This window comes from Gallinula chloropus, assembly GCF_964237585.1.
Source record: "Gallinula chloropus genome assembly, chromosome: 2".
In the NCBI taxonomy this organism is placed as follows: Eukaryota; Metazoa; Chordata; class Aves; order Gruiformes; family Rallidae; genus Gallinula; species Gallinula chloropus.
The window spans coordinates 50,901,625-50,973,713 of NC_140086.1; the positions used below are offsets into that span (position 1 = coordinate 50,901,625).

The 72,089-nt window shown below is 39.7% G+C and overlaps 1 protein-coding gene across 1 annotated transcript; it reads right to left on the reverse strand.

The window, feature by feature from the left end:
* Positions 1-9,538: 9,538 nt before the first annotated feature.
* Positions 9,539-44,544, reverse strand: RBBP8 (RB binding protein 8, endonuclease; the record flags this gene model as incomplete). The annotated part of the gene is made up of 18 exons (XM_084260551.1): positions 9,539-10,059; positions 12,577-12,718; positions 17,917-18,013; positions 18,969-19,038; positions 19,628-19,798; positions 20,684-20,798; positions 21,599-21,696; positions 22,778-22,904; positions 22,981-23,866; positions 24,784-24,911; positions 25,564-25,661; positions 26,411-26,512; positions 27,716-27,876; positions 30,583-30,658; positions 32,342-32,454; positions 34,393-34,488; positions 38,969-39,011; positions 44,433-44,544. 18 exons carry the CDS (start codon positions 44,542-44,544, stop codon positions 9,962-9,964), a joined length of 2,733 nt encoding a protein of 910 aa, XP_084116677.1. The 3' UTR covers positions 9,539-9,961.
* Positions 44,545-72,089: the final 27,545 nt, after the last annotated feature.

The following is a 72,089-nucleotide window of genomic DNA, read 5'->3' on the forward strand; positions in this document are numbered from 1 at the left end:
TGCTCTGGCATGGGTCACTGCTATGGCGGGCAGTCATAAATCACAGTGTCTCTCAGTCCCAGTCCTCTGTGGGGTCATCAGCCTCCCCCAAGCAAACCTGTTCCAGTGCAAATCTCTCTCTCACTCATCTCTGTGTCTCTGTTTCTCTCCATGACTGCAAGTGCTGGCAGGGGTTTTGTTCCAACGTAGGGTCACCGCGTCTTCTCTATGTCTCCACCTGCTCCATCCAGCGTGGAGCCCCTCCACGGGCTGCAGGTGGGGTCTCGGCCTTTCCCATGGGTTTCTCCACGGGCTGCAGGGGCATCTTTCTCTCCAGCACCTGGGCTGCCTCCTCCCCCGCCCTGTTCCGGCCTTGGTGTCTGCACAGCTCGTTACATCTTCTCACTCCCTTCTCCGGGGGCAAAATGCAGCTGCTGCCGGGTTGTTTTCTCCTATATGTGATTCTCAGAGATGCTTCACTATCTCTCAGGCTGCGACTTTTGCCTTGAATTGCTCGTTGTTTATAGTTTAGGCTGGCAGAAAACTCTAACTGCTGCTTAAAGAAACCATCTCAGCAGCACAGCCTCACAGAACTGCAGCAACCTTACATAAGAACTGCCTGGTCATCTGATGATGTCTTGATTTTCACAAAAGCCTCCTTTGCTTACTCCCGGCCTGCAGAGGAGCCAGGGAAAAGTCTTGGTGAGTGCAGTTATGGGGTGGCTCTCCAGAAAGCACCACTGACCCAAGACTCGTTGGGCCTGATGCTCTCCATTAACTAAGGCAGAAGATGGAGCAGATGAGACATGTATGCCACCCCTTTCTCAGGAACGCAGAATACCTCTCACGAGTTGCCAAGAAAATATTCTGTGTCAACACTCAGGGGCTGAGGAGTAGGAAGGGGTTTTTGAGACACCTCCTCCTTAAATAGTTAACTCTATCAACACAGGCTTGAGAAGAGGAGAGCCCTGTTTGACATGATTATGTGTGTTCATTCATTAGAGACCAAAAGAGAAACAGAGGGAAGTATGGATATAAACATGGCCTTTACAATGTTTTGTATTTCCCTTTTTCCTTGCTTAAGCATCAAATTATTAGGACTAATTATTAGGACTTCAAAAGCCCCATTGGTTTGTCTGGATGATCTGCCAAGCATTTAACAATTTATTAGCAATTAATAGAGTGCATTTGGCAGGCTAGCAAACTGGAAAAAAAAATACACAAAGTTGAGTTGATACACAGCAAGCAAAACATTTCAGAAATGCGTATGAAGAGCACGGTGACTTCAGAGAGGGCTGTCATGAGGAGTTTGAGTTTCTCGCCCGCTTCTGTTAATTCGACAGTAATGACATTAACTGAATTGCATAAGGGCAGAGTGGAGTACTTCAGGAAGTTTAATATTTCAAAACAAATCCTTTTTGATGTAATTCTGTGGAAAAAATTGGCTTTTCGTTCCAAAGTGGAACGCGACTACAGTTTGAGATCCTGGTTGTTTCCGTAGAATAGAAATGGGAAATCAGCTTTTCTAATTTGCAACTATTAAGTATCTTTGTTCTAATTGTAGTCACCCCTACACTCCTGTGACACAGTACCTGTGTTTTTGCAAACTGGCTTAAGTAGAAGAAAATTTGAATTAAAATAATTGCCTCTTCTAGGACATCTGTTCAACATTAAAATAATATCAAGTCATTATCTGATACGCATTATCCAAGATAATGTTAGCTTCTTTTTTCTATTTTATGCTTCAATTGCAGCTTAAATTCCCAAGTTCTCCGAAATGGTGAGTCATTAGGAATGTCATTTCAAAGACTGTATTTAATCTCTTTATCTTTTCCCACAACTGACTTACCCAAGGGCATGAGCAAAGCGCATGCAACGGATTCCCAAAGGTCCCCAAATCGTTATTTTTCTTATCTCGCCTCATTTTTTTATTCTCACTTTAGTTAAAACTGCTCTAAAAAGACTCATTGAGTTGGTGATTTTGACTGTGAGGGAATTGGGTGGCTTTTATCACCATGTGGATTTGAGCTGATGACTGGATCTGAATTTTGTCTCCTCTGCCTCTTGTTTCACACATGTCTGACCCGCAGCACAGTCTCCTGTCTCTTTCTACTGTCTTTGGAGTACAGGAATATAAAGATCTTGCCTTTTCCATCACCACAGAGCTTTTTTAAAGCCGCCTTCACGTGAAACTGTTGGCTAAGTATTAACATCAGGCAAGGTATGAAGTGAAAATTAATTCATTCAAAACAGTTGAACATCAATGTTGGTGAATATCAAACATTAAAAAAAACCCCTACGGCCTAACTGATCTCTTTCCTGTAGTTTAAAGTCCTAGGCAAGAACACCAAAGATGTTCTACTCAGAAATAAGAATAAAAACAAGGGAGATCTGCATTTCAAATTGTGGTTAGAATTGTGTTTATTCTAGTTCATACAGTAGATGAAATGAGTGAATACATGTCTCCACCACATGGAAGTGGCATTTTCAGAGAAGAAACAGGTGGAATAGAGGTAGATGTGAGAATCTTCCTATTGTTATTTCTGGGGATGTTTTAATCCCTTGTCTGAATATCTCACGTGTGTCACCAGATTGCATTTAAAACCTTGCTCGTGCATTGGTTAGTTCCACACATAGCCACTTCCTGGTGCACAAAGCATGTACCAAGTGTTACTCTTCTGGTTTGAGGATGCCTTCCCAAAAAAATACAAGCTTTAAGCTGAAATCAACTTTCCTGTCCTCAGCACATTTTTTTCTCTCCTCATTGATGTCAAGTTCCAAATAATTTCCCTAACAAGACACTACAGAGGAGCCTTGGCTATAAATGAGACTGATTAGCCTTGTCCATGGCTGCAGCTGGAATGCAGGCAAAACCCACCCAAGGGCAAGCGGTCTTCAAATGTCCTTCTCAAAGCTCCTGCTGGGCAGGGTTATCTCCCACCAGTGCCAAGTATGGGAGACAGACATATCTGTCCTTGACTGGAGACTCCCAGTGTCCCTCCTCACAATGAACCAGCGGGATAACTCCCCCCAGACACCTGGGAGCGCACGTGGCTCTGCAGTCATGGCACGGGCACCTCGAGCACTAAGCCCAGGATGCCAAATGCCTGGCCACATGTGTATCCTGCAAGTATTCTAAAGAGGAGGAGCAGACCAAAAAGAGGCAGAAGACTCAACTATAACCCAGGAAGAACCTCACATGAACATGACCATCGAGGGAAGAAGAGATGTGGCTATGTCATTTTAAGCTCAATGGTCATGTATTTTTAGACCACGTCCTTGCCCTAAGATGCAACAACATGACCTGTGCTCACTCATCACTTTGTAACCTATGAAATAATTCATGTAAGACAACACTGTTTACATCTAGACAACAGAGTTTTTACACGTGCTGACATACAGGAATGCAAATACCCTCTGAGCCCCCATGCAAAGCACAGACTAAAGCAGCAAGAATTCTGAGGATAATGCTTTAGATTTCAGTTTTTATCCAGTAAACCTGTTCCACATGGGCACGAAGCAAGCTTGGTTCACCTTCCATGGAGTCAAACTGCACTGTCTTGCTCCCTCCCTCAGTAGTTAGCTGCTCACACTTGTACACAGAGAATGCTCCCAGAAATTTTATCCTCACTCTGCATAGGTGCAGAGCAAAGAATGAATCTGTCTTTCTGCACTAAGACACACAAAGAGAGGCACCATTAGCTTTTTCTTCCAATTTTCTACAAATGATTAATTTACATATGGCAAAAGCCTTTCTTTGAGGACAAGGGTCAACAAGGCCAGCCTGATTTTAATGTTAATTATGTCTAGAAAGACTGTACTGATACCCCATGATGTATCAACAACTAGGACCTCACCATTCTCCTCCCCTCCCTTCTCTCCTTCCTCATCTCTTCCCTGGCTATAATTTTGTTCTCTTGCATTGTTGTTTTTTCGACAGGAGTTTCCGTTAATCAGCAGACGGACATTGTCTTCCTCCTGCTTCATTAGGGACAAGCCATTCATCCTTCTGGCGTGAGAAAGGCAAAGTTCAAAAGCACAAGTAATTACAAGCGACTAATGACCAAGCTGGCCTTGCAGACAGCGCAGGAAACCCAGCTTGCTTGGGGACATTTTAACAACAATCTGTCTGACTTCCACGCTCCAAGCCGCCCAAGAAACGGTTTGTGATCAAAGGCTGGCTGAGATCTGTCGGTGGGTTGGACAGAGCGTGCCTGATGTGCCTCAGCTTGCCATCTTCATGTTTTTGGGAGCAACACCTAAGCCAGTGACTCGAAGGTGGTACCACTATCATTAGGCACTCACCAGCATCTTAGCATCACAAACTTGAATATATGTGAAGAATCAGTAGGAATACAGGGGTGATGCTCTGTGCAGCTCTGCTGGAACCCCTGAGTGTTACCTTCTATGTGCATTAAAAGCAACTGACTGCCAGAGACCTCTTCAACCCATCTGATGATGTCGGATGATTTGCAGGTATTACTGTCTCTTTGAGGGCTGTTACTATGACAGGTTCTTGCAACCAGAAGTAGGATTACACTGGCACGTACACATGAAGGTGTCAAATCATCCCAGTCATGGCTAACATAGTGGCACTATAAGGCTGTGTATTCATTCAAAAGAGATGCAGAAACTCCTAGCATTAACTACCCAAGGTTTTCCCTTATTTCATAAAATGAAAGAGGCAGTATGTGGACACATCCAAACCTCAAGACACTGCCACTGACAAGAAGAGGAAACTAGAAGGTAGCTGTGGCTGTCCTGGCAGGAGTACCAGATGGTGGAGGTGTGGCCCAACAGGCCCTGCTCTTCAACATGCCCATGTGGATGCTCACACACAAATACGCTTGAAGAAATTTCCTGTCCCCCCCTCCCCCCAAACTAGCGAGTAGCAGCTTCATGTAAGAAGTATATGAACACTTGGCTCTTAGTCATTGGTTTTAGTCAGTTGTCCCAATCTCCTCTGACACTAACCCAGTTCAGCTGATGGCTTTTATTTGAATTTCCCTTTTTTCTTCACTGCCTACAGCTGTGGAGAAAAACGGCTCACCAGAGAACAACAGCCCCCCCCCCCCCAACTTCCCCCCAACAGTGCAGCTGACCACAGTCACAGTGTGCAGCCATGCTGCAGAGAGGACAAAGATGGCCAGTGCCACTTCTGAATGTAACAATCTTTGATCGGGTCCCTTTTGCCTTCCATTTTCTCTGGGTATAAAAATATATGTTATTGCAAGAGTTTGCTAAAATACAGGTAAACCCCAATTAGTAACTGCAATTAAAAATTCCTGCAAATAGAGATCTGTAACAGTTTCTAAAATGTATAGATTTCGGTCTTCTCTTTTGGTACACAGAAGTTCCTCAGACTCCTGATATTTCTGTAGGAATTTCTCTTATTCATAGTCTCAGCTGTTCTGTTTCTCTTTGTGTTTCTAGGTAACTTTGAATTGGTCTCTTACTTGTCAAGATGAAGTTGGTTCTCAATAGTTTGTGGTTTATTTTCCTGGCATTATAACAGTTGAGAGAGAGAACTAAACGTTTAAACTGGAGTCTTAAAAACATTGGCTAACTAGAGAGGAAAAAGGGGTAGCTCGTGTATTGTTACACATATAAAAGCAGTTCCTTGCTGTCCTCTAGTGGAGCAGTACCCTCACAGACACTAACCTCCTCTCCGACAAGGGTGGATTGCCAAAATAGCCCATGGTACCTGATTCGCTCTCATATACCAAAAACCTCTGCAAATTGGCTCCTGTGTTTTTCAGTTAAATACTAAATGAACTCTGAAATAAGCAAGTTACTGTCAGTCTAAATAATACGTTTCACCAAGCTTTACAAGCATTCTGCATCCACAGATGCGATGTATTTAGTGACACAGCTGTTAAGCTATTCCTAAACTGGCAGATGCAGACCAAAAGCTGGGGTGCCTCACATTTGGAAGGGGAAACGGGATCTCAAATCTTAAGACTTTCTAGTAAATATAGTGTGAAATTTTGGCAGCATGGCCAGAATAAGGGACACCTGTTGAAACAGATACCTCCCCATGGCTGCTACTCTCCCAGCTTCCTGTAACCTAGACTTCAAAACCTCCAGCAGCAGTAGCAGTATCTTTAACACATCCTTGAGGACTTCTTTCCACCTTAGGTTCTTTTCAACCAGCCCATTTTGTATCCATAACATCCCGCAGCTCTTCCACAGCACAATCCCAGGTTCAACTGGGTTACGTAGGAAGATTCTCCTTCCTGCTTATAACTAACCCTGATGCCCCTCTGTGAGCAACATCTATTTACCATTTCCACGTTCCATGACTTTATTGGCATCTGTCACACCCCTTCTGTCTCCTGTTCAGACTAAATCTTACCTTCTGCTTGACAAATTCCCTCCTTCCGTTCTGTGTTCTAGCTCTACTTTCACAGGGAATACTTCAACCTGCTTTCTACTTTGCACTTTGCTCTTCCTCAGAGCACTTCTAAGTAGGCTGAACATAACAAGTCCCAGCAGAACACCATGGAAATTTCCTCCTGCTGTGGTGATTGGATTTACAGGTATCACTGAATTGTAGGGGTTGGAAGGGACCTCGAGAGATCGGGTCCACCCCCCCTGCCAAAGCAGGTTCCCTAGGACAGGTCACACAGGTAGGTGTCCAGATGGGTCTTGAATATCTCCAGAGAAGGAGACTCCACAAACCCCCTGGGCAACCTGTCCCAGGGCTCTGTCACCCTCACTGTGAAAAAGTTCTTCCACGTGTTGGTGCAGAACTTCCTGTGCTCCAACTTGCAGCCATTGCCCCTTGTCCTATCCCCACAGACCACTGAAAAGGGGTTGGCCATTTCCCCCTGTCCCACACTTCAGATATTTATAAACATTAATAAGATTCTCTGTTAGTCTTCTTTTCTCAAGAAGAGAATCACCTATGCCCAAATCTGTTTATAGCATGTGAGGTTGGTTCCACTATGAGATGTCAGATGAACCACTTTCACACAGCCTAAAATCACCAGCAGAATGATTCACCTTTGAAACGTATTGATTCTTCACATTGTATTTACCATAGGTCTGCAAATCTTCTGCATTACCCTCTTACCAATTACTCCACTGTTTCCAGTACTCAGTAAAACTAATTAGGCTGGAGCTCTGCTGACCTCCTTGAAGTCTTTTTTTAAATCTGCTGGAAGAATCATCCCTTTGTACTCCCTGACCATCAAAGCTGCTCTAAGTGAGGAGTTCCAAGCTACAGTGAGGGAGCCAGCAGTTTCTTCTCTCACTTTTGAATCCATGGGAGAAGCCTCCAGTCCTGAGAGCTGCCTGACACTCACTTAATGGACCTTCTCTGCCATTCAGTTTGCCACAGCTCTTCCCACCCTCCCTGCAAAGAAAAGTTCTTCAGCACCTCCAAAACCAACACCAGTGCAAAAATTCCAGCTTTTGTCACCTTACCTTTAAATGTTTCTATTATAGCTGCATTGTTTACATCTCACGGGGAAGTTTCCTCTGATAGTTCTTAACAGGTTTTATAATTAACGAGACTCTATAAGCAAGATGTATAATTAACCCTTTAAGCAGCTTTTTCATACACAAAATTTTACATTTGAGGAGTTAAAATGTGCCTCCACTTTTCTTTTTTAGGTGTAACTTCTCCTTTGTAAGGACTGTCCCTAGTTAAAAGCAGCCTCCTGCAGTACTTCTGTTGTCAAAACCTTTCTCTGACAGATAAATATTTATTCAGAGCATGAAATAGTTGCCTTCAAACCATTTTCAAGATACCTGAGGAACTCCACCTTTTTGGCAGCACCTGTTAATGCTCTTCAAAGTTCTCTAATTTTCAGGAAACTAGACTTACCTTGGCATGGATTCTTTGACCACCTGCTCCAAGAAATGAACTTCTGTGGTGTGTAAACATTTCTTGTCAGCATGTGTTAGGATACACGGGAATGAGTGAAGGTTTTCATCATTATTTGGCTTTATGTCTTTGCTGTTGCTTAGCATTTCACATTGATATATTCTAAGGCAAATCATTCAGCTAAGCAGGTGGGATGGGGACAGTGCCTAGTAATACCTCTTCTGTTTTTCTGCAAGGCCTGTGATTTCAACCTAAGAGGATTTTGTGTAACTTAGGGCAACAATTAAATTGGATAAATTCTTCTTTTTAGTTTTCTTTTTAGGCATATTCCATAACCTCTCCACTGGCAGAACATGCTGCCATTCCTTTATCACCACACCTGGTGTGCAGCACCCAAGCAACATTTAGATACATACCTTCTTTATACACACACACATACATTTATAAAATATAAGAATAGAAAATACAGATATATTTTTCAATACATAGTTTTATTTTTTAATATATCTGTACTCTCTAATCTTTTTTTAACAGCATTTAAATAGTTGCTTGCTTTATGAAGACCAGAAGCCCAACTGTGTCCTGGGCTGCATCAAGAGCAGTATGATGATATGAGGTGATTTTGCCCCTTTACTCTGCTCTGGTGAGACCCCACCTGGAGTGCTGCGTCCAGCTCTGGTATCCCCAGTACAAGAAGGACATGGAGCTGTTGGAGCGAGTCCAGAGAAGGGCCACAAAGATGATCAAGGGGCTGGGGCTCCTCCCCTATGAAGACAGGCAGAGAGAGTTGGGCTTGTTCAGCCTGGGGAAGAGAAGGCTCTGGGGAGACCTAATACTTAAAGGGGTACTATAAGAAAGTGGGAGAGGGACTGTTCACCAGGGAGTGCAGTGACAGGACAAGCAGCAATGGCTTCAAGCTGAAAGAGGGCAGGTTCAGATCAGACAAAATTCTTTTACTGTGAGGGAGGTGAGGCCCTGGCACAGGTTTCCCAGAGAAGCTGTGGCTGCCCCCTTCCCTGGCAGTGTTCAAGGCCAGGTTGGATGGGGCTTTGGGCCGCCTGGGCAAGTGGAGGTGTCCCTGCCTGTGGCAGGGGGTTGGAACTAGAGGGTCTTGGAGGTCCTTTCCAACCCAAAGCAGTCCGTGATCTCTGTTTAAAGTGAATTATCAGTGGTTGAGCCTAACTCCCATTTACACTGCCTGAACATTTTATTCTATTCTACAATGTTACGTTATTCTTGCGTATCTTCTAGTGATCTTTGTCCTGCTCACCTATGTAAAAGCTTTACTCTGCCCCTGTGATATCATATGCTTTTACTCTCCAAACACAAGTATGAAACTATACCCTCTGCTGTAAAAGATTTAAAATACCCCTGGAAAATCCTTCATAATCTAGTGGACAGGAATGGTCATCACACCTAGGAGAACTCTGTGCATAGCTGCCATCCAAATTTAGAAATAACAATAATGCTTATCTCCTTATCAGTGAGACACAGATATACAAACAGATCCAAATTAAGCAAAAAACCCCGTGGATATCCTAATTTAAATGCTGATGAAAATATGATGCTGCACATTTAACACTACAGTTGAAGAAAGACACTTAGACTACATGGATTTCATAGCCCCAACTATTAACAGTAGATACCTTTCATATTTATTACAACTTTATTACAAGTAGATAGAACCATTAATGCCAAAAGAGAAAGGCTGTATAAAAAAAATCCAGTGCAAAATAGAAGCACCCTAACAAAAACTGCATTTCTGTTCCCACTGACAGGCATTTAGACCTTGCAAGATAAAAACAGATTTCAGTGACTTCAAAGCAGTTACTCCCTGGCCCAAAGTTTATGCAGAATTTACTGGAATTTTAGCTGTTGACTTCAAAGAAAAAAATGGGAGACTCATTGTCTGATAGGTGCAAAAAATTAATACAAAATGTATTAACACAATATGAAACAAACATACATTAAATAGGTCTTTTTCCCCAGCACATCAGATTTTCAAATTAATTTTATAAAATTTAGATATTTTAAGAAATGATTTATCTATCATTGTGGAAAAGAGTTCTTTATTTCAAGTTTATATTAACTATAAATATCTAAGGGCAGGAAAGATACTCTTCAAGTTGGCGTGCCTTACTTCCCCATCCTTTATGTCTTCTGCTCTTTGCCCTTTGGAGAAAACATCACAGTGTAAGGCTGCCGTCTTTTTGGACGTTGGCAGGGAGCAAGTTCCTCTTTAATATATCCTTAAAAGAATAAGAACAAATCTGAGTTAAGAAATACAACATAAAACCACACAGAACTTCATTTTTGTTTACCCTCCAAAAAGAATTGTGAATTTTTTTTTTCCTTTTATGGCAGCTGGTTTTTATTTGACAAAGAGTTAGAGATGCCCAAGTGCGATATCATTAATGAAAACACTCAGCTGCTTTCCAGCAGTTGACTGCATAGTAATGTCTGCACACAGACAGACAATACTGAAGAGAATGGTAACTATGAATTGTTCATGTATTCACAAGAAAAAATTCATTTTTCATTGTCTTTTCTAGAGAAGATTTTACATAAAACTAGCAAAGTATGTAAGAACTGAAAATTCAGCTGACTAAAATTATAGTAACTTTTAAAAATGTATTTCCTTGTCATACAGAGGAAACTTCAAGCACATGTGCTTTGTGGGTCTAAATAGTACATCTCTCTGTTCTGAGGGCATTGTTATTTATTAAAGACTTGTCCATCTGGAAAAAGCTGAACATGAACCTATGGCTCAAACACACCTTGAAAGCTCTCTGATAAGAAAAGTGTATAGAAAATTTCTGTAACGTGCTCAACTTGGCTAGCACTGATAGTAAGCAGATATTGTAGGCAAACTAGTTACAACACCTGGCTTTTGTCAAACCCTTACTGCTTATCAGCACTAGCATCTGCTAAGTGAGAGTAGTAGATTCCTACTCCACAGCTGGAAAATACTGTCTATGCAACTTGGTTATTAAAAAAAGCCAAATCCAACAACTGGTTCAAGACACCAACAAGAAGTAGAAAATACACCCTTTGTTTTTTACATCCACTTCTTTTAAGTGATAGCTGCAATTGTTCATCAGGGGACCTCTCTGTGGTGTTTTGGTGTTCTCGTACTCCTATATAATAGAGCTTTTTACTGAGAAAGGGCTGATGTAAAGTCTGTCTCTGACATGCTGCTGAGGACCACTACCAACTGAACAGCTCTCACTGTAGCAGCACAAGGAGAGTGCCAGGAAGCTGATTTTAACAGGGTTCCAAGCAGATTCCAAACAGGTAGTAAGAGACAATCTCTCTAACAGGGTATCTCCATCACCAGTAGTTATAAAAGGACATGCCTAGTTTCGACTTGCTTTCTCATTGACCGGAACAGGTAAAAGGGAAACAGGTTGGAAGAGGAAGGACTATGATTTGTTCACCTTGAAAGATAATGACCAAGAACCAAAGGTGGTTCTAGAGTGGTGAGAACTCTCTCTTGTTACTTCAGGTAAAGGAGGAATGTATTAGTCTCAGCCAAGCCCTCTTCTAACCAGATACACCAGAGAGGAAAGAGACTACCCACAAAGGAAGCATTGATTCAGCAGTGTTTCCGAGGTGCTGGCTAGTTTAGATGGGCTGAGGGATTCCCTTTCCCTTATGCAACAGGGACAAATTAATGGGAAAAAGAAGCAGCATTTTCCTGAAGCCTAACCAAGCCCAAGGAAGCTTCACAGCTTGCAAAATCTAGAACCAGCTTAATCCTCTGCAGTGGATGCTTAAGAATAGGGAACTTGACTAGGTCTTCAAGAGCAAATCTGACATTTGACCCCTTCAATGGGGGGGGGGGGGTGTCTTAAAGTTCTGAATGTTCAAAAGACACACACTTCTTGGAAATACAGTTTTAAATTTAAATTAACTCGACTCAGCATTTCTTGATTAAGCACTATGGTTTGTACTACAAACATTAGCCAAGTCCTGAAAAAAATGAAGGCTCCCTGCTCTGAACAATTAAGGACGATACTGCAACATGACTGCACAAGGACACATACGCATCTCTGGCTGCATTTGCCTATGCCTGCCCTGAGACTGTTCCAGGAACAGGTAGCAGTAAGTGAAGATTAATGCTTCACAGCTAATAACAAATGCACAAATAAAGACACACACGAACTCCAAGACAGTTCATATAAGGCTCCTTATTTCAGAGTTTCCTTTAGGAAAGAGCAATCTGCTGTGTGAAGTAAAAAAAAATCAAACAAAAAAATCCCCCCAAAATGCTCCTCCAGATTTTGAGTGTCACTAGCAAGCAGGGTATACTTATTAAAAACTATTTAATCACACCCCACCTTCAACATTTCCATTACCATGTGGTATTATGGAGCTCTAAAGATACAGAGGACATTAACAGTGCTGCCTGTCTCTCCTCAGTATGTATACAAGCTTTCAGCCTCTGCCTTTGAAAAAGTTGACCCAATTCTTGCTTTGGTTCAAAACCAGGTAGGGTTTTAATTAAGACCTATGAAAATCCCAATTACTCCTGCGCCTCCTCTATCTAGGCTGTAAGAAAATTTCCTTATATTCCCTTCTTTGTACTACAGTAGCTACTAAAAAACGGCAGTATTTATTCAAAGTAATGGCTGCTGCTAAGTAAACAGCCCTTAACAAGACTGGGTAAGAAAGGCTGCTTTATGAACTAGAGATAATTTCAGTGGACCATTTTAGTGGAAAAAACCTTTTAAAATAAGTGCTTTGTAAGCTGGTTTTGCACTAACCTCTTTCCACACAAGTTTGGGTAGAAGGAAATCCAACCTCCCAGAAGTTTTCAGGAGTATTTGGAGGAATGTAACGAAATCTGTGCCTGGAACAGGAAGCTAGTTTCTTCTCTCTCTCTCCTTCTGGAACGCCTGCGTAGTACTGAATGTTAGGGGAGGGGGGGGAAATCCAAGTTAACAAATTCGTACATAAGAGCAACTGCTTTACAGAATGACACTGTCAATCACTAGTTATTAACACAGTTATCTAAAAATAATGGTGAAGACAGCCAAGAGTAGAGATTTGTTATCCAAATGACAAACACCTGGCCATTATCCTAAAAGCTTACTGAATTTCCAGATTAAGTATCAATTTATGGTGGCAAGTTTGTTAGCTTTGTATCTTTTAACATACCACAGGTACAAGGTCTAAGCATGTGTACAATTACTTATGTCAACAGTTTCACTAACTGATTTTACAGCACCAAGTAGCACAGGTGATGAAATAGATGGGAATTTTCTAATCAACTAAGTTTCAGTTTATTAAACTAAGTTTTCAGTTCCTAAAATAGGAAAGTGAAAAAACACACTACAAAGTCCATGCTGCAGAATTATTTCCAGTGTTTAAATTTACAATAGTAACAGCAAAATTAAATCAAAACTCTTCCTACTTTATTACCCTCAAATCAGGATTAAATAAAGAGCTAGTTTAACTAGCTGACTGACACTGGGACTCCAGAAACTAGGACTCTGACAGCTGGGGGTTCTCTAGAGCGTGCAGTAAATTGTCTGGCTACTCTGTCATCCCCGTCAGCTTTCTGGGGGATGCAATGAGACAAATGCATACTCTCTCCAAACTTTTGTGCTGGGTGTTCCCATGGGTAGCATCCTAGAAAGATAGTTTTTCACGCAGTTTTCTACTGGTTTAGTTTGCAATTCTAGTCAGCATCTCCTAAAAATATCAATCTGACCCTTATAAATCATAGAATCACGAGGTTGGAAAAGACCTTTGAGATCGAGTCCAACTGTACCTGTCCTCTACTAAACCACATCCCTAAGCACCTCATCTACCCATTCAGGCTTGGTGACCCAACTGGTTCCCTGGGCAACCTGTTCCAATGCCCAATAACCCTTTCAGTGAAGAATTTTTTTCCTAATGTATAACCTGAACCTGCCCAGGCACAGCTTGAGTCCATTCCCCCTTGTCCTATCACCTGTTGCTTGGGCAAAGAGACCAACACCCATCTCTCTACAACCTCCTTTCAGGTAATTTAGGCAGTGATAAGGTCTCCCCCTTAACCTCCTCTTCTCCAGGCTAAACCACCTCCGTTCCTTCAGCTGTTCCTTATAAGGCTTGCTCTCCAGCCCCTTCACCAGCCTGGTTGCCCTTCTCTGGACACACTCCAGGACCTCAATGTCTGTCTTGTAGCGAGAAGCCCAGAACTGGACACAGTACTGGAGGTGTGGCCTCAGCAATGCTGAGTACAGGGGCACAATCACTTCCCCGGACCTGCTGGCCACACTGTTTCTAGAGGCCCCATCTGGAGTACCGTGTCCAGGTCTGGGGCCCCCAGTACAAGAAAGATGTGGAACTGTTGGAGGGGGTTCAGAGGAGGAACATGAAGATGATTAGAGGCCTGGAGCACCTTCCCTATGAAGAGAGGCTGAGGGAGCTAGGCTTGTTCAGCCTGGAGAAGAGAAGGCTGCGGGGGGACCTCATTGCAGCCTTCCAGTCCCTGAAGGGAGCATACAAACAGGAGGGGAATCAACTTTTTAAAAGAGCATATAATGGCAGGACAAGGGGGAACAGACTAAAAGCTAAAGGAAGGAAGGTTTAGATTAGATATTAGGGGGAAGTTTTTTACAGAGAGAGTGGTGAGGTGCTGGAACAGGCTGCTCAGAGAGGTGGTGGATGCCCCGTCCCTGAAGGTGTTCAGGGCCAGGTTGGATGGGGCCCTGGGCAACCTTGTGTAGATCCAGGCCTGGAGGTTGGTGGTCCTGCCTGTGGCAGGGGGATTGGACCTCTATAATCCTTGGGGTCCCTTCCAACCCATGCCATTCTATGATTCATAGACTACTAAAATATTTCCAAAGCAAACACACTGTTTGATTCAAGTGACAAGCCAACAGTTATCATTTGGATTGTACAAGGAAACTGACCCTTCTAAAAGTAGTGAAACAATTCTACTGGAAGTGTTACAGTACAAAAAGGCAAAAAAGTTCAAAACCCCATTCAATCACCTGTAAAGTGATTTAGAAATCAGGAAAGGAACACAGTACCTGTCAATAGAGATTACTTCCTGTCACTATCTACTCATAGGATTTCAGCAAACCTATTCACTTTAAGAATCAAAGTACACCAACCTTTTTCCTACTAGGTGGCAGATAAAGTATAAAATAGGCATAAAATCTCCTCCAAAAAACCCATGAGATAAATATTGATGATGGTATAGAAAAAGAGTGATCACAGCTCTGCAAATGTCAGCTGCAAACCTGCATGAACTAGGAAAAGTAAACTTCATTTTCTGATTCTGTAACATATTACGTGTAAGCCCGGGATATTCCCCCACTTGATTGCAGAACCCCTTTAGGCCACTGAATTTGAAGATAGTTAGTTTGAAAATGTTTGCTACTGTCTTACACAATATTCCCTTAAACAGGAAAAGGCCTATGCCAAGACCAGAACTTAAGTGGCTATCAGTAGCTTGTGGACTGAGTCAGAGTAGGGTCATTCATGCAGATGAACTTTGAACACCCAGCTGGAAAAGCGCCTGTGCCACTCAAAGATCTAGAGACTAATGAAAGAAAAGAAACTGGTAGTTACCCAGTATACATCAATTTTCAGTGATAAGAGGTAAGAAATGACTTAGTCTTCAGTCAAAATTAATTATAATAATTCCACAGTATCTGTGTAAACCAAATAGATTAATAGCTGAGACTGATTTAGGGATAATTAGCAGTGCACCTGCTGTTTGTCCTTTAAATAGCCTGGAATTTTAGAAATCAGCCTAGCAAAAGTTTGCAGTGTGCTGTGGTTTAGGTTTGTTTTGCTGGGTTTTTTTCAGTTACTAATTTTATGATTGGTGAGGAATATTTATTGATTAAACAATCAAAAATACAGTACAGTTATGCAGGAACAAAAAAAATAAAGATCAATATCAAGTTCATAATCAACTTGATCATAATCAAGTTAAGCATGGATTCAAAAGAGAGTAGAAAGTAACTTTTTTTCTTTTTCCTCATTTAGAAATCTATTGTGGTTGCCAAAGAATGAGAAAGTTACAGAATACGTCTGCTAAACAGCAAAAAGAACTCTCAGCTGTTTTCTAGATTGATCTCACAGCATTTTCAACCAACACCAAACATGTGAGTTAGGCTTTTTGCATATCTTTTCACGCATGGAAATCTCATCCTACAGTAAAATAACTTGGTGTAAAAGAATCATTTACAGAACTCTACAAGTTGCAGTCCGAAAAAGAGAACAAACCCTTAAAATGTTTCTTTCTTTAGTTCAGCACAAAGTTACTTACAGAGTCATTTCTGTCATCTAAATATATATTAAAATATCTGAGGGCTTCTACTTGTCTAAAGCATAGCTAGATTTGATGACTACACTAACAAACATGACTTTACAAGCTACCAGTAATTCCCAGATAGAATCTTTCTCTGATTGCATCCCGGTCATAACAAACCGACAAACAAACAAGAGTTCTTATCACACCTTCTATGCTGTAAAGTGAATGAGATATTTCCACAAAGTTCTAAGATAAGGATTTATAAAGGACTTCCATAACAGTCTGCTACAGCACTGGGAATCTCTCATATCCTCTCAAAATGACAGATAACTCTCCCCACTCTCATACTGCCTGCGGCACATGGCCTGAAACAATTTACTGATTTCTATCCACTTCTTCATATTTCCTTAGACTCTGGACTTTTCAAACCCATGTGTCCAATAAGTAAGCCAATACTTTTTTAAAGCATTATTGATGCTTTGTCAAACACTTCCCTTTTCTTAGGCATTTCATTCAAAGCTAGTTTTGTTATGGTGCAATGACACAGCTGATCATTCCACACGTTCCAAGCCATTCATCTTGAAGGGGAGTCTTAAGAGAAAACCCAAAATCCCACCCAAACCAATACACAAAACCCACCCAAACAAAACCCAAACTTTTCGAAAGTTTAATGTAGAAACACAATGTTGTAAAATTTGAGTTGTAAATGTTTCCAAACATAGTTACCACTCTAGCTCACCAGAGAGTAACGAGAACTGGATTTGCTGAGAGATCTGTAGCTTACAGAGACAGGAAATTAAAACAATTAACAGATGCCTCTTGAGCCGAGAAACAGATTGAAAGTTTGAGGGACTGTCGTGGGGTTATTTTTGTTGTTTTTTCCCCAACATCTTGTTTTTCTTCAAATTCTTTAAATCAAACATTTGTGAAAATGGTATCTATAGTAGACTGTAAGCCATAATTATTTGTATTTAATTAGTTTTACCTAAGCTATTTTTCAGGAATGCATTTTTGGTAAAATTATACTCTAATAAATTTCTTCAGCTACGTAAATCTGACTTGACTTCAAAGTGAATAAAAAAAATACTGGTTCTATATAGGTGTGGAAATTAAGTGAAAAGATTGCACAGAATCTATTATTATTCAGCTATCAATCCACACTTCTGGCTAGTCATAATTTGTAAGATCTTTGCCTAATTAACTCTAGCCTGAAAGTCTATTAATGACCAAAGGACATATTACACGTGTAACTACTTCAATATTCTATCTCTATACCAACTACCTGAAAGCAGTTTGGTGATTTAAAAGGGAGGAAAAGAGTGTAACATGAAACCTGAAGTCTCATACTTTCTAACCTGCTAACATAAACATTTTTGCATGCATTTGCACATATACACACATTGGCACCTATGCTGGCCAGCAGACACCCCAGAAAACAAGAAAAAAAAATCAAAATATATCTACTTATAGGTAAAACAGGATATCAACATTACTTATTCCAGTACCTATGAATTCCAGCAGAGGTTTGAAACTGGTAATCATTCTTTGACTATCTAATGTATTTCTTATTAACCAAAAAAGCCCCCAAATCTTACTGGAACTATGATGTGAGAAGTTTCTGTTCTTGTACAGAGTCCCCTAAGACTAAGCTACATGCAGTTACTCCAACTAAAACCAAACCAACCAATCCAAAACTTTGGAAAACACCTTTGGAAAACACTTCCCTGTTACACTAGATACTGATAATGATGCAACCAGATTAATAAATTTTAACAGTGCTTTAGCACTTCAATACTAGCTGAGTTAGAAAAATGGAAGACTGAACAAATTTTAAAGCCCTACTTACTGTTTCACATTCCTTACAAGTATGGCCAAGTAATTTTCTTCTTTCTTCTTTTTTTCGAATAACCTCAATATGAGGAAAATCTATTACATTATTCTTCCTGAAAAATAAAAATGTTTTTGTATGACAGTGCACTTACTTCTCCTAGATGTCTGGAAATTCTTTTTTTAGTACACAATTAAGAAAAGTCTCAAGAAAAGGAAAAATTTCAGAAAATGCCTGTAAAACCCAATCATACTGCATTACATAGCTGAATAAGGCTATTTTTGTAGCTAAAACAGAGCCAGGATTTTTAAAATGCAGTATGATCTTTTACATAACATGAGATGTGTATCTTCTCATTATGGCTTTTCACAGCGTGAAAGTAATTACTAGATGAAAATTACTCAAATACAGATCTTATGTAGAATACTTATTGCACTTTGCACTGACTTCTGCAAAAGGAATATGTGGTGGGGTTCACAGACAGAACCAACCAATTCCTTTCAACTTACCTGCTCAAAAAACACTTAAACAAACATAAGCTGAGGTAAAGAATAAGCTAACAACTATTTAACGGAAGGGGTTCATATCACTATGAAATGAAGACTCAAGCTTCCCTACCAATGACAGTAATACAGAAAGGCAACAGAGGAAGCACTAAGGGGTACTGTTATTAAACATTATTCCTTTACTGCCTAGGGGAAGGTGAAAAAATGCCAGAGAAGGAAGGGGTTTTATTTGCACAAGCAACCCACAGGTTCTCTGCTCAAACACATGCATAGCCACATGCCTGTAAGAAACAACATGGATTACAAAATAGTGCATTCAATAAAATCACAAGAAGTAAAAGAGGTAATCCCTTCTCTTCAGCAAACATGATAGATGGGCATTTAAATGCGTTTATTTTTCCCCCCACCCCATCTAAGGCTTTTATCCAATTCACCACCTATTTATCTGTGCATCTTCAGCTGTCAGTACTTTACACAAACACATTTCTTTTATGGAAGAGTTAAGTTCCCTACAGGGATGGTATGAAGAGCCTTGAAATTCCTATAGAGTAGAAACAAAATTACCTTTCATCACTTTTAAAATATGGCTCCACAAAAGCTTTCTGCTTGGCTTTATCTTGTTTATCCTCATGCTCTGTAAATATACATGCAAAACAAAAAATTACATGTCACAGAATGTCAACAGACTGCCTGGAGAAATACCTGTAAGATTATTAGCCAGCTGTCAAGAAATACAAAAATGTTTGGTCTGAGACAACAGATTCAGACAGGTACTAAAAATAATACAGAATTGACTGACCCAGTAATCAAAAAGCATTACTGAGCTAGAAGGCAAACAGCAACAAGACAAGTAAAAAAGGAAAGAGCAAAGGAAAAGTTTCTTAAAGTACAAAATACTGTGATGCCTTCAATATAACCTAGGATAGGGAGAAGAAAGGAAGGAAGCCATCTGCAGCAAAAACTGCTGTTTTCTGTAAGAGCCACTTTGCTGTATAGTTCTTTCCTTGCACGTCCCACATTTGTGTGGAAGCTACAGAAATTAACCACTGAAATAGTTCTCATATCAATTTATGTTATGTTCTTACAGTGGATGCATTTTCCCATGAGCTTATGGCAAATGAACTCATGGCTTATTTGGTATATTTGTTCTTAGAGAGCAGAGCTCGATTTCAAACCAACTTCTGTAGTTTTAACTAATAAAGACAAAACAGATTATATCCTACTTTTTAGTTTCTTGCTTGTTGCTGTTATTCCTTTATCCTGCTCTTCTCCATGAAGAGCTTCTTTGTCATCACATGCCGAAGGGCTATCTTCTGGTAGGCAGGATTCATATTCTTCATGGGTTGTCCGGTCAAACATTTCTGTGAAGGAATCATCCTTTTTTTTTTCTCCTCCTAGTATGAAAACCATAATGAACATTTAAATCAGCTTCTCCACAATTTAAGTCAAAAAAAGTGTACTTTGATTGAATGTGTATCAAGAGAATTAACATTTACTTCCTGCTCCAGTACTGCTTATCTCAACATCAGTGATACATTTATTCTTTCTGCAATCGTTTAAATGTGGGCAATGCTCATCTATTTTTCATAAAGATAGCTTGATTCAATTTCTAAAATTTTATTAATTACTAAATCACTTTGTTACACCTTTAACCTTAATACTGGATCTATTAAATTGTTGTTCTTATAATTACGGAGTTTCCCAAGCAGAAGGAAATAACCTTCTGTGGGTAGAAGATAACATATCGAAATGTGATCAAGTTGCAACAGCTTAAAAAACCCAAAACACACCTTTAAGTCACTGCCCTGCAGTCATGATTCACCACATACCATCAATTAACTGTGATATAAACACATTCTGATTTAAGTATAGCTAGTTCTATTTATATGCTGTTAAAATGCAATTAGTCTAGCCACAGAAAGTTAGATATTACACAGCAGATTTTCAAAGCTGTTTTAAGAGTGACAATTGCAGCTGAGATCCGAACTATTACATGGTTAAGTATTTAACTCTAAGCACTGTAAAAGCAAAGCTACTGGCTCCATCTCAGCATAAATCCTATCAATTTTTTAATCTAAGATAAAAAAAGCTCAACGATTACCACTGATTCTACTAGGAAACAGGCTGATTTTGTAACCTACAAAAATACACCAGTGCTGTTTTACTGTAAACCATTTTCTATTATTTATTCATACAGGGGAAAACATGCCCTTAAACTTTTTACTCCTCAAAGTAAACAAAAAATACCAAAAAAGTTTAAAAAAAAAAAAAGTTCTTACTTGGACTGCTTTCAAAGCTTTGCTCTTGAGTCTTCATTTTTAATAGCACACTATCACTAACATATGTATAATCCATATCAACAACTTCCCCTTCGACTCTTGACTGAGAACCACCCTAAACAGAAAAAGCAAACAGGACAATTGCACTCAGAAGCAACTGGTTTAGTCAGTGTCATTGCTGTACATCTGACACCCTTTTACAACAGGTCTTGGCATATTTACAGACACTTTCTGTGATTTATTTTTTTTTACAGTAATTTCTGCGTGATAAAGACTTAAAATATAGGTAAGTGAATAACATGTTTTGAAATTCAAATGTGCATCCTTTACCTGGTGGATTCTGTTACTTGCTGGGCAATAAATGCCTTACAAGTTTTCATGTTAAATTCCACAAAGATAAAAAGCAACAGCAAAACATAGAAATTAAAAACTGTCACATCAAACATTTTAAGATAGACCTTAAATCAGACAAAACAGACTTCCACAAAGTTCTCAGAGATAATAATAAACAACCTGCACCCAACTGAAAGATAAAAGAGTCATTATCTGTGCATTGTCTATTACTTAACATAAAGAGATATCACAGTGAACATTTTCACAGGAAAAATTGTGAGGACATTTCTTTTTTTGTCTTAAAAGAACCCCCAAAACCATCTCCAAACTGCATCAGTTTCACACTGACTAGCCACCTGGCTGAATTTATCAAATACAACTAGACATCCCTGATGTTTTAGGATATCTGTAGTGTACCATGTGTAAATAATCATTTCAGAAGGCAAACAAATATCAAATGAGCTGGATTTAGATTTTTGTTAAGAAGTGGTTTTAGTCAGACCAGAATCAAATTCAGAATACTATTTTTGTAGCAGTTTTTTCCAGTATCACAGAGTACGTGGACTTGCCACACAAGTTTACCTTTGTATCAATCACAGTAACATCCATTTTGTATTGTGAAAGGTCAGCTCCTGGGTCTATGCTCCACTGGAGGTTTTCTAAAGGTTCATCTTTCAGGTCTGTGTGCAGAGAAAAAAAAGCAAATAATCAGAATCTAATTCTGCCAACAGCATCTTACAATGTCTGAATTTAAGTCAGTTTTCCTTTTATCAATTCATCATAATTTATTTTTCTGAAACCATAAACATGCTCATTTGTAGAAATCTTATTTTGTCTGAAGAGGTAGAAACAGAACTTGAAGTTTTTTTGTCTTATTCATGGAACACACTTTTCCTTTCTGTTTGGATGAGGTATGTAATACATAAAACACTCTTGCAGATAAAATCTCTGTACTGTGTAACTCAAGTAGCACCAATACTGGATAGAAGTCATTAAGATCAATGCAAACACAAAAGTCAGGTCTTCAGAGTACAGAAGCACCTGGTCATTGTTCCACAGATGGCTCCTGATGTATCCGTGCAGTAGGGGTCTAGAGCCCAAGTTATGTGGCCACACCAACTGCTGACAGGGTTTTTAAAATTCACAGGGCAAGTATTTCTAAACTATGCAATGCAACAGTTCAGCTGAGGAGTACAGAAGCAGTTCTACAATCCCAGTTCAAAAAAATAAGTTTTCAGACTGGGACCAATTAACAGGACAGCAGAATCAATTTCTAGGAAGAGCATTTGATAGGATCTGTTTGTTATCATTCAAGGTACAAGTTTCTTTGAGAGATCAACAGGAATCATGAACAATATTAACAAAATGGCTTATCGTTACACTGAAGGACACTCAAGCATTTTATCTAGAGTTTAAAAGGAAACTTCCTGAGATTTTATTTCAGCATCTGTTATTCACATGCTACAGTAAACAACGATGGTAATAAACAAGAGAGAACAAGATTCCCTGTCTGTTGAGTTTACAGCTGAATGCTAGTGATATATTTATTATATAATGGCAAAAGAATGCCAGGAAGACATGGATCAAAAACATGGGGGGGTCATCTTGAGAAGTCCTGAATAAGATGAGAATAAGTTAGAAGCAGAATAGAGAACATGGTTGAACTGGGAGAAAAGAAAATATGAAAAAAAAAATCCATTCATCTGTAGCACAGGCTGGACGGGCAAGAAGCAATGAGGAGAAGGTTTTTCATAAAGTTACCTTGTTCATTTTGCAGTGCTTTATTTTTTGATAGTCTACAAGGGTTTGGTTGAAGCACAGATGCTGGTTCAGACTCTCCACGTCCTGTCCTTATTTTCTTTCTATTTGGTACATGGCCACTGGCAACCTAACAACATATTGCAATTTTACTATTTCCCAAAACTTATGTACAACATTTCAAATAAGAAGGTAGAAAAGCATACCTGCATATCATCAAAAAGTTGGTCTGTCTCTGCAGAACTTGATAGTGGTGTAATTTTGAAAAGAGAAACTTCTTCTTTCATTTGGATCTGGTTTTTCTTATCTGGGAACGTTTTTCCCAGCACTGCCTCTTGTACATAGAGCTGCTCTTGTAACTCTCTGCCAAACAAACAGCTCTCATTGTTGGCATGTTGAACAGATGATGAACCTTCAGGCACGGGCTTCCCTAGCTGTGAAAAAGCATCATGCAGAGTCACCTGTTTCAGTCTATTTTTACAGGTCTCCTCACTTCCTTGCTTCTTCTCTTGACACCGAACTCCAGAGAAGCGATCAGACAGGTCCAAGGGCTTATCAACCGTATGCTCCCCGTTAATATGCTGAACATCTAATCGAAAAGGCATAGAGTTCTCTTTGTTGAAGGATGTTTTTTCACAGCTAACTGCATGCTCATCTTCAGCTTTCTTTCTCTTAGCACACCTGCTTTCTAGCTGCCTCTGGTGCATGAGAAAGAAATCGTTCTTGATCACCTCATTTTTAGCTGCACAAGCGTTTCCAACACAGGTGACTGCCTCATTAGTATTCTTTTTCACCATCATTTGCCTATTGGCAGAAGCCTGGCTGATAACTGAGGTGATTTCAGTTCCAAGATTTAGTGGTGCAACAAAAGCAACATCTTCAGACTTTGATCTACTTTTATGACATCTGGAACTGGAAGGATTGTTGAAGAGGTTGGTTTTGAGGTTAGGCTTCAATCCTGAATCTAAAATACAAGAGGTGTGACTTGTACTTGAGTTGTTCTTCATGTTGCTAGATGCTCCAAAAACAGGAGAGGCTACCTTAGAATCCCAGTCAACACGTGGTGGAGTGTTCTGAGATGCATCTGAAAGACTGAATACAATGAGAGATGAAGCATTCTTCTGGAGTACACAGGGGACTGGGCAGAGAGTTATACAAAACTTGTCAGAGCTGCTAGTATTAACTGAAAACAGAGGGAAAACGAAAAGGGAAATTTCTGTGAAGGAGTTAAGTACTGTTGCACCTAGAGCTGTAAATGACAAACCAAACACAAACCTTGTCCTTCATTTAGTATGGTGTTCTACATTTCATCGTTTAGTATGGTGAAATTCTATTCCACATTCAACTGAGAACCAAGGACAGAATTAAGCCTACCTAGGAAACTCTTCCAGCAAAGGACTCCCTAACTTTCAATACTGTGAAAGGGAAGAAAGTGAGAATGGTTGTGACAGCAATCCATCTAGGTTCCTGCATAGAGTTTATAACCATGATAACAGGTTAGCAAAGCTTCTGCAAGTGAAGGAAAATGTGCAAGCTTCTTTCAGGTACTCTTTTTCACTTGTCATCAATAAAACATGCATTTAAGATGACAGTTAGGGGTTAAAAAAATTCCATTTAGACCGCAACACTCTGAGGAAAGCTGGAAAGGCAACAATCAAGTAGTGTGACAACTGGTCAGCAGGAAGGTTTTACGATCATTTTCCTGCCCCTGCTCCAGATCACTTGCCCCCAGGTTTATGGGCCACCTCACTAGAACAAGAAGTTAGTGAGGGAGGGACTGTGTACACAGAAAGCCCAAATCAGAAGTTTGAGAACGAAGTAAAAGCCCAGTTTTGCATTCTATCACTTCCTTTGCTTCTAATGTTATCTACTTGAAATAAGCCTGTATAGTATGTAAGTATTTATGCCTGTTGCCTGTATTGTGAACTGCTGTAAGGTTTAAATTCTACTAAAATCAGAGCTTCATATAAACCTGTTTAAAATATTATTATAACTAAGTGGAGACACACCCTAAATCGTTGCCATCATTTCTTGATTCAGAAGCTGGATGTTTTCTTGAGTCTTCAGACTCTAGGTTCTCTGAGGCCTGGCTCGTAACAGCATTAGTGTGGGGAGGACTCAGTACACTCTGGGACTCCTTGCAAGCGGTGAAGGAAAACAAAGAAATGAAGGATGAAAAGCTGTTAGAATTAAACAGAAATATGCTAGGTTTGCACATAAGATAGTCTGAAGACCCACTCAAATGGAACCATTTAAAACTCTGAAAATTAATAACAGTTACAATAATAAATTTTGACCAAAAACTTTAAAGAAATCTTATGGAAATAAAAAAAAAAAAATCACCCTTCAAATGCACACACACAAACAAAAAAGTCTGCATACTACCATTTCCTGTAGTGACCAAGCAAAACCATCCAATAATCTCAGACCTGAGTCACCAAACAGTCTCATCATCAAACAATCTTTTTTAGTGTCTTGTACTTGATTACTGCACAAAGGGACCTTGGCAGACCCAAGGATTTAGTTCACTGTCTTAATCAGACTTGAAAGTTTTACACACAGCATGAACTGCACCTCTACCCTCCTCCCCAACCCCCAGACAGGTCAGCACAGCTATTCCTCTTCTTGCTACAGCAATTCTGTAATTAGCAAGCAAAAGCAAATCAATATGAGCTTATTGGAACTCAGAATACTTTTGCAGAATTTTAATGCAAAAGGGAAAAATGCTGTTTTCTTAAACAAGCGGCACAAAAAGCTGATTATGTAAGAAATATGTGAGTACTACTTACAGACTCCTCTTGAACATCAAGTCCAATTGTTTCTGCCACGACTGCAGCCAAGTTAAAAGATGGCTTTGGAACAGGATAGCCTCCCATCCTTGGTTTATCTTTATGAGTAAAAAAGCATGTATAACAGTGAAAATGTATACTTGGAGTAAAAATGCTTGCATTGCATATTTCCTGGGTGACATGTTTCCTGCGTTTTTATTAGGAAAATAAGTAGATGAGTTTCCCTTCTTTCAGGGCTTTAACATTACTCAGTTTAATAAAGTGGGGCAAGGTAATAAGATGGGAAACTACAAGAACTGCAACCACCACAATCCTGACCTGCACAAAATTAAAAAATACTGATTCTTGCAGTAATTTATAGTTCAAAAAAAAAAAAATCAGGAACAGAAAGTTCTTGTCAAAGAACTGTTCACAGAGAGGGACTTAAAGACTTGTACCAATTCATCATTGCAAAAAAGGGAATAATTAATAGAAGCACTTCTCAATGTTGCAAATTCATGCCAGACAGAAGTGCAATTCTTAGAATATTTTCTCTCCTGTACAGTTGGAAAATCAGGCATAAGACAGTTGGGTAAGTCGTCTAAAATATATCTGCAGTAAAAAGAAGCTCATTGGAGCTCTTATTTCTTGAATCTAAGCCCTGATGCTATGCCACTAGATCTAGTTGCACAGAGATAGGTGTTACAAGATGGGCATTTCAGCAGCAATTCTATGATTAAACACAATATCCTTTTTCTGGCTCTTGCATTTAAAGAGATGACCCCTCAGCTCTGGATGAGCCCTTCGGTTTAGATCATTTTCCTCTTATTTTCAATGGAATTAGAACTAAATCTCTTAATACACTTACTTAGTACAGGGGAGAGTTGTGAATCACAAGTATCTGCCACTAGTATCTCTTCTCCATGGTGACTGTTCACTTGTGTGGAATACAGTGGGAGTTTTCCAAACTCTATAAGACATAGAAGCATTTTCTCATGCTAAAATTAGGTATCATACTGTGATAGATACAGACAATAATCCTGATCTTAAAAGCTACATAATTACATAGCATTCTATACCAACAACATAAAAAGTATGTATTCAATCTATATTTGACCTGCTAATATGGAAAAAAACCTATTAAAATAAACCACCCAAGGGAATAATTTTCTGAATCATCTAAGGTAATGAATAGGTGAAAACCACAAAATTTTAACCATGACCAACTCTGTGCTATGTAGACCTCTCTATCTGGACACTGAATGCTTTTCACAGCCATTAACTGCGATAGGTATTGACACAATTTCGTACATAGTTAACTTTAATTTAGCTCAATTTTTTGTTCAGAAAATTGAGACAAGTAGGTATTTTTAGATAGCATTAAAAACACACAGGCAAAATAAAAGATGCAAATAACCAACCCATCTTCTTCACCTCACAACTGTCCTATTGTTATTCTTGGAAAGAAGCTTTTAGTCAAGACTAATGCAATCATATAATCATCTATTATTTTAAATACTTTTTTTTTAATTCCACAAGATAAATTAGCATTAAGAACATCTGGATTATTTATCATATTTCCTGTGTATCATTAAAATACAAGTCCAAAGTTCCTTATTTCACAAAAAAAAATGTCTTATAGTTAGAGCTATTCCTATGACATTTCAGAATGAAGTTCAGAAATTAAATGTTCACCATACCTCCGGAATCCAACACAAAACAATCGGTGTATCAGTACCAGAAAGATTATGTAGTTGCTACAATAAGTAGCCAGTAGTCAGTTTCAGCAATATCACTTAATTTGCTGAGTAACTGCTGACGGGGGCGCAGCAATTATTTCACTCTCCACCAGGTGGTGACATCGCTGCACACACGAGTCAAACCCAGATTTATTTTTTTTTTAGTGTGTGGTTCCAGAAGAGAGATGGGTTGTAAAACTGCTCTACATGCATGAGTATGTGGATGAAGAAAAGTAAAACGTTGAGCATGTTCCTGATAAAACAGTTACTGTTAAAAGCATTTTTTCCTCCTGACAAATGGAAAAATGTCAAACAAAAAACCCACAAGACTTTTTTTTTTTTCATTCTTTACAACCAAATTTATTTATCATCTTTTGCTTCAGCATCTAAATTTTTTTTTAATTAATAATTAAAATAAACCACAATACTCTTACCAGTGTTGCTTTCTGCAAGTTCCAAATGCGGGTGCTCTGTGTAGCGGATATGCCTGTTCTCCTTTTTCCTTCTCATACGATTCAGCAGAGAAAACGAAGTCGGAACTGGAGAATCTGGAATGACACCTTCTTCTAGCTCCACTGCTTGTTGCTTTCGCTCCCTGCAGACCAAATTAGGTGGTCAAATAAAGCCCCCCATCAGCAAGATGAAAAGCTTTCATTTCAGCAAGCAGAGCAATCATATGATTCCAGAGAGTAATGGAAACACAGTCATCTCAATAACACCACAGTACAAGAAAAGGAATACTAGAACCCAGTTTATGGACATATCTAACATCAAATTCACGCTTACCATCAGCCCTAAAACAGCATACAACCTTAGCTCTTTACATTTGAAGCCAACATTTAAGTACTGCACCATGGAAGACTTATTCCCAGGAAGAAACTAGGAACTCTAAAGCTCCTAGCTAGTTCACTGAAGCATATGGTACTTGAATGAAAGAATGCTGAAATGAATGGACTAGAGTCTTTCTGCCTGCATAGGAGACCCTACATGTGCCAAGAATATAAAAAATAAATAAAAGAAAAGCTTTTGGGCAATTTTAAATGGTAATGAACTGCACTGCATTAAAAACGATCCCTCTCCAGACCACTGGATGAGACCTCTTATTCATCTCACAAAGGTCTTCAGAAATGAGTGCAAAAAGCAATGTAAACCATGTAAAACAAGGACTGAAAAACACAACATGAATTGCAAACTTTATTTTCTCTCATGTGGTCAACTCTAACAGCACCTTCCAGAATCAGTATAGAAATTAGCATAACAAATAACTGTCTTTTCAAAAACTACCTAGATATAGCAAGGCAGAAACAACAAAAAAGGATTAGTTTAAGCTCTTTTAATTTAAATACAATTTGTTTAATACTTAATAAGGGCATTGCTATCTGTTGTATGGTGGTGGCAGTGAGGAATGGAAGAGGAAGTGAAAGAAAAACACAAGGAAATTGAACTCAGCCTGCTCGATCATCTTTCTACAGTAGTTCTTTTCCTTATGACTCTCAAGAGAAAGAGATAAGCCAAAAGATCATCTCCTAACTATAAAGAGAAGGATGTAAAGTTTTGATCTAAGGGAAGATGAGGAAAAATGGATATATTTCTGCTTGCATTGTGATGAATAGTAAGATCCTACATAGGTTAATAACATGGAGAACTATAGAAAGTGTTTTTGCAATTAAGCTTTTTACCCTGACTAACTTTGAGCAAACGCTGATACATTGATGCTCTGAAGTCTTGACGAAGCCTATTGCGTGACACTAACTCTGTTCTAGCACATTTACGAAGAAAGCACAATAACTGCAAAACTGCATCATCTACTTAAAATAACTTAAACAAATAAAAAAAAATTAGTAAAAAAATATATTAATCCAGTTACTTTGCAAATTTAAGTAAGCTATTAGAGTCCTCTTTAAATTTACTGGCACAAGTGACTTTATATGACAAATTAGCCTGCTATAAGTATTTTTTTCTGTACCTTATTTCCATACAAACCAAGAGCTAGTTCCTACATACCACCACAAAAAACTATCAAATTAAGAAGCTGCCATACACACTATACATCCTAAATATGCAATAATTAATTTGATTCATGGAAACATTTACCTGAGACCCCAGAAAATGTTTTTGCAGAAATTTTCTCACTGTTTCTAGCCATGGATAATGAAATTCTGATGTAATAATGGATCAGATAATATAATTCTTTGAAAATTTCACTGACTTCTATAAAGTATCCTTAGATTTTTTTTGTCTTAAAACATCAAAACTTAGTAACAAAAAACAGAAGATTGTTTTTGGTGCATGACATGAAATTAGATTTTTGCACTTAAGTGATGATGGTTTGGTGATCCATGTAGTTATTTCCAAATAAAGTAACATGACTATGATTCAAGAGACACAAATATAGGGGCTATATCCCAAACAGCAGGATCATCCTTGTTAATTACTGTTTATCCATGCAACTCTGCACTCATTTAAATGAGCACTTAACATGCAGAGCAAGTAACTCAGCTCATTCTCAATTCCCAGACAGTGGATGGAGAGTGTCATGCTCTGACAACAGCAAAAATAAACCCCAATTAAATGCGGAAAATGCTTCATGTATCAAGTCCCCACTCCCTGTCCCATTCCCACCACGTATGTACATAATTTGTTCACAGACAGGCAAAACCAAGATAAGCTTCAGATGATGTCAGACCACAGCTACACAAGAAATGAAAACTACCTCTGCCTTGCAGACTGCACCGTATCTGCATATTAACCACAACGTTATATGGCACATTCTTGCTATCAGATCAGATCACAATTTGACAGTCAATTTGTAGCTCATTATTTTTATGGCTTCCTTTCAATGTTTACTATGTTGGGTTTGTGGGGTTTTTTTAAATTATAAGTTTATTTTAAAAATTTATGGCAAGATTCAGGCTTTTGGCTAGCTGAGAAACTGCTTTTCTGAAGGCTTAACCTAGAAGGAAAGAATTGTTAGAGTGTGAGCAGAGGAATAAAAGAATGACCTATAAGGCTTTGCTATGCTTTGTGGTCAGACTAAGCCTGAACAGTCATGAAGGCAAACAGTATTTCTATGACAAATTTCAGTTTAAAAAAAAAAGTAGTACACAGTTAAAAGGCAAAAATTCTGCACAATACAAAGTTCCTAGGTTTATGTTGTTATAATGACTACAGATGTCATTTCACAATCCATTAAAAAAGAGGAAATTCAAGTTTTAAAGACTTAAATGCTGATGTTTATATTCCCAGGCATTACTGCTGAGGAACAGGAGAGGGAAGAATATCCAAAACCTACAAAACTTACTCCAATTCCTTCTGTAATTGCTGGAAATGTTCAGTTATCTTTTTGTTTTCATCCTGTAAGTTGTTCTTCTCATTCACTGAAATTTACAGGAGGAAAAAAAAAAAGAGGAAAAAAAATTAGTGCACACATATTAATATCATATCACATCTGATTTTTGATGTTCTTTTATGAAATAGAATTACTTCTAAAATGCAAGACATAGAGGGCATATGGTATTACCAAGCTAGTCATGAAAAGTTCATACAATGATGTGTTAGAAAAGACAAAGGTGTCACAACTACTGGATCATAACATCAGTTCCACATATTCATGAACTACTTTTGTCCATGGGAGGCTGTGTTGGAAAGATGAATTAACAACCCACTCAGGTCCATGAACAAAATTGCTTCTTTGGGTTGAAGCATATAAAGTAATTCAAATTTGGTTTTATCCATCACAGTGACCAGCTAATTGGAGAGAATGGGAAAAAAAAACCCAACCTGCTTTCTTTAAAAGCAGCTAAATATTCTGTCAGAGTGCATTTCTTTTTCATAATTTCCAATTAATTCTGCCCATACTTCACACACACAAGATGCTTTTTTGACATGCGGTCTCAAACTAACACAGTGATAGCTCCCAACTTTTCTGTTTACTCTGATTTCTGTTTCCTTGGGTGTTTGGGGTTTGGTTTGGGTTTTTTTTTTTTTTTAATATTTTACCTCCTGATTATTCTTGACTGACCTCCTTTTTTTTTCTAGTTGCAGGAAACACATAAATTGTCATATAGGTCTCAACCCAAACCCAGAGAAGATTACTGTTTTGCCAGATAGTGTTCAAGAAGATTTGTACCTCACCTTGATTTTTATGGCTCAGAGTTACTTAAAGATTGGTTGCACCCTGTTGTTAATCATTAATCTCAAGAATTCAGAATACTTTACATAAATATCCAGTATTCAAAAGTCCTTGAAAAATGTATGTATTTTATATTATTATTAATATTTATATAGTATTTCTATAACTTAAGAACTGACAGGCTACCTTTTATGTCTGGCTTTTACTGTATTCATTGAATGTCTGCCTGTTCTTAATCAAGCAAGACAATTAAATGGCACAAAATAAATAATGGTAAAGTTACCGTTAACATTTTAAAACCCTGCTCTGTATTTTTTAGTACTTTATGCAACCAATCTTTCCAAACTATGCTTGTTAAGACATTTGTTGTGTCCTGCCTTCATGTCACCCATAAGAATTTCTTTTTTCCTGTCCCACATGTACAACTTCCTGATTTCCAAATGAGGTAGCTACAAACTGCCTGGCATGAAGTGATTCTTTTGTGGCTTCAGAGAGTTACATGAAGGTCACAGGCTACTGCAGTTGAACTTCAAGACCTTCTACAGCACACATGCTGGACCCTGGGAACTTTGGTTTGAACCTGCTACTTTGTGATGACCAGTTACTTTTGAAGTCCAAGTTTCCCCAGGAAATGGGGCATTCAGGCACTCTGCTTTTGCAGCCACATGTTAACTACAGTAGCTACTTTACACTGTAAGATTTTCCACGTCAGTTCACTTGCACTATCAGCAGTTCAATCTAAGAAGGTGGGTCAAATGACTAGTAATTGGTATGTTATGTATTTTCAGACTGTAGAATTAAGTAACCCATGACAGAACTTGGGCTTACTAAACACACTGTATATAAATTATATCAAGTTAGAGGAATTCACGAGGAACTAGTTCACAAAGTAGTACATTTTGTCTTCAGACCAGTAGATAAAACTCACTCAGCTCAGTGATAAGTTTAAGATTCTGCTGCCGGATATTTTCAAACTCTTGCTGCTTCTTTCTCATGTGTTCTTCGGTTACAGCACAGCGATCACATAATCCTGCTCTTAATCTACAATAAAATTAAGAGAAAAAAGTCCCTCTTGAGAAAATATTGCCAAATGTGAAGCAGATATCCATACTTAACTGGCCTTTTGAACAACAAAACCCAGAAAATTCACGTCAATTATACAGACCACCACTAAGTACTGTGGTTTTTCTGTGTTGACATAGTGATATTTTGAGATTCCTGAACAATCGAATACCACGGGTACTATTTGCATAAATGACTGTCGGAAATGGATACTTCTAAAGCAACACCCATTACTTTAAGTGGAGTGTGCTACACTTTGCAACTGAAAGCATTTGTGAGGTGTCCTACTGAGAGTACTGTCAGATCTAAATTACCATTTATTGTAAGTAAAGTTCGTTCAAGCAAATAATTTCAGTAATGATATTTACTACTTCATCTAGGAAGGATATATCATTGTCATAAAGCAAAGTAATAAAATAAAAAGGACACATAGTATGTTCAATCTAACAAACACCAAGCAAATGTGAATTGCTTTATCTGGACACCAATACTTGGAAGTGCATCCAAAAGCCCACGTGAGGCATTGCCTCCACTGTTTCTAATGGTTCAGATCAGCTGTTCAAAGCACATCCACTATCAGAAAAGGACTTGTTATGATTACTCCCCATCTTGCTTGACACATTCATTCATGGGACGAAATGTGTGTTCCCTTTGCAGATGATAACAGAAGTGTATTTATTTCTGGTACACAACAAAAAGGTAACAGTATTGGCAAAGAGGAAACTATTTTGCCTGCTAAATAGAAGACCAATTGGTTAACAGTTCTGCACTGCTGCCACTAGCACACAGAGTATTAAAAAAAAACCCTAAACACAAAAAAACCAACTAAAAAAACCCCACCAAAACCAGAGAAAACACCTAAGCTGTCAATTCCATGGTTGAATATTGGAAGCAAAAGCCCTTGGTTTATGCATATTTTAATACTGTAGAATTATGGAAAGAGTAAAAAACTGAAATGCCTCTTCATATCAGCTTATCCAACTGTGTAATAAACACAACATTATCCTATCCTTGCACTAAACCATTTTAAATACTCTTCTTGCTTTGTGCAGTGTGAGCACTCCATCTGCTAGGTGATTAGAAAAGTCCATCCACACCACAGATGTGTTTCTACCTGTGTAGTGTGAAAGTTTATCACCTGCACAGTTACAAGTTTATCCCTAATGCCCTTCACAGAACAACAGAGTTGAAAGCAAAATTGAAGTATCATAGCTCTGAAATTTGAGGTAACACAAAAAAGTGGGAAAATAATTTACTGTGTAATGATCTATTTCCAGAAAGCGCCTGAGAGCCTGTAAGAAGAGAACTTCACATCTACTTTCCAAAACAGGTATCACTTAAAAGTGCAATTTCATTTCTATAGGTTTTGTTTTGCTACACCAGATTAAACAGGAACAAATAAGGGAAAGGCAGAATGGGTCAAAAGGTGATGAAAATATCTAAGTTCAAAAGAAGACAAAAGACAGAACCTGTGATTAAATTTAGGTAAAACAGACTTCCCCAAATCTGAAAGACTTCTTAGTTATATCATGACTTTCAAAGTATGTTATACAGCTAGCCCTTGGGTTTTGTATTTGTAATATATCTTGACTGACATCAAACCTACCCCTACAAAAATGGATGGAACAGAATGCCTGGATGCCTCCCAGGCTGATCTGTTTAAGTTCTATTTATCTTAACTGGACTAAGCAAGCTAAGCACTTTGAAAATAACAAACTAACAAACATTTAATACAGTCAGAATAATCTCAAATCCACACTTTTCTTTAAAACACAGTTTGACCCAAAACTGTTTTTTAAAAAAACCCCAACGAAACAAAACCCAAACAAACAAAAAAAACCCAACCTGCAAAGCATCTTGAGCTACTCTGTAAAAGCAAAACACAACAAACCCAAAAGCTAAAAGACACTACTTCACCTGTCTTCTAAAACCTTGATAGTGTCATGAAGTGCTTTTTGCTGTTCTCTGAGTTGTTGGTTCTTGGTATAAAACTCTTCAAGCCTCTCTGCATCCCTAAAATCAAATAAAAAAGGTTAGTTCTGTCTTTAAATTACAGCTCTTCATTTTTCAATAGAGAATTCTCTCTGGTAGGATTCTTTAATATTCCTGGGAAATGTGATTATCATCAGCACAAATATTAAGTCAAGGATAAATGCAGCAAGTGTTTCTGATGAATGGCAATTTAGAAATGTCTGAGTTAAGAAAGCAGCTGCTAGTTTCTAACTCATGTTACAGTTCAGCTTCTGTTGATAAATCTGATTTTTACTCAGGACAAAAAATAGAGTTCCTGACAGCCCAGGTATAAAAGCTAATAGCATTCAAGCAACAAAGTCAGGGAACAAACTCAAGCACTTGTCTTATTTTACTGTGCTGCCTAGCTGTTGAGAAGTTAATTTGGGGCTTTCACAATCAGGTCATTTTGGTCTTGTCTTCGCAGTGAGAGAACCTTGCAGCACAGCAAATTACGTTAAAGCCCTGACAACTCTTTAGATCCGTTCCTCAAGAAGCAATTCTCGGATTCTATAGAACATGGATTTCCATGGATTTCCATAATACAAATAAGAAAAAGAGAACTCTCTTCCCCAAAACCTCAGAAACAGAAGATCTTGGAGAAAATGCCTTCTCTAAAAGTCAGGACTATTTCATTAACAGAGAACATTTCCTCTTCAAGAGCTAAGCAAAAGCAAAACTATTAACTTCCAATTTTGCTCCCCTTCACTCTTAGATCACAAGACCTCTTCAAGATGCAAACAAGGTGTAAGCAACAAGCACAGGCTTTTTTCTACATGGAAATAAACTTTCAGTAAAAGCTAAACAGCTGGATCTATTTAACATGACAATGACTAACTTCTGCTAATTCTTCCCAGCTCTTCTTTTTACCCTGGACTTCTTTGTGTATTACATGAAAGTGGGCATTCCTTTTCAGTGTGCCTGAGATGGATTATTTGAGGAAGTCATGAAAAAGCTCACAAAATGCTGCTAATCACACACACACACCAGGAAATGAAAACCTATTTACCAACTTGTTGATGAAATTCTTTTGCACAGATGTACTTTTAAATTGATACTATCCCATTAAGATACATTAGTCAAGCACATTTTCACACTGCTGGCATTAGAGTAATGAAAGAAATTAACAAACATAGATCATAAAATGAATGGGACAGCTGGACATTTCCACAGTGTACAATCACAGACATATTAATGATGAAACTTAGGAACAGATATTTTGTTGTTCTGTACTACCATCCAGACCAATATTGTTCTTTTCAGTTGCACAGACAAGATATGAAGTAGTTACATACAAACAGCATATGGGACCATTTATAATACACGCTTTCTCCTGGGGAGGCCAAAGCACTGAAGTTCTGTTACCTCAGTTCATTAACCAAGTATAGCCAGGCTATGACAAAATTTGAAGTCTTGACAATTTTTCTGCTGTTTATGGCATTTAAAAAAGAAAAAAATCTTTTTCCAGTTTATGCAACTTAGAGAAGGCCTAAAGTAACAAATTTCAAACATTTTCTCAAGCTACCTTCAAGTCATTCTATAACATGCTCCATGCCTGCCACCTAAACCCCATAAAATGCCACATTAGGTTAGGAAAATGGCAGAAGGACCTAGGCCACTTGCTTTTTTTTTTTTTTCTTGTTATAAAAGAATTCCACTGCACCTGATAAACATGCCAGACATTTTTGGCTATGAAGGCACTCTGTATAATGAACGGTCTCTGACCTAGCATTTACAAGTCATTAGCTCCAGTGCTGAAGTGGGGTACAAAATAAGGCACTCATTGTCGGCTGATTACCAAGTTTGAAATACTAAACCTCAGGTATTCAGGCACCGAAGAGAACAAGACCTCCTATGTAAGAGCATTGTATCTACCACACAGTAATGGTAGAAATATTGCAACAAACAATAATTACAGCATTTGGTATGTGTTCAGTCACATAACTGATAATACTCAGCATCGAGAAAATTAACTGATCGATTTAAGATTTTCAGAATCTGGAAGTAACTCATATCAGGTTAAACTAAGAGTAACAGCAAGAAGCAATTTCATTCTTTTAGATTAAAAGTAGCTAATTCATATATGAGTTATGCATAAGAAATAGCAAGAACTTAAACCGATTTTTTTCCAGGAAAGCAGGTGTACCCTTTAAGTATAAAAGATAGCACCAAACATTTGTTAACTCAAAAGTCAGCTAATAGCCTAATACAATTCATCTAACAAATATATTCCTTGTGTCACTGCAATATTAATCATAATTTTCAGAAAGCAGAACTTCAAAATTCTTAGATTTTAATGAAAGATCTGACAACATTCTGTTATATCCCCTGAACTAAAATCTTAATAAAATTCACATTTCCAATTGACAAAAAAATCACCCATAGATCAAGTAAAGAACTGGAATCTACTGCCTCTTTTTTTTCTTTTTTTAAAAATAATTTGTGAACAACTTCTGCACAACTAAACAGCAGTTAGAACTATGTTATAACAGTGATGGGAAGTGAACAAGAAGTATAAAAGCTGATAAATCTTGATCCTGAGGAAACGGTGCATATGTGGGGGAACAGGCCTTTAGCCTTACAGGTAACTCTTGGGCTTGTAAAATCTGCTGTAGGTTTGGTAACTGCGCAGAATCCTGATGGTACCAGAAGAAGGTGGATGGTGTTGTGGCAGTAACTAAGTGATCTTTTGTGATCCTGCCCTTGGTATCTTCTAGCAGCTTCTCTACAGCCTTTAGTCCTCTGAAAGTGCAAAGAAAACACCTGCCTCTGCTCAGCAAGCATCAGGGTGCTGACAAAAGTCCACACCACGAGCAATCATCTATAGCCTTCACTGATGAAATTTGTATGAATGCAGCTGAAAATGCAATACTGTGCAGGCTCAAAGTGCTACTGTGGATTATCAAATGCCAGCAGGACAGGTGATATTTAACTGAAATAAGCAAGCTCAGAGGAGGTTTGAATGCCACAAAGGATAAACAAAACTGAAAAAGATACCTAGGGAAAGAAGCAACACAGGTATTACACAGCTGAAGGCAGTTTCTTCCAAAAGCCCAGTGAAAAGAAACAAGAACAACTTTTTCTGGTAGTGAGACCGTTACAGTAACAGAAGAACAATTATAATAAAAGTAGATAGCAAGTTAAGGATGGAGTGCAGTGCAACCAATTTATACTAGAAAAGCCAGTATCATTTTAAGATTCATTTATATACTTCATGTTACAGGAAAAGTAAAGATGGATTCCACTAGAAGGAATTTACTCCTAAGGGAAGCACTTTTGTCTCCCTCTCAACCAGAAATATAAGCACACTGGGGAGTTTAGAAAATAATTACCAAAAACACTAGAGTTGCTTTTGTTACTATTGCACGAAAAAGCACACAATGACCTAATTTTTCAAGACTCAGGAAGGGTTGTTTCTGGATAACACTATTTGAAAAACTAAAAAAACAGACAATGAAAAAAACTAATAAGAGTTAATGAGAAAACTGACTAGATGACAACAGAAATGTTAATTCTGAAAAAGCACCAACTATGCTCTGTGACTACACTTTAAAACTAAGATTGCATATATTTGATTTCAGATGATAACACTGAGAATGTAAATATGGAGCATTTTTGCAAATTTTAAGAAGAGTTTGTTTTCTTTAAGATATATAGTATCATTATATTGTTTTCCAAAGTGGAAGAAGACCAAGTCATTTATTTTTATTCCTCCTAAACAGCACTTTATAAAGTAACTCACAATACAGGTCATATATAATATTAACATAATATTAACCTAATTAAACCTGAAGTCAAAGGTTGACTAAAGAATCACATTAGCAAATTTCCCAATTAACTATGGCTTTAGCATGAAAATAAAAGCTGATTTAATGATGTAAATACATATTGGGATTGTACTGTATGTGTAAATCTTGCAATTCAGATTTTTTCCCCAAATTGCTTGTAATGACAAAAACTAAAAATTAATAGCAAATAAATATTGCCAAATAAGTTACATATGGCTTAAAATATAAGAATTTAGTGAAAATTAGCAAGGTTATTAACAGAATCTTTACTGAATGACAGAAAGGTAAAGCATAACCCCGATACTAAAGGCAAACACGTAGCAAAAAAATTTAATTCTAAATACAGTTGGCTTATTGTCTTATCATTTACTTCCCTTTTGCAGTTTTGACCTGAATTTTAAAATGTCTCCCTAGTTATCTTTTGTGTTTGAGACGTCACCTTGATAGGCATTCTAGAAAACCTGTAGATAAGAAAACCTTACCAGTCATTTGTTCAAGGAAGGTAAACCTACTGCTCAGGTTACACACGCTGTAACTTTAGATAACTTCAGCCAGATTATTGAAGTGAGCAGAGATTTGTCCATGTCTGAAGGAAGAATCCATGAAACCTCAATTGATCTTACAAGAATTACAGCTTGTTAATGATACTTGGACTCTCATTTACAATAAAATAGATCATTAGGATGAGTACTTACAGGCATCTTTCCTTTTTCAACTTAGATATTTTCAGCTGTAAGCCTAGAAAGCAGAAAGAAGAAAGTACATGTTATAGAAAACTGATTCAAGAAAATTAACGAAACAATGAACTAGCTCTCCTTCTGCCAATGACATCTGCAAAAGAGAGAAAAAATGTCACTAATCTACAGAGAAAATGGTTCATTTTGGATCTAAGTATGTTCTACAGGATCTTGGAAAAAAATAAAGCTATTATGTCTGAAGAAAATATGGACTTCTTAAAGAAACATGCAGATTCTCACCTAAACAGCTATAAAAATACCTCTGTAAAAAGCCCACACATGAATATCATGCACTTTCAATATATTTTTCACTGACTATGCAGCATAAAATATGTTCTGTGTACACATAAATGCATAACACTACACTTGAAATGTAGCATCCAACCACTGAACTGAAAGATGCATTACAGTGTATACACATAAAGGAAACATTAAAAACACAGGATTCAAGGCTTTGAAGCACAAAATGACAACATACTCTATTGGAGGTATGCTACCAAAAACCCTCTCTGCCAAAGCTTCTCTGGACAGGAGTGGGCAGACAATAGCCAAAGGCCAGACAGCAGGTATTAGGTGTGTGTGCATGTGCACAGGGGCAGGAAGATGAAGATGCTTAGAAGTATGGCACACCATCACAATAGGGATGCGGTGCTATGGAAATATATGTGATACTGCTCATGCACAAGCTGGCCATTCCTATTCTAAATAAACAGTCAGAAATAATCAGACTCCAGTGGTATAACATTCTCTTAAATACAAATCCAACAGACATTTTCATTAGACATCAGAAAATAATGTAACACTATTCTTCCCTAATGCCATATTTTCTTCAAACGATGAAAAGCCGTGAAGAACTTCAAGCTGAGTATAAGATGCCTTGGGAGCTTTCTTGCAAAAGCGTTTGTCATTTAGGATGATATAAAAAACTTCAGAAAGTAGAAGACTTAAGAAAACTTTTGTCAATTTTTAATTTAAACCAGAAAAACCTAATACTGTAGAAAAATACAGGTTTTAAAAGCAGCTAATGGGACTTTTTTTTTCCCCTCTACCCTACCACACTCCAGTGGCAACAGCTGAAAGGGAAAAACTACTTGCTTGAGAAGGTTCACTCTTCAGGCCACTAATTATGTAGCAGTCAGGCCAGCCAGAGCCTCAGTGAACCCATGCCACAGACTGCTACTAAGATGCCAGTGAGACAAGGAGGTAAAAATGCAGAGATACTACTTAAAAAAAAAAAAAAGTTCTTAGGAAACAGAGCAAGATTTCTTTCATCTCTAAATGTTCAACACCTGTGAGATGTTATGTTCTATCATGCAGATCAGCATAGAAAGAGGGTTTATTTTTTTAAGTAGTTGCTATTCATCAAGTCAATTAGGCATCTGCAATTAGAACCCCTATAAAGTGTGCTTTAATGCTGCTCCACGCCCATCAGAAGGAATGAAGCTGCACAACAATGCATCTCCTGTATGAACAGGTAGTCTGTTCAGCAAGCATTTAGGATTGTAACATTGGCAACCTGAGCCACAAATTGAAGAGGCAGCGCTCAAAAGGCCCAGTACTGTGCTACAGGTAATACTATCTCCCCTCTCACCTGAATTCAGGAGGAACCAAACTAGTTACCTAAAGCTTGCATTTTTAATTAATTCAAATGACTGCAGTGAGAAGGGAGGAAACTGGTTTGCTACATTTATCTAAGAGCATCGAATTACTACAGCGGGTGCACTCTCTTCCTTTTGCCTTTCCAGAGCACTAGGGGATTTTAAGCATACTCATGTAAAGATCTTTGCTTTCTCAGATTTCTTTATTTAACACTCTAGTGAGCATGTAAACTTACATGAAACTACACTATGTGTTTCATCTTTCACACAGTATTTTTGTCTGAAAAACAGACAAGCTGCAGACTATATAAATCTATACTACACAAAACTCATAAATGCTTTAGTGATGCTCTGTCCCCATTCAAGTGATGTGCACTTTCTTTAAGCCATAATTAGGCAAATTAAACAAATGCACAACACTTATGAAACTTGCAACTTGATTAGACTATATATATATATATACCTGTAATATTTCAATTAATGGCTATGATAATTTCTGCTGAGTTTTCAAATGCATTAAATGCACTTAGAACTGACAGTGCCTGGGAAGACTGCAGTACCTTTATCACTGAAGTACTCCAACGGGTTGGACAAGCTTCTGTCAGCAGCAACACAGACATAATCCTACCTTAAGGGTATGGAGATGGACTAGATGACCTCCTAAAATCCCTTCCAGCCCTGATTTCTGTAATTATTTACTTTAGAGGAGCCTCCAGTCATTTCCTTTCCTACAGCTATCTATCAATGAGATTGCTTTCCTCATAATTTTCTCTGCATCTATGACTACAGATGTGGGGTTTTTTTCCTCATTGATACCTTCTGCTTTTCAGAGGTAAGGAAGAAGGGGCAAGGGGAGGAAGCTATTTCCAGTACACAAAACTCTCTCGCATTTCTATCCTGAAATATGTTTCCTTTCATTTCTTTTAACTTTAGACTTGAATTCATCCTCAAGAATCACGTTGGTGGGACCTGCATGCAGCAGTTATCTATATAATTATTTTAAGCTAGATGCAAGTACTTAACAGCTGCAGAAATCAACCACTGTGTAAACAGCATTATTAAATTATTTTCTAACTTATGAGTACTATGTAAGTATGCCACACATTCTACAGGTAGGAAATACAAGTAATTAGACTTTTAATGACCATGATTCTGAGTTTCTGAGCTCTTCTGAATTCCACGAAACTGACATTGACCATGCCCAACATCTTCAGAAACTGGGATGTAGGAGTTGTACCCATAGTCACATAATAAACTGGAGAGAAAATGGCAGCTATTTTATCTGAAGAGAGCCAAAACCTGGATTTTTTTGCACATGATCAGTTTAAAAGAGTAAGAAGCTAGGTTTGTTTACCTAACATGGTGGAAAAATACATGTTTCACAATACAGTGATATAAAAATTCAACAAAATCCATTTCGAACTGTAAGAGTTCGAAGTATTCTCTGACTTGGCTGGTCCTGTGTGGAGCCAGGAGTTGGAGTCGATCGTTATGGGTCCCTTCCAAATCAGAATATTCTATGATTCCATGATATCCTTTAGTCTATACTCCGTAGACATAATTACTATGACTTGTATAATACGCCTGTCCATTTCAAACTCATGTGTCCTAAATCCTACTTTTGATGGTTTTGTAACAAATCATAAAACTTTTACCATTACATAGTTCAGTACATTGTACATGCAGTAAGATTTTCCTCCAACTACTAACTTCCCCTTAATCCACCTTCCACCATCTTTAAAATAATTTTTTGCTGACATTTAGATTGGAAACTCATGAGTCAATTTTAATTCTTATTTATAGACTTCAGAAACAAGCAAAGTCCAGGCAAGCCTGTGTTTGATGTTTCTAAAATATCTTCCAGTACCATTTTCTATAAGAGGATCCCCACCTTCTGAAAAAATTAACTATCCTTCAGGCATGTCTTTGATGTTATCATGGAAGACCTAATTTTACCTAGCACGGTGCGGGACATACTGACAAAGGGCTAGGCATGAAAAAGACTGCCTAGTGGCAAAATTATCTGGCCACACCCGGCATACATTCTGAAAAGTATCTTCCCTTGCATAAAGAAAACCAAAACTTCCAAATCACGTGCTGCACATCCCAAGAAACTAGAGAAGGGGTCACTTAACATCACCCTCTACATTAAGAGTTTTTTGTTTGTTCAGTTTTTGTTGTTCAGACATGCCACTAATTGCCAGATCCCGTTCTGTCAGTACTTCCACGTTTATCTGCGGCTGACATCACACCCACTCTGAAAAGAGCCATCAAGAATTTAAGAAGAAAATAAAAAAAGTAATAAATATAAATAAGCCCTTTTTGTATTTTTGGATGCAATAAAACCTCATATTTCATATATAAATGGTTACACACACTTTTTTAATGTAAGAAAATGCTATTGTTTGGAACTTTCAGTTGTTTTTTAAAATCACTAACATAAAGTGTCAAGGTCCAGTGTTGCAAATTGTTGAGTCAAGACTTATAGTGGGAGGTATGAAGCATCTATAGTTCATAAAACAACCCCCCGGTTTCTGAAACTAAGAAGTGATAATCTGACTGGACCAAAATGAACAGTCTTGGAACTGCAAATGACCACGGACATCGGAACAGTCTGCCTACAAAGATCACACAGAATCACAAGGTTGGAAAAGACCTTTAAGATCATCAAGTCCAACTGTTCCTGTCTAATGCTAAACCATATGCCTCTCCAAAACCTTTTCATGAACACATCCAGGGATGGTGACTCAACCCCCTCCCTGGGCAGCCTGTTCCAGGCCCTGACAACTCTTTCAGTAAAAAATTTTTTTCTAACACCTAATCTGAACCTGCCCTGGTGCAGCTTTGTGACATTTCCCCTTGTCCTGTCTCCTGTCACCTGGCTGAAGAGACCATCGCCCACCTCTCTACAGCCTCCTGTCATATAGTTGTCATTTGCGTGACTCAAATTCAAAAAAATTTGCCTTCTTTTATTCCAGCCTAATATAAATGGCATTTCATGCACTAAGTTATGCTTGTTTTAAGATTCACTCAAATACTGTTCTAATTTCTTCCATAAGAATGGATTGCATGACTTCAGATTAGCAGAACAAAATCTGAACTTACTATGAAGCACTTCTAGCAAAACATTTCATGAATACTATTTGTAAAACAGTATTATAAGAATATAAATATATGGTGCAATAATTCATCTTTGAGTGTTAACTTTCCACAATACTTAAGAATAAACATATATTAACAACAGCCAATCCACAGTAAAACTGGTATCACAGGTCACAAAATTTATAATGGAAGAATAAGCAACTCTATTATAAATTTTGTTGAGAACATTTAGAAGATTAAAAACTGAATAAATACTTTTCACTTCAGTAATATGCAGTTGCAGTCACATTTTGCACAAGTTAAGGGAAATAAACAATGCAAGCCATTGGAATGAATCCGAAGTGACTAAACCCAAAGGTCAAGAAAAAAAGGCCCCAAAAATTCCACTGAATAACCTAATTTGGAAACTCTGATCACAAGCCATTAAGCATGGAGTAACACTTAAATGTTTCCTAAGCAAACACGGATACCATGTAACGTGTTGCTTTTTCTTCACTGACTCTAGCAAATCATTTATACCTGTTGGCAGTTTAAATTTAATCCTGTTAAACCAGGTTTAAGCTCAAACTGTAAGGATCTTCTGTAATCATCCAGTCCAACTTTCCACATAACATAAAGTATTACAAACCTACTTAGTTCCATGCAGATGGAGTGGTACTCTGGTTCAATACTTTCCTGTGGTAACAGACAGCCTTCTGCGAATACAAATGACAATAATTTACCTTGTACTTCTTTGTCATGACATTCTTTGAGTTTGGACCACAAGTCTTTGAAGAAATCTCCAACAGGTTCTGCAGAACTAGGGCTCCCACAGCTGCCTCCAGATGCACTCATCTTGTATTCCTTCTCCAAACTTCTTTCACTTGTACGCAGAACTGGCTCTGCTCTCGCGCTTAAGTTTTAAATTACATGGTTAATGAAGCTGTTTCTGAAGGGAGGTGTGTGCCTGCAATGACAGATCGACAACACTTATGTTTGCATTTCCAGTGTGTAATTTGCAGCCGTGGATGAAATACAAAGCTTTCTGTCTATCCTTGAGGAATTGTACTTACACTGACAGTCACTCTGAAAGCGTGGAAGGTGCTAAGTATTTTGCTGCAGGTAATTATAAACTAACATAATCCCCCAAAAACAGATTAAGGTGCTTAGAAGTCTATTCTTTTCCCATGTAAAGCTACAATTACACAGAATTCCTGTTTTCCAGAAGTAACCCATGCTTCCAAAAGCTTGCTGTCAGCAAAAGCATTCGTCAAAAGCTGTATCAGAGGTGTATTTGTATACATACACCTTTCACATAAACATGGGTTCAAATGACACCCTTCTGCAAAGAAAAGCTCACATTCCCTTGAAGTCTTCACGATTCTATATTGAAATTATTCCCATTCTCTGATGAAAAGGAAATATGAGTAATCTCAAAATGCATAAATCTACAAAACAATAGTATTTGAGAACAATCAAAGCCAGACACCTCTGTCTTACAAGCCAGACTTCGTACACAACTCAGAACAACTTTATCCATAATTCTTATTTGTTTTGAAGGGTTTCTTAGCCCAGATGATGCCCTCAGGTAAACTACAGAGGAAGCATGGTACTCAGGTCTGGGACCAAGCCAAGATAAGATTCAGTTATATTGGCACTGGGTGTCCAATACTGAAATACATAATCTCTCTGTCCATTAATTCCTTGTGTCTGAAACTGGACATTACGTTTTCCTCATTTTTATGCGGGCAATTTTAAACTAACAGTTTTGAACAAGGACTCTGTCATTACACAATCTCTATTACTTTGTAATATAAATTAGAGTAAGGAAAAATACCCATCCCACCCTACGGTATTTTGTACTGCTCCTAAAAGAGCTACCTGAGCAAGCAAACCACAGTGTCTATAAAGAGAAATAAACGGAGTAACTGGCTCTCAGTTTTCAGCCACGTGTTATAGTTGTAGTTCAGACAATACAAGGTCTACAATTAGTCAAGAAGCTGTTTTTCCTATCTCAGGAGTCTTACAGCAACTTAGAGCATCTGAATGCAGCTACTGGTTTACCTAGTGTAGGGCCTGGAGGCCTTGGTTTGTGTCTCATATCTGTGCACAGGCTTAAGCAAGTCACTTTCAGTCTGGCTGTCTTTATAATGGAATAAAAGTAATAGAATATATGGAACAAAGGTTTATTCTTGACAACACAGGAATGCTTGAACCGCATGTTTTCTACAGCATAAGAATATTTAAAATGCTGCAGTAATGGAGCTGACAGAATACTCAGTAAACATTTGGTAGCTCCACATTTACTTCAACATGCACTGCCCATTAAAAAAAAAATCAGTGCCTATTTCAGTATCTGGTTTCAAGTTAGTAAATATTCTATATTAAAAGAAGCCCTTAATAGAAAATAAAATTACCCTTTCAAATTAGCAATGCCTACAATTCTTCAGCAGAAGTTGAACAGTAACATGCATCCTTGCAGCTGAAATGGTCCGCTTTGTGTGAAGTCACACTAAACCATCTTACAATGCTTTCTTTGTGGAACCATTTGCCTGGTGACATTAGGAATGTCTTTTAAACTCTTGTTTTCCCGCAGGTATCTCAGGAACCATCTTTTCCTCTATTAAGTGCTAGGGCAATGAAATCAGCAAACTTGCTCTCACTTACTGTTTTAGTTTTGAATATGCCAGGTGAACAATTTTTAAGAAAAAGGCATCTGACGCCAGGTTTAGTAAAGGCTGTCCCTAGTGTCTTTGCTTTGAGGTTTTGTTTTTCATTTGAGGGGGTTTCTGTTTTACTGTCAAAGATGACTGCAAGAAATAAACACACAAAACTTTGAGCACTCGGAGTTTCTGCAAATGATCAGTACATCAACTGAATACAAACATGGTAAAAAAAGAGCAGTGAGTGTTCCCAAGCTTCACCTGCCTCAAGATCCCAAAATGAACCATTGCAGGTGTTCAATTTGCCTTCAAATAGAGGGCCCCCATCCAGAGTTCAAGTAGAGCCTCTGACAGGTGCGGGCACAGGTGTAAAACACGTTCAGTGACAGCAGCTTCTTCGATTAGCATCCAGTCCTAAGAAAGGATTTTCCAGTCCTTAGGGAAAAGAAAACACCTGAGTTGGATGGACAGACACTTGCAGGCAGGGAGACAAGTGGAAGCTGCCTGGGGAACGGGAGGGGAAGGAAGCACAACGTCAGCCCCTCTCCTGAATGTCCCGCTACGGTGCGCGGGCAGGACACAGGGCCACCCTCTCAGACGGGGCTTTGCTCCTATCCTCCCGACTTAACCCCTTCACAGAACCTAAACCCTTTCCCTCGTCTTCCAACCACCAACTCCCTCGGGCCTCGCAAGCCTCCCTTCGCACGCCGCGGTCAGCGCTGCCAGCTGAAGCTGCTGATCTGTGCTTACCCTGCGCTGACCGGCACGCCGCCTCTCTGCGGCTCTGGAGAGCACAAAGCCTCCTCAACGCCGGACCCCCAACAAACAGCCCGAGCACCAGCTGCTCCTACAACCTCAACTAAGGCTCCTGTACCTCCCAGCGGGGATTACTCCTCGTTATTTTGCCTTCCCCTTCTCGCAGGCGCTATACCGAAAACTCACGCGTAAGGCGCGCCGGAGTGCTGTAGGGAATCCTGCCATGACCAGCGCCTGAGAGCCTGCCAGGCGGGAGCAAGCACCGGCACCTCAGCCGCCCCAGCTTCCCGCCAGGCTCGTATCACGCCCAGCGGCTTGCACGGCAAAGGAGGGGTCTGGCATGTCCCACACGCCCCTTCTCCCGGGCGGCAGCAAAGCCGGCCGGAGCCTCCTGAATGGAGAGAAGGAACAAGCGCGACCCGCTCCCGGCGGAAGGAAGGGACAGTGTTTACAACGTGCCCCGCGGACAGCCCACGGGACTCCGGCGGGGAGGGGGAGGGGAGAGGAGGAGGCCCCGCTGGCAGTGCGGAGGTGCGGCGGGACGGGGCGGGGCGGGAGCGGCCGTTACCAGGCGGCGGTGAGGAAAGCGCGCGCCGTTACCTGGTTGGCTCCCGGCGGCTCCACGCGAAACGGCGGGAAAAGGGAAAACCGGTACGGCGCGCTCTCCCCGCGGATGGGAAGGGTCGGGTAGTTCTCGCGAGGCTTCTGCGCTGCTCTCGCGAGAGCGGGGCAGCGGAGGACTGTCGCGCCGGGGTCTGCCCTCCCCCAGGCCGTAGGGGCAGCCGGCCCAGGGGAAGAAGCGAGCGATCCAGCCCAGCGTCCGGGTCCCACAGGACCCGCCATTCCAAAGAGCCATCGCGGCTGACAGGCCTTGTCCCGGCCCTCTCTTCCTCGGTCTACGTCTGGCCTAGCGTCTGGGACTGCCACGGAGAGCGGCCGGAGAAAGCCAAGGGGACAGGCCCGGCCTTGGCGGGTGCGGCGGTTACAGCTTGCAGCGGGCACAGAACGTAAAGGTGCGTGTGAGAGCCTGAGTTAAAACGGATACAGGGGCATTCCGCGCTGCTAGAGGACCTTCAGGATATACTGCTGTGGAAGAAGTGGCTTTGCTGCCAGGTCGACCTTTCCTGCAGGCTTTGTAGGCTGCTGACTGCTGGGACTTGCACAGAAGATGGATCTGTGATGCTTCCTCAGCCCTGGTCTTGAGAGGGTGTGCATACAGCAGAGCAGACTTGAGCATATTTTAGTGTTTTAGGTGAGCAAGGAAACTGGTAGGCTCATATAATTAGTATGGGGTAAGGCAGCTCAACTTTTGTATCGCTTTTGAGATTTTTACCAGCGCAGGAGGTGTTTTGCTCACATTACAGGTCAGTGTACTTCCATTCGTTGGGACCAACCATGCTGCCTGCCATGAGAAAAATCCCCTGAGGTTTAGTTTTTAGTTCTCCGTAGTAATGAAACAGAAACAAAACATGGCTTTTAACTAGTCTGCCTCACATCATTCTACTGGACCATTTTGGTATGTATAGGGACATATGCAGATAGCTTAGTGCCATGATAGTAGGACACAGTGGTGATCACTTTGCACAGGACAATGCTGCAAATATACCTTTTAGATAAATGGCGGTGTGAAAAAAGTTAGGGATTCAGATATTTAATAATAGCTGGTAGCTGTTCCGTCTTGCTACATTATTCAGATCACACAGATCTCCAGAAATGTCATAAATATGGAGATACATCATAAATAAAACTGGATCTGAAATAGTAGTACAGCATTTCCGAAGTCTTTTGAAATACTGTCTGACAGGTGTCCAAGATGGCCCATGATTAAACAGGCTATAAAGATGATGTTCACCTTTGTTGAAAATGCTCTTGGTATCCCATCAAATTATGTACCTTAGATTCTGAAGTATTTTGAAAAATCCCATAGTTAACTTTTCTGCTCATTTCTCACCATTATTTAACTGCCTGTTTTTAAATTAAAATAAAATAAATCCAATGATCCATTTTCGTATCAGTACATAAATGGTAGAACTAAAATTAGCTATGTCTTATGGAAGAAGTCATAATAGGTTGTGATAGATACTTCAGTATTCTTAAATAATGCTTGTTGACAGCTTTTTATTTTACTTTTGAAACCTGTATAATCTGAAGGTCTGCAATGTAGAAAAGTTCCTTCAGAGTTGAGAGGAACAGATGTCTTAAATAGATACACAGGTCTGATAAGTAGCAATAAAGCGGCCCTCTTGCCGATTGTTCAGGTACTTTCCCGTAAAGCAGACCTTTCTATTTATAGGAGGCACTGAAAAATAATCACCTAACCCGTTTTATTTCCCAATAAACCGTGTGAGCAGTTTATTCTCAAATTCTCTCCTCTTGAACTTTACAGTAATATAAATCCATTGATTTCTACGGTGTTACTCTTATCTACTCAACAGTAAGTGATAACGGATTAAGACCAGCGGTTGGACTTTTATCTCCCGTCCAGATTTATTTGGGTTTATATATTCCATAACCACATACTTGGGCACCAATTACTGAATAGATCCCAGGCTCGTTAAATGTACTACCAAAAATGACTGAAGAGTCTGATACTCCACACTCACACTGGGTGTCTTAAGCTGACTAGTCCAACTGGAGCTGCATCCCATTCATCTCCTAAGAGTAAACACACACCTAGACAATAAAACTGTGGGAAAAACGCTTCGCCATTGTTGCGCTTGAAGAAATGCGAAACTTGCTGTGGTGTCGTGGCTCATGCCCAGATTTCCAAATAGCCCTTTAATACGACACGTTAAACTGGGTGACAGAATAACGTATCCACTCCGCAAAAAGGGAATCTAATTTAATCCTAGCCCGTTTTTGACCTCTCTCATTTGAAATGTTTAATCTTACTAATAGTATGTGAAGCTGTTGATTTTCAATTAGGCTTTAGTGGTAATGCCTTCGTTCTTGATGACTGGACTATTTACCAGCAAATCAACTAATGACTGGATTTCTGTTGCAAGAGTACTTCAGTGTTGCAGCACAGATAAAATAAAAAATAGCCCTGAATTCACACACACACAAACCCCTTTTTGTGCAGTAGTAGAGAGGCTGCATCAGTGTTTCTAACCATTCAGGTAGCAAAAGGTGACCTAGGTCACTGCATGTGCATACAGATCAGGGTTAAAAGAGCCTGGGAGAAAAGCTCAAGTTTTTTGCTTCTATTACCTTAAATTTAGATATAAAGATTAAAACCAACTTTGAATTACACCAAGGAATTCCAATTTAAATACTTTAATTGCTTTAAACACAAGTGTAAATATATCACCCTTTCCTGTATATATAATGTACGTCTATATCTAATTCTATAAAGTAGTGAAGTCCTTGTTTATTGACAGAAGTATTTAGTTGGTCGCACATGCACATAGATGGCCAGTGTGCTCACGACCTCCTTGGCTTGCAAATCTGTGCTGAGGGATAAATGTATTGCTTAACTCTCTAGTCGTGTTCATTAAATGAACTTTATGTTGCGGTTGCCAGTAAGGACATCAAAGGAGCCCGAGTTCAGATGCAGCAAACACACACATGCTGCATGCAGTTCAGCTGCTGCCTAGACGGGACTTGAACTGGCAGTGTAGGAACTGGCAGTCCTCTGAAGGGGGTGATTTCTTACATCTGGGAGGGTACGCAGGGCGCACCACTGCTGTTTGGCACAGGTAGTTGCTTTCTTTGGGAAAATTGGGAGGAGTCACTCCATCACCCCCACTAGCTGAATTTGATTCTTCTCAAGCTGCTTGCGTATCCACTTTTGAAATCGAGCCAAGATCAAATTCCCTGATGCCAGTAACATTGTTCGCTTTAAGAAACACTCTTCTTTGAAGTGCTTTTGCTGGTCCTCATCTGTAGTCAGAAACAGCCAGGATTTATTCAACTGAAACTCTCAGGTCTTTCAGAGAAAGTAGATTTTTAAAAAAAAAAGCAACCTGAGGGATGCTGTTGTAGGACCCCAGTCCCGGTCCTCAGACTCTAAGCAGCAGCACCTACTTGTGTAAGCTGCATGCAGAAAGGTTTTGCTCCTACTGATGTTTTTCAGGTTAATGTGAGTAGTTATTCATATCTATATCTCAGCCTTGGAAGGCTGTTTCAGGTTTGGAAGACTGGAGTAAAAGTTTACAGGTCTGTGTACAAAATCATGCCAAAAGTTTACAGGTCTGTGTACAAAATCATGCCATCTACCTTTTGCTGTCGTGAGCAACGAATTCAGGGCAGGATACCAAGCGGAAGAGAAACAACATCTAGGAGATGGTATTTTACTTACCTTTTGAGAAAAAAAAAAAATCCCCAAAGATTGGCCCCTGCCCTTCCTGCCCCCTAAAAAAACATCAGCTGAGGGAAACGCAAATAAAACAGAACACAAACTGTAGAGAGAGAGGATGGCAAGCAGTATTTTGAAAAACTGATTTATTTGATTTGAATTTTAAAGATAGGGTGTATCAAAATCCTATAGCTTTAGAAAGCAAAGCTCTCTTGTAGCATTTAATAGGCTCTACAGAGTCCTTGTGCAAACCATATAGTTCAGCCAGCTATAACTTTTTCTTTTGAAAATGGTTTATTCCTTAAGTTTTCCTTCTGTATTTCATACCAAAATCCACAGACATTATAAAAATGAAACATATTTTTCTCTGATGAATATTACTAGCTTCTGTAAGAGTACAAAATTTAGTCTCTGTTCTTTTCTGTTTTCCTAGACTTTAAAAAAAATTTACATGCAGATACACTGCTGCTAATGAGAAGGTCATTTCAATCTGCTATTAATTGAGTATTCAAGCTGCTCTGGTGGCCTTTTTATTGGCACTCCACAAAAGAATAGTAATGTTCATTTTTGCATCAACCTGGAAATAGCTGACAGTAAACACCTCCATAATTGAAGCTTCCTGTTGTGTCTTACATAATCCTGTATAGATATTTTTGTATCTAGTGGTTCATGTCCACTGGGAACTCTGATTTTCATTTTTTTCATAGTGAAAAAGAATGGTAATCATTTCACTTAAAGAAAGGCAAAATTAAGATTTCCAGGGAGAGGGAAGTAACTATGTGACGGTTTTCAAAAATGTAGTTACGCAGATGGCAAGAAGATTCACATTTACTTAAGTTAAAGAGTTATTTTGTCCTAACAGGCATGACAAAACCTGTCTTCATTCCTTTCTACTCAGCTCAGCAAGTACTTCTGTGCTCCAGTAGTTAATCAGTTACTGGATTCCACAGCTTTTGTTTTCACACTGTTTAATTTTTCTTACTTGACACAGAACCTGTGAATGGATTCAGTTGCAGATACAGGTACAACTTTCAGCTCTGCTTAGTCTTTATGATTAGGACTGCTTTTTGTTACCATTGATTGCCACCACCGTTGCTCATTCTAAACAGGTACATTTCTAATAAGTATGTAGAAAGAAAGCAGCAAGAATGACAAGTGCACTTCCTACCTTACCATGAAGCCAATTCTGAATATGTAATTCTATGTTTAATTAACTCACTCCATAAAATCAAACAATTAAAAAAAAGCTAGTCTGGCAAGAATTAGTAACCACACATCTTACTGCAATGGCACTATGCATCGCCACGACAGACAGTGCTGCTGTGAGACAGGGATCATGAAAACTCTGTATGAAAGAAAAGACCGGTAGGCAATACCTAAGTAAGTGACCTGCGCAAAATACGCAGTCATTGGAGTGGAGTTTCCATCTCTCACTGAACTGCCTCTCCAGTAGAATATCGTGCAGACAGAGCAGATGGTGTTGAGCTGCAAAAGGGTCAAGAACTGTACTAGCAAAAATCCTAGCAGCAAGCGCCACAGAGACTGGCAGTACTCAGACACGGTAAGGAGATAGCCATTATACCCCTTCAAGCGTAAGAGACATTTTTTTGCTTAAGGTTATCTTAAATTAATTTTAAAGAAAAACTTTCAAAACTCACCCTTCTGTTTGAATTGTGAAAAGTTCTGTTCTTGATCGGGGTGATAAATGTTTACTATTGACTTCCCCTCCAGCTATAAACCTCAAGTGTAAGTGAGATGAGGAAGCCACTGTGGACCACACTAGAGAATGCCGAGAGCAGATCTGCTGCACCTAAGATATATACAATGTGCAATGGATAACCTAATATGCCTTTCATTTAACTGGCTGGGCAGGTTTCTGCATTCTGGAGAGCATGGAATCATACCAGAATTTGTTGGCATAACAGGCCCGTCAGACCGGTTCCCGGGGCGCCCAGGAACCTGCCCAACCAGTCTGCATCAAAGGCCGGCCCAACATGCTGCGGCTCAGCTCAGCTCAGCTCCCCGAGCCTTCTTACGCGGTGAATTATTCACGCCTCTGTCAACTCCCAACATACTATGCTGGAGAGAATGATGTAGCCTCCAGCAAAATAATTTACTGAGAGGTGGGGGAGTGATACATCCTTGTTAAGTGTAGCAAGATCTTATTGTTATAAATTTTCTTTCATTTTATATGCAGATGCACTGGGCTAGAGGTCTTGCCCAGCCTAAGTACAAAGAGAAACAGGAAGAAAATGCCTACTTTTTTACACTAACTGTGCAGACTTAGTATAATAAAACAATACCAAATATTTAGTGTGACCAACTAAAAAAACCCCCAAATTATATTCTAATTCAGATTTATTTCCAGTTCTGCTGTGTTTAAGTGTTCAAGTATACCTACTGTACTTCTGGCATTCAGCATAGCTTTATTACATGTGGGAGACAGGACACTGTGAGCTTGCACATGGAATATCCACCTTGTGACTTCAGTGGAACCCTGGGTCAGTGCAAGCTCACCCTGAATTACTGTGCAGGATATTTCAAGGTGAAACAGGTCAGAGGACATGGAGTGTATGGGACATGCTTCCATAACCATGAGGAACTACTTGTGAGGCAACACCCTTCTCTGAAGTATAGAGCAGCTGCCCTGTTACAATTGCACATGTACTGCAGCAGCAGCTGCGCTGCTTCTTGTGAATGGCTGGGGGATAAGAATATTTGCACATCAGTCCTGCATATAGCATAGTTATTCAGGCTGTAGGCAGAGATCAGGATATGCCCCAACAGATGCCTGCATCTGTGTAAACTTACAATTTTAATTTTTTTTCCAAATACAAATATAGACTGTGATTACCAGTTCTCCTGCTGTGATTGCCAGAGATGTTACCTAACATCAGTAGGAGTTGTAAAAGTTTAACGCTTCTGGAAATGTGATCATGGGTACATACAGTCAGTCTGCTAAACCTATGCTCAGGCAGGTTCCCTTATTTTTTATTTAGGCACCTAAATTGAAACACTCGGTCTTGAAAAGATTGGTTCTATTGAATGTTGTCAAAGGCTTTGAGTAACTGTAACAGACTGTTTGTTCATAAAATGATCCCTAAGTGGGAGAATTTATCCTTTTCTGGATCTTCTTTTCTTACCTGGCCATTATAATAGTTGTTGTGGTTAAAAAAGGAAGTTACCATCAAATTCAACCAGCATTATGCAACATGGGCAGTTTTTTCATCATTGACCAGAAATGATAAAAAGAAAAAAATGCTCTTATTTTAATATAGTCTAGTCTGGTTATTTGACTACAGGAAAATAACCCCTCTTACAAGACTACATTTTATGACAGCCCTGAAAGGAAAGCTTAATTTTGAAGAAGGCAACTGGATTACTAACTGAGCTGAAATGACAGATGTATGCTGTTTGTGCTTGCAGTCACACCACCTTAGGCTATGTTTTCATACAGTTAAACAGGACTGGGCTTGGTCAGTACTTGGATAAGAGACTTACAGAAAGTCCGCTGCAGGAAGTGGTTTTGGTGATTCAGTAGGGTGTACTGAGTAATTGAGAATCAGTGCCAAATGTGATGGTGACACTGGGTCCTGGGTATGCCACAGTCTTGGTGCCATATAAAATAGAAGGTTTTTAAGACTCCAGAGCCCTTTTCACAAGCATTACATCTTGAACTGTAAATCCCTCTCCCATGTGGATATACTGTGTTTGGAAACACTGCCTACAATTTGGTTTTATGCGTGTCACATAATTGGATGAACTGCCTAAGTGATTAACACAGTGTCCTGGTGTCAGTTTACTCCTTCCAACTATGTCAGCTGGTCTCATAAAGGATGATGTTTGAAATCTTATGTCCTGCATCCTGAGCTCATTATGGCAACAACAGGGCTGAAGAAAGAACATTTTGACCATTTTTAATGGGCTTTCTTGACACCTTTTCTCCAGTTAAAACCTGGAGCCTTAGAGTGAATCCAGTGGTGGGCCTTTCAAAGACTAGGCTTGCCATTTATCTGTTTACTGAAGTCTGAAGAGTATAGAGAGAAAATGAATCTTTACTATTTCTTCCTTTGACTTGTCAACTTAAAGAAGAGTTTGAACACCTTTTCTCCTCTCATGCCTCTTGCTCCCCAAATCAAAAACCACTGTGTACATACACCTTGCAGATTCAGCAGGGGCTTCTCATCAGTAGGGGCTCCTCATGTAGGGTTGCTGTCAGGATTGAGACCTTAAATTAGGCTTTTATATTCAAGTCCATGAGTTACAGAAATTTAAAAAGCAAAGGTATAGGGCAAAAAGTCATGTATGTATCAATAAATTATTGAATAAGCATCACCTGACTGTTGTTCTCAGCCTTGTAACTCATGTTTCAAATATAATTTGCAATAAAATGATGTTACAGATGAATGCTCATTCAAATCAAACCTATTATTAAATGGTTTTCCAAGTGAGAATAAATTATAAGTTGTTTGTCATCTCCAGCTTCCATCAAGAGAAGTCACATAATACTTATCCATGAACTCTTCCAATCTTCAGGAGAAGAGGCTGAGAGAGGTGCAATTCTGAAAAGTAAGACAATCTAAATGGTGCAGGCTTCAACTTGTTCTCATAGTGAAGGTATGCACAAACATTCATGTCTACAAGTATTCATTACAGAGAGTTTACAACATACCTCCCCGTAGCTATCAAAAGCTGCTCAGTACTTTCACAAACAAATTCAGATAACACACATGCCCCCACAGCCCTATCAGGGTTAGGTAATATCTCTCTCCTCTTGACTGGTTGTGTAGCACTGTAAGGACAGGAAAAGTGTTGGTTCATAAAGGGTGTATTGAAACATTGGCCAAGTCCTACCTTGGGTAGGGAGGGGAGGTAGCAGTACTTGATGTCTAACCTAGAGGCCAACTAGAGAAAAATGCCTCCAAGTAAGCCAAAGGTTGCTACCCAAAGCATTTTTTGATGCTCTTCTCAGCAAGAACAGGTTTAGAATTCGTGGCAGCCAATTTGCTGCTGACGACAATTTCTCATTTACCTCAGTTGAAAGAGCAGGGCTGGGTGCTGGCAAGATATTAAAAAATAAAAAAGGGACAAGGGGTCTATCATTGTTCTTACTACAAGAGTAAGCTTGATATAAAAGCTTGCCTATTTTTATCTTGGAGGAAAAAGTCCTGAAATATTATTCTTCTTGGTGTCTGTCTGCCTCTTTGTCCACAATTCTCAAGACCTTCTTTCACTGTTGGTGCAGTTCAGTAATTCAAGGAGGGAAATCAGTTTTGTGAACTTATGTGTGCAGAGAGGTCCCACTGTGTGCTGTAATGCTACAGGAATGTTGTGAGGAAATGTAAGAGAAGAATTAATACCTAGGAAGTTCCAACATTTCCTTCCACTCTTGGAAAGGAGGAGGGAAAGGAAGGGAATACAAACAGAAAGAAGCTGAAGCACCTCAGATCATTACACTGGAATGATGACTCTGGGATGAGATACCACAAATGACTGGAACCTCCGTTTTGGCCTAATTCAAAGAAGTCCTCCTGATAAATAGTCCTTTTCAGCACTCTTTTATACAGAGAGAGATCAGCTATTATCAGTTGGGGGTTGGACCCGATGATCCCTTCCAACCTCTATGATTCTATGATTACTGATTTCAGTAAAGGCTGACACAGACTAAAGTAGCAACATCCCTTGTCACTGGATTTTCTTTTTGTCTATTGTCTGTATTTGACCAGGCTTGAATTATAACTATGAAGCATTGCAGCTTATCCTCTTACAGATATTTAGGAAGCCCTTACAGACATTTAGGAACACTTTGCCTTTTTCTGCGGAGATGCATATTTACAGAAGGGTGAGTTATAAAGCAGGAACCAGAAGTGGCATGCTGTAATTTTTGGGGGTCTGAACAATATGCATTTTTCAGTTTTGTCTTAGTTTTTCAGATTATATTGTATTAAGCAACAGGCTTCCTATGTGGAGATATCTATGGAATGTCAGAACATCACATTATCCTTTCCCATGATGAAAATAGATACTTTATTTCCCAATTTTGTCTTCTATGTCTTCAGGTTTTTTAAACACAAGAACTACTTTCTCACCTCATGGTGATTTAGGTTGTAGTTAAAGCCTTTTCTGCAGTCCTGTGTCAAAGACCTTGGAAAATCCAAGTAAACTACTCACTTATCTGCCATTTTACTAATACCCCAGACAATTTTGTTAAGGAGCCACAGTTTTCTATTGCAGGAGACATGCTCTCTTAGCATATTACCTTTCTCTTTGTGTTTCAAATTGCAAAATATGAAGCTATTACTGAAGAAAGACTCATTAAAATTTTCCAAGATTAATCACTAGGTCTATTTAATAAAAAAAAAAAGAATAAGCATTTCTTGCTTTCTGGTTCTTTTGAGTATTAGTGAGAAAATACATTTTTGTTTTGACACCTGGTATTAGGGAGAAAATATGTTCTGTTGGAAACTCAAAATGCCACTTTGCATCTTCAGATTCAGAACATCAAGAAAAACCCAACCACTTTGTTACTTCATTGACCAGTTTGTTCTGCAGCGTTTTCTCTTTCAATACCTAAAGCTTTGTTGGTTTATCATGTTTCTGGTACTTAGAAACACCAAAAGCAGGAGTATATTGGGAAAATATTAGATGGAAGAAAATACAGGTTCCAACATCTCAAAAGGAAAGCAGATTTCTGCAATTAATATCTTTTGGGTAAAATCCTGAACTTCTGAAATTGGAAGGAGCTTTGGTAATGACTTTACTGAAGCCAGATTCTTAATCTTCTTATGCTACCTTTTTTGTATGATTTTTTTTTTTAAGTTACTGTTCCAGTATATGTGTCTGGATTGAGCTGTTAAGGGAGCTCCTTGATTTTTGAAGCAAGGGGGAAAGGTAAACTTGAGCAGCCACCGTTTCCCTTGTGGTCCTGGTCAGTACACAGAAAACAGGATCCTACTTTACTGAAACCTGAGAATCCCTCCCAGGCCTTGCATGGTAAAAGCAGAAAATCAAGACACAGACCCATCAAATCTCCAGCTTTGACCTTCAGCCTGTGACTTGAGCCATAAGTATTCCTGTCTTAGTTTAGTGCATCATCCAATAGATCGCTAGCTGACTGTGACCACCTACCTCTGGTAAACCTGATTTTGTGGGAGATCTAGCAGCACCCCATCTCAATGAGCAGGAAAGCACACTGCTTAACAACATCTGGCACTCATGTGAACCTCTGAAGTGGCAGAATCCCCAGCTGCATTGTGGATTTTTTCCATCGTGCCTCCTGCCTGCCAAACAACACTGTGTGTCACACATCTCCTTTTGTCTTGAAATGGGTTGAGGTCAGAAAAGAGGAATCATAAGTATGTTTTTAATGAAATGCACTTCATCATATTTAGTTCTTTTGCTTCCTTAGTGACAGGGCTACTAATGTATATCTATATAGACAGCTTTTTAATCCACTATGCAAACTACAACATTTGAGAAGAGATGCTGAATGTGAAGTTAACTGCTGTTGTTTGAAAAGCAGTCACTCTCAGATCAATTGAGTAACCTATAGAAATCCTGGGGAAATTGGTGTTTATATAGCTCTTATGTCTGATTCCTTAACAATGTTGTGACCTCTAACAGGTATCCACCATCCCCACTTAAGTGTCTGAGCAGTTATTTATATCTTGGCTTAATCATAATGAACTTGATTGATTTCTGTTAAAAATAATTTAACTAACGGGGAGATGAATTGGGATGGTTTCATCTGATCTCCTTTTCTCCCTCTCTTATTTTTCCAACTTCTTTCTTCATGTAGGATCAGTTATTTATACTCAGCAACTACAACTGAGACATATCTTCATTCTTTAACCTGTTGTCAACTCCCTGAGGACTTTGAAAGGAGAAAGTCCTGGAAGCCAAATTTGTTATTGCGTCCCAGTTGTACCAATGGAAGTGCTTGTGGGTTTTCTTCGTGGAGGGGATCAGTGAAACAATCTGGTTAAAAAATTCTATCCTTTGGCAAAAGGAACTTTTAAACTGAAATTATTAAGTTAACATAATAGCACAGCCCAAAAATCCAGTATTAGGGTACACGAAGTATGGAGAAATCTTGGCAGGGCAAGCAGAAGTGATGGGCCCACAGGATTATTTTTAACACAAAACCTGTGTTTCATTTTAAAACAAAACCATCAGTGGTAGCATGTCAGAGGGGGCACAAGATTAAGACAGGGGGATCAAACTTCTGAGAAACTGGCATATGCACAGTAATACGTATATAAGTAATCAATAGTTACATAGAAACCAAAACCTTATTTATTATGATATGAATGCTGTTCATGCCTCAATTTAATGAGGAAACTGTATAATTACTGGACTAATTCTTGAAATGACACAATACGTTTTCCTCATTCCCAACTTGTTTATCACCAAAGAGATGGGATCAACTGAAAAAAAAAACCCCAACCAAACCCAAAACAAACAAAACCAAACACAGAAAAGGTAATTGTGATTTCACAAGGTCTTTTGTGTTAGATTTATTTTCCTCACTTGGGAAAGCTGTATAGCTAAAACATAAACTCTTCACCTGCACAGGAAAGGTTTAAACTTTGAAGTGATTCTTCATTTCATGATGCCAGTCAGGTTTCTTTTTGCACGGCTGTTACAGTGCTGTGCGTAACACCACGGTATTTACAATGCTCTAGTGATCAAAAAAGAAGAACTACAATACAGACACAATGTAAGTATTGTTGTTTCCATAAGTACTTATGAGCTTCTGAAAATTCCAAGGGAAGCAGGAATTTGCCTTAAGGATAGTGTATTTTTTCTGGTGCTTCCATAAGCTTTGGATGGAAGGCAGTTGTGTCAGGACAGATGGCTTAGGTCTCCTTTATCTGAGCCTCCGCTAGAAGGCAAGACCAGAATCCAGCTGATAGCTCATTGGGATTCTGAGTCTGAGTAAACAGATACTACAGGATATCAGGGCAGAGAAGGGCTCTTTAAGTGATTCAGTTAAGCTAGACCAAATTCATCTTCTATTGGTTTCCACTCCTAATCAGCTAAGCTGAGCCAGGAAGTCAAATGTGAGTGTGAACTTGAGTGATCAGACAATTTTTTGAATTTGCTCAGTTTAACCAGTTCAAAGTCTCACCTTTCATCAGCGTGTCTGACGTAGGAAGATTAGAGGGAAGCAAGCTGAGGTGTGAGTTTACAGTGCTCTAGCTACTTTGCCCTGGATCCTTATGAACTAACAATTGTAGTAAGTGTACCCTGCTTTCAAAGTGGACTTGTGAGCTCTGATGGTATTCCCCAGTCCACATGGCAGTGGTTACCCTGCATAGTCAAGATCTAAGTTAATGTACTGAAACTTCCTCATACCCCATGTGTGAGGCTCAGTTGTGTTCTTCCATGGTTAGTGCAAAGTGATCGGAAATGTCAGCAAGCCTGACCTGGAGCATCTCCTCTAAAACTGGTGCTTGTACAGATAAAATGTGTACAGGAATTGAGTGCTAGGTAATTCAGGTGTCTGAAAGGGACTTTCCAACCAGCCCTTGTGAAAGTTCTCCCAGTATTTCTTCTTTGGGAAATAAATCATATTTCAACAGATGCTTTTTTGAAAGTAGAATAATTGGAATTTGATCTAGAGTAATAAAAATAGATCTGCTTGTACAGTGTGGAGACCTTGGGTGTTTCTGTTTGCAAATCATCAATGTGGTTTACTTCTTATGTAAGCATCTAGAAATGCAAAATCAGAACATGCTGGTGCAGCTGTTCTTTCTTTGGCCCAACATTGCGAAAAATAACTCTGATACACCCTCTAAAATTAACAAACCCACATTTATAAGGCAAAAACCCAACCCTAAACCCTCACAATCTATTTCTAGCCAAAACTAATCACCAGTCTCCTTACCTGGCCCAACACAGACTCTCCACCTACCTTCTTATAACGGGGCTGACTCATACACAGTCAGGGCCAGACAGTATGCTCTATAAAATGGCAGCAGATAGGAACCTAAAAGACAGCAAATAGTGCTGTCTAACAAACCCCCTTTGAATTCAGGAAATAAAAATGTGTGTGTGAGCTAAATGAAATTCTGAGAGAACACCTTCCCCCACCCCAGGCAGCTTGAAGTACATATGGAATAGTGAACAAACAGTATATATGTACCTCCAGTCACATATCTTTTTCTGACACACATCTGTAGTTCAGTCCTGGCTCAGATTCAAGCAAATACAGGAATATGATTAATTCTAAGAACAAATACCAGGGACTCATATTTGTGTTATGCTTTAAAAGGCACCGAAACAAAAGCATAAATTGTTAAACCACATCTGAGATATCGATCTAGGCTCTTCTACCATGTAAGCGACTTCCTCGTTATATATTGAGGTACAAAATATTCCACCAATGAAGTGCACAAATTATTTTCCAGCCTGAAACGGATGTTCTCAGTGTAGGTGGGAGAAGAATTTGTCCTGTTGTGCTTTCTCCTTTCATTTATTTGTTGCTTTTTTGGGTTTTGTGCTTTAGGAGTCTCCAAAGAATTTATTCTTTAGTCTCTATTTATTCTCTGGGGGGCACACAGAACCGAGGGATGAAATAGGTGCCCCTGCTTTATAAACTGGGATGGCAAGGAACCTGCTGCCTAAATGGAAGGGACAGGGAGTGCTTGTTGTCCATGCAGACAATTGCTGCTGCCCCTGTGTAGCCAGGTACCTTCCTGCTCCTTGGTAAAAGTCCAAGGAAGTAGATGGTGGCTACTGTTGGGGTGGGCACAGAGAGGAGGGAGGGGTTCTATCTCCTTGTAGGAGCAATATACTACTTCCACTTCCTTCACTACAGCAGCAGGGGCTAAACCCTCGGCTCTTGAGTTTTGTCAGCACAAAGTTATTTTGAGTTATTTTATCCTCTTTCCTAGGGTGCCAAGATCCAGTCTTCCCTACATGCTTAGAAGCCCGGGGACAGCCTGATGTCAGCGATGCTGGTTTCTAAGAATTCTGCACACTTACTTATATGCTTATGCTTACTGCTCAGATGATGACTTTGTTTTTTTTCCAATCATGTCTGCCTCTCATAAGCAGTAAGTATGAGGATTAATGCAAGTGGAATGTGCCCATTGGAACATCGCCTGTTTGTTACAGGAAACTATTGTCACGCGTTGCTGACAATCTGACATAGCCTCAATTGTCTGAACTGCAGTGTAAAACGGGAAACTTACCTTTGAGGAAATATAAACCATTTATCAATGGCTAATCTCCAGGTTGTTTTCACAATGTCAGTGAGAAACAATAATTCAGTGACAGAGAGGAGTTGTTTTTCTCTCATAGGTACTCTACCTGGGTTACCAGAAATACCAGGTGGGTTTTCTTTAGAAAACATTTTTTTATAAAGCATTTTTTGTAATGCTAGGCCAGAGGAATAGCACCAACCCCCCCCCCCCCCCCCCAAACAAAACAAAATGAGAAACCAAACAAAAAACCCCCAACCAAACCCCAACCAAAACAAACCAAACCACCAAACAACCAAAAAAAGACATTCTGGTCTCAGTGAATTTCATGGCACAACTGGTACTGGAATTGGTTTAAAAACTGAAAACAGTCTCTTTGGCTTCCTCTGCCCTTTTTTGAAGTTTCTGGGCCATGTTTGGCCCGTTCCTGGGCTGTGAAAAAAAATGAAAGCTCAGGTGTGCCTTGGCTCCCCATCTCCTTGGCTTAAAAACTAGGCAGGACCTGGCCCAGCCTCTGCCATTCAGATTAAAATGCTCTTTTCAACAGAAAAAGAAGTTGGGATGAAGTGGGACAAAAATGACCACACTGAAATTCCTTGCAAAGTTTCTTTTAAGGAACACTAGATTTACTGAGAATTGAAATAATACCTAGCTTCAGTAAAGGAAGCTAAATATTCAGTGGGAGCTTCTGTCTGGCAGAGGCATGACATAAGGGTTATAGTGATCCCCTGGCACTGAGGGATATCAGGAGGGATATCGGGTGTGATCAAGGGTAGGGAAGCTGGGCAGGGTGCTACGTTTTGTTTTGCTTCAGACTTAAGACAGCCCTGTTGCACTGCTGCTTGGATGCTTGACATCCTCTCTTTTTCGGCTAATTAACAAAATAGTCTTCTTCTGGATGCAGGTGTTGTAGGCAGAGAGGGAACACAGACAGTGCTGAGAATCCCACGGTGTGTCACAGAGCAAACTCCAAAGCACTTGGCTGATGAGCTGCACCCTGTATGGCATCACCGTGTGCTCTACATAGTTGTTGACAGGCGTTGTTGAGGTTGGAGTTGGAGAAGGCAGCAGCTGACACCAGTGGTGACATTCAGGGTGTGAGTAGGAAGGAGGGCACAGGAGCATCAGGGATGACAGCAGACACAGCCACTAAAGTGTGAATTGGGGTGCAGGAAGGGGAAAGGAATCTGCACAAGAACACAGACAATTTGGATTTGAGTTTGAATTCAGTTTTCTTCTTGGGAAAAGAAATGCATGCTGCTACTTACTCTGAATATACTCACTCTCAGGGAGGTTTTATCAGTGCACAACTGCTTATGAAGCAGTTCAGCAGTAGTGGTCAGAGGCAGCCTGCATATTCATCTTCTGAAGAGAAATTAATCTCGTTTGTGTGGAGGAAGTGATCAGCACCTTTGCTAAGCTTACTGCAATCCTCAGAGAAACCAATTCCAATGTCTGAAAAACAGTTACACAAAGTTTCCAGTCTTCTCAGCAGTATCAAGCAAGCAGCATGCTTAAGAAGTCAGGAAAACATCCTGATCAAACCATCTTTTTCCTCCTTCTCTTCTGGTTCAGATTTTCCTCTGATTCACCTCCAGAATAATCACTTTATGGCAATTGTTAGGAAGGTTGGAAGAGTTAAACCAGGGTGAATATGGCCCTTTTGTTTGTGCTATCTGTACTTTTTGTACTCTAAAGCCCAGGGTGACACCTGATATTGTACTTAGTCAAAGCCTTTCAAGCAGTGCTCTCTGTATCAGATTAATGATGATCTGAGCTACACAGGCAGCAAATCAACCAAATCAATACACATACAATAGTTCAGGTGGCTTTTTGTCAAAAGAATGAAGGACTTGCTGTGACAACACCACCGGAAAGATAGAAATATGTGGGCAGATGGCAGCAGGGCCTCGTTTGGACAAGTGAACAGCCTGAACTAGTGTCATCTCACCTGGCATGTGACCTGAGAGAATTTGGCTCTCAGTTCTTTCCTCCTTTTTGCATGGCCCTTTGTTCATTGTCTTTCAGTGGTGACTGATGTTTGAAATCCATATGCTACTGCTGCTTACAGAGCTCGAGCACCAGAGGAAAGCAACCTGAGCTTTAGAGACACTTCAAAAGCAAAAAGACATAATATCTATCTTGGGACAGCCATTTAGGCTGGGCTTTTTATTAAGTTTTGCCCCGGAGAACATAGCAGTTGCCTAATTTTGAGCAGCCATTACCTTACCTTTATTTTGACAGATCATTCAACTCAGCCGGGACCTCTGCACTTCCAACAAGGAGGCTTACCATCTTAATACCTAAGTTCAGATTTATGTGTGAAATACTTTTCCAAAAATCCTGATGCTAGGAGAAAGAAAAAAAAAAGCATAAACCATCCCATTTTTGTGTAAGCATTTGAGTCAGAACAGGAGGAAGGACTCTGTTGGTAGCCTGAAGAGTTTGCCTGTGCAAGGTCAGACTACAAGCCTTGCAGAGAAATTCCAATGAGACTGCTGCTGCAAATGCTGAATTGTCTTTTTTTTTTTTTTTTAGTTTGGTTGTTTTGGTTTTTGTTTTAATTAGGTTATGTGGTTTTATCGTTGTCCAGGACAATCATGCAGGAAGATCAAAAACCAGACAAGCACCATGAAAGAAAGCTAGATGCAAGCGTGGAGAACCTGGCAAAAGACTACCAGGTGAATGACCTCAGGGAGGCTGAGCTGGCTTCTGGCTGGGTTTGAGGCTCCAGGGTTAAACTGAGCGAGTTACTCACCCTGTTTGCTTCGGAGAGGCAGATGCAGAACAAGTGGGATTTTTTTGCTGTGCTTCTTGCCCCCCTGTAAACTGGAAGACAGCTAATAGCAGGGATGCTGTTGCCGCAGATCCCTGCCAGAGGAGATGATTGCTTAAGGCAGAGCATGCACGAGGAAAGATGTTGGCTTCCTATCCTGTAGTACTTTCCCTGATTTGTTACACAGCATGACAAACAGAACAACACTTCCATGATGTCTCTATGTTGTATAATACATACTAGCAGTAGGATCAGGGCTGAGTGCCAAGACAGTTAATTAATTCCACTTTCCCGGATTACCCATAAGGTTTAAGTTATGTGGGGCAATTACATCCTTTAAGCTGTTCAGCGTGCAGAAAGTGGTTGTTGCCTGCTGTCTTTCCACCTGGCAGAGGCAGCCAGCCTTGCTGTGCATCTGCTCGCGCAGTGACACCGAAGTTACAGCTGTGACAAGCAGTGTCAGCAGCCCTGCAGAGTGCAGCTGCCAGCAGCTGCCTGCCTGAGGAGTTCCCATTGCAGGAGATGAGGCAGAGATGGGTACGGCACGGGTGTATCATCCTCATGGCTGCTACATGGAGGAAAAGACAGAGATGAAGCAGTCGCCCTGAGGACCTGGAGTCACTGTAAGGAACCGAATCCCTCGTTTGACATCTGTCACCATCCCAGGACCTACCCACAGAGCTCTATGTTAAATCACACAAATCTTACAGATTTCTTCTACAGTGTAATTTCTTCATGCTGCTAAAACAACACCAGTCCCTGACCATGCTTGTTCCATGTAACTTCAAGGGCTCTGGCAACTGAATAAACAAGGAAAACCACAATCAAAGGGCAAAACATGCTACTCCTTGCTTGGACTTCTAGTCTTTTTCTTTCTGCTGAAGGTGCCTGGTTGCTTTTTAATTACCTTAATCTGATTAGCTTTCACTGGACCTGCTGTATGGTAATGAACCTAAACTTAAACCTAACAGTCTGAGGCTGCTGTGTGACTGTATGGAAATATAGTATGTCCCAATCTGTTTGCAGGACAGATTAGAGGGCCTCTGTACCAGAATTGGTGGACTTGAGTGGTTCTGGTGTTTTATGCCACCAAATTGCCAAATGTCCTGCAGTAGGTACCTTGGACCTGAGAGAGCTGCCTAAGCCACGTGTGCAGGCTTCAGTACATGGGGGCAATGTACTCGAGTCTGCTTTGAGCTGCAAGATTTGCTTCAGTGGTTCTTTCCTAGGCTTCCTAGCACACTTTGAGACACAGCTCAAACAGCTCTGTCAGTTTAGAGGATAAAGATGATATATGTGACCCATATTTAATAGCTAGACCACCATCCACCCCAGCTATCCATAATGAGTAGGCAAAACCAGAGGACAGTGTACAAGCAGATGATGCTGAATTTGAGGTCCTTCCCAGAGAGCTGGACAGGGGGGCAGAGGGTATTCTGCAGATCACAGCTCTTCCCTCAGGAGCCACGGCAAGGTGGGGTGGTAGGAATCCAGCTCAAAGCTTATAAAGCTGGGGTCTCTGGAGAGGGATGTTGGCATAAAAATGCCCAATTTTAGCCTACTGGGAAAATAAAATAGTTAATGGTGAAAAATTTGGGTGTTTTTACAAGTGCATTTAAAAGCCATGGGGGGGCCTTTAACAGGCTAAATGGACTACTTAGAGAAAAGCCCTGATGTTTTCCTCTTTTTTTGTGTGTGTGATTTAATTTACTGTGTGTAGCTGCCATTATCCATAAACCAAAACTTACGACTCTGTTACAACAGGAGAAAAGAACACTTTATTGTCTGCTGTTGGCAGATCACCCAAAGTCCCCTCCCAACTTAACAAGCGTTAAGCTTCAATAAGACACAAGACACTTCAGAAAAAAAACATCGCCACAAGGCTAATGATGACAACAGCTGCCAGCAAACTTTCCATTGCAAGCAAGTAAAGACTTGAAACAAATTTTAGCTCAAGTTTTGTTTTAGTAGCATCAGTGACATGTCTGTGCCGGCAAAGGCTCAAATTGCATTCCTTAACACTAGGACTGTAGACCTATCTCCTGGAGTCATTACATTGCAACAGCCTGGTAGTCATGAGTAGAGTTGTGAAGTCTTTAACAAACCTGATCTTTTTTTTTCTTTTAAGAAGAGGTATTTATGCCCTAAACGGCCAGTGAAGCGAGTCTCTGGAGTCTCATACAGCTGAGAATTTCTGCATGCCAAAGAATGTTAAGATAGCTTTTATGTTTGGAGGAGGGCATAAGAACAAGAGGTGGTAGGTCTCAGCAAAGTTAGAGAGTCAAGAACTTTGTAATTCTGGTTCCTTTTCTGATATTAATTTTCTTCTCAGCAACTCATTCAAGGCCCAGTCTGCATCAGTGACTTTACCTACGTGAATAAGAAGTCTGTACAGTATAAGTAGGTGAGGTCCGACCTCTCACCTTTCCCTCCATTTTCCCATTCTATAGCACAGTGCCAATTTTACTCATATACCTTTCCCAACTGGGTGGATCATGAAGTTGCTCTATGTGAAGTTCATCTGTACAGTAACAGTACAATGGTAACCTTGGTAACAGTAAAATACCTGAACAATATAACTGCAAGATATTACAACACAGATAGTGAGTAGTCATAGGTAGGAGGAGGACTTCACACTGTCTGTCTGTTGCATGCACTCTTCCTTCTCAGAACAAGTGTCATTTTGCTCAACATCTTCCCTACAGGAAGATGATCGGGACAGGCTGGATCGATGGGCTGAGGCCAACTGTATGAGGTTCAACAAGGCCAAGTGCTGGGTCCTGCCCTTGGGTCACAACTACCCCATGCAACGCTACAGGATTGGGGAAGAGTGGTTGGAAAGCTGCCCAGTGGAAAAGGACCTGGGGATGTTGATCAACAGACAGCTGAATACAAGCTGGTTTTTGTACCCAGGTGGCCAAGAAGGCCAACAGCATTCTGGCTTGTATCAGCAATAGTGTGGCCAGCAGGTCCAGGGAAGTGATTGTGCCCCTGTACTTGGCACTGGTGAGGCCACACCTTGAGTACTGTGTTTAGTTTTGGGCCTCTCTCTACAAGGCAGACATTGAGGTGCTGAAGTGCCTCCAAATAAGAGCAATGAAGCTGGTGAAGGGTCTAGAGTGCAAGTCCTACGAGGAGCAGCTGAGGGAAGTGGGGTTGTTTAGCCTGGAGAAGAGGAGGCTGAGGGGAGACCTTATCGCTCTCTACAACTCCCTGAAAGGAAGATGTAGCCAGGTGGACATTGGTCTCTTCTCCCAAGTAACAAGTGATAGGACAAGAGGAAATGGCCTCAAACTGTGCCAGGGAAGGTTTAAATTGGATATTAAGAAAAAATTTTTCACCGAAAGGTTTGTCAAGCTCTGGAACAGGCTGCCCAGGGAAAGGCTTGAATCACCATCCCTGGAGGCCTTTAAAAGATGAGTAGATGTGGTGCTTAGGGACATGGTTTAGTGGTTTAGCAGTGCTAGATTAGTGGTTGGACTTGGTGATCGTAAAGGTATTTTCCAACCTAAACAATTTTATGATTCAAGAGCTACAAAGAAATAATGAACAAAAGCAGGCTGGAAAGCCCTTCTGACATGGTGACTATCTTTTCTGTCTTGGGAACAGTATGATCTTAGAACAGGGACTGCCTTGCAGAGGTGGAATTAGCCATTGGGTAAAATCAGAACTTTTTTAATAAATCTGCTCCCTGTGCCACAATCAGGAACATTTCCATGTCAGTTTCCTGACTGAAGTACATTTTTGCTCTGTGTGACCTGAGACAGAGGCAGAGATTGACTTTGCTCTAAGAAGAATCAGGAAATTCCAGTCCAGATAGGCTGTGTTATCCAAACTTGGTAGAGCACAAGCCAGAAAGCTGCCTGAAACTAAGTGTACTTTCTCATCTGTGTGTCTGCAGTTCTGGCCCTTAAGTACAGTTCAGCAGCCTTCATATCCTATCATGTCTTGCTGTAGACACCAGCCTTTTTAGCAGGCTCCTAGGCTGGCTCGTCCGCATTGTATTGACCATGTAATTTTGCTGCAGGGTGATAAGAGCAGATAATTTGACATGACTTAACGTAGCGTATAGGTTGGTACATGCTTGAATCCGGGCTAAGGAATAGTGTGGCTCCAAAAGTCTGATTGTTTGAAGCTCCTGCATTTTGGGTGTTGGTATTCAAATTATTTGGACATGAAATGAGTTTTTGCTTAAGCACATGCTGGGGCCTAAGCTTGAGCTGCAGCCTAGAAGTAACCACGGTGGTGTCCGTACCGATACAGACTGTGGTGAAAGTCCTCTTCCTGAAGGGGCATAGGGGTATCGTGGTGTGACCTTCTGCTTTTGTTTATTTGTGGTGTCACCAGTAAAATACCAGGGTAGTATAGCTTGGCCTTTATATCTTATACTGGATAAGCACTACATGAGGTTAGCAAAAAAGCTTTTAAAGACAACTTAAACCGAGACAAGAATATTTGTTATTAAGTAACTAAGTGGTCATAGACACCAAGCCCCATGTTACTTACTTATTTTTAGGGTCATTTTTCAGACCATAACTGTACTATGCCATTTGCAGCTGACCAGTAAACAGAACAATAGTTAGGTAATTGTCAGATCCACCAAGTAAAGCTCTTAGCCTAGAAAAATGCAGACCTTCTAAGGGGCTTCAACGAAGAAGTTTTTATTTGTGGTTCCATCATCATCATACAAAGGATAGTATAGGCAGGAGGAGTTGCTGTTAAATGCTTGCACTGACTAAAGTAAAAAAACCTGCTGACTACACAAAATAAAGAATATCAGATTCCGGAATTTCTGCTGAGTATTTTGTATAGGACACCTGATATTAAAGCTGTGGAGAATCCTCATTTGTATTTCAGGGATCTAGTCCTGATTACTTATATACAAAGCACTTTCCTGTCTTGATTATTTAGGATATTTTTCTTAAACTCATTTCTTTTATAACAGAACAAGACCAAATTCCTATGTTTTTACTTCAAGGCAAAACTCCCACATTTGGCCTAAATGAAACAGACTTGGCTTGATTTATCTTTTATTTATTTTCTATGGGACATGTTGTGGTATTAATTTAGGCAGGACACTCCCCATTGTTTTCACTGGGGAGTCCTGCTTAAAACATGGATCCATGTTACACTATCCTGATGATGAACTTTGAGTGAGTAATCAGATGTGAAGGAAGAGACAACCTGATTTTAGAAATCTGTTACTTTTTATGCATGCTCGACATAAAAAAAAAAAAAAAAAAAAAAAAGAATTAAGAGACAAAGCTCAGTGTGAACAGTGTGAATTCTTCCACACAAAATCAGCTGCCCTTCCTATTTTCAGAGAAGGGAGTTTCATCTTGGGGCGGGTGGGGGGGGGAAGGAAAAAAAGCAAGGCAAAGCCCTGAATTGCATCCTCCCACGAGGACATTTAATTTAATAAAGCAGCCTCCTTGGGATTGCTCCACTGTTGCTTAGGCGCCTCGGGGGGAGGATTCTTCCTCATGAGGAGGAGGATCTTGGCCAGGCATGAGTGAGACGCTAAGGCTGGGTGTTAGGGAGTGGATTTGTCCCTGAGGGCAACGTTCCCCTTTCCAAACAGCTGTATGGATTTCTAATGCAAATTCTGTCTTCATAATGTGTGTGAGAGGATTCATTTTTAGGTAGGTCAACTGTTTTGCACTCCTTTCTGAATTCCCCTGGCTGGCCTACTTGGTCTGGCTGTTTGCAGAACTGCCCACCGTGTGTTCGGTGAATTCTGCCCTTGCCCCCAGGCGATGGATGTAGGATGATAACAGCATAAAGGAATTGTTGGCAAGTTATACAATGGGTAGTCTGAGCTTTGGCATTGGTGCGCCACTCTCAGTAACCCTAGGAAGAACAAGTTAGCCCTTCTGCCTTTTGAGGTGGACCGGTGGAGTCCCCTGCCCTGTCTGTAGCCAGGGTGCAGAGTGGTTTAGTCAGCGGCTACCCAGCACCAGTCACCCGCTAAATCCCAGCACCAGATCTGCTCCTCCTGGCCACACTGCTTTGGCAATTTCTTCTTTTAACACCAGTTTACAAAGTAAACTCAAAAGAAATCTAATGTGTGCTCCTAAAGAAGTAAAAGGGAACGTGCTCCGTCAGCCCCTACATGAGGAAGGTTGAAGTGAAGCCCCACCAGCCCTTGCAGTAGTGCAAAAGCCTTTCAAGATGTGAACCAGATGCCTGCTTTTGGGAAGCTCAATGTGTACCTGTTACCCACTGCTTCCAGCCTAGCAAGGGATGCTGCCTGGGAAAGGGCCTGGCAGAATCTAGTTTCACATGCACAAATAATACACTTCTCTATCTAGGAGGAATACTCTGTGTGTATAAAACAAGATGTTATTTGTTACAGAACTATTTCAGGCCAAACAAGCTAAGAATAGAGTCAGGAATGAGTGGGCTTGCAACAAACTTGCATGGAAGAAAATGCTTGTTAACATGTTTGACATTCTTGTGCAGCATCTTGAGGAATGATCACTTCCCTGGCTTTGGGGAACATTGTGACGGTCTTTTTTTTTTTTTTTTTTTTTTTTTTTGAGGGGGTGATGGTGGGGATTGGAAGACTATATAGGTTTGTTCAGTTGATCATCTTTGTGGTCTTGCCTCCCATGGCACTCTGTCTGATTTTGCCAACCTATCTGAGTTTTTAGGAGGAAGCATGAAGGAGAAAAAGCCAAAGTGCTATGGAGAAAAAGACA